This window comes from Vigna unguiculata, chromosome 11 (assembly GCF_037176805.1).
Source record: "Vigna unguiculata cultivar grain cowpea cultivar isolate G323 ecotype 2 chromosome 11, ASM3717680v1, whole genome shotgun sequence".
In the NCBI taxonomy this organism is placed as follows: domain Eukaryota; kingdom Viridiplantae; phylum Streptophyta; class Magnoliopsida; order Fabales; family Fabaceae; genus Vigna; species Vigna unguiculata.
Window position 1 is genome coordinate 34,866,676 of NC_140802.1, and position 72,089 is coordinate 34,938,764.

The 72,089-nt window shown below is 35.7% G+C and overlaps 4 protein-coding genes and 1 pseudogene across 4 annotated transcripts; 3 read left to right on the forward strand and 2 right to left on the reverse strand.

Annotated features, from left to right (window-relative positions):
• Nucleotides 1-7,597: 7,597 nt before the first annotated feature.
• On the reverse strand, nucleotides 7,598-9,338 carry LOC114170324 (uncharacterized). Its single transcript, XM_085669367.1, has 3 exons — nucleotides 8,406-9,338; nucleotides 7,982-8,050; nucleotides 7,598-7,879 (listed from the first exon to the last, which is right to left on the reverse strand). The coding sequence occupies exons 1-3, from the start codon at nucleotides 9,336-9,338 to the stop codon at nucleotides 7,598-7,600; spliced, it is 1,284 nt and encodes a 427-aa protein (XP_085525493.1).
• A 4,576-nt stretch (nucleotides 9,339-13,914) lies between these two features.
• LOC114169194 (putative O-methyltransferase 3 pseudogene) lies at nucleotides 13,915-14,427 on the forward strand (annotated as a pseudogene).
• A 23,308-nt stretch (nucleotides 14,428-37,735) lies between these two features.
• Nucleotides 37,736-38,695, forward strand: LOC146881842 (uncharacterized). The gene is made up of 3 exons (XM_085669368.1): nucleotides 37,736-38,179; nucleotides 38,269-38,331; nucleotides 38,531-38,695. Exons 1-3 carry the CDS (start codon nucleotides 37,736-37,738, stop codon nucleotides 38,693-38,695), a joined length of 672 nt encoding a protein of 223 aa, XP_085525494.1.
• A 9,920-nt stretch (nucleotides 38,696-48,615) lies between these two features.
• On the forward strand, nucleotides 48,616-49,980 carry LOC114170700 (putative O-methyltransferase 3). Its single transcript, XM_028056232.2, has 2 exons — nucleotides 48,616-49,447; nucleotides 49,517-49,980. Exons 1-2 carry the CDS (start codon nucleotides 48,677-48,679, stop codon nucleotides 49,802-49,804), a joined length of 1,059 nt encoding a protein of 352 aa, XP_027912033.2. The 5' UTR covers nucleotides 48,616-48,676; the 3' UTR covers nucleotides 49,805-49,980.
• A 17,073-nt stretch (nucleotides 49,981-67,053) lies between these two features.
• LOC114168826 (beta-conglycinin beta subunit 1-like) lies at nucleotides 67,054-69,090 on the reverse strand. The gene is made up of 6 exons (XM_028053790.2): nucleotides 68,688-69,090; nucleotides 68,426-68,601; nucleotides 68,257-68,337; nucleotides 67,883-68,176; nucleotides 67,483-67,771; nucleotides 67,054-67,371 (listed from the first exon to the last, which is right to left on the reverse strand). Exons 1-6 carry the CDS (start codon nucleotides 69,013-69,015, stop codon nucleotides 67,235-67,237), a joined length of 1,305 nt encoding a protein of 434 aa, XP_027909591.2. The 5' UTR covers nucleotides 69,016-69,090; the 3' UTR covers nucleotides 67,054-67,234.
• Nucleotides 69,091-72,089: the final 2,999 nt, after the last annotated feature.

The window sequence follows — 72,089 nt, forward strand, 5'->3', positions numbered from 1 at the left end:
TAATAAACTTGTCTAACATTATTTGCTATAATGAATGGATCAAATGGTCGGTATCTTTTACTAATTTCAAGTTCGACAATATTATACCTAGCATGAAGTCTTGTACCATCTCTAGAAGGATCAAACCATTCACAATAAAAAAAATAAGTACTTTCTTTGGAGAAGTACAAGTGTTGTACTCTAACTCATATTTTACGAATTATTCCATAAAAATCATCATAACCACCCTTTGTAAGGCCCTTGACGTACACACCACAATTAATTATCTTCTTTCCTTTGGACCATTCATTAGTGTGAAACTTGTACCCATTAACAAAGTATGTATGCCATTCTTTGATGCATTTCATGGGCCAATTTTCCAAGTTCCTTAACTCTTCAATTTTGGGACTTAATGGCACGTTTTAAACCTACAAATATGCGACAATAAATAGTTAAACACCAAAGTTTGATAACAACAATTTGTTTAAGAAACGAGACCATACATACTTGATGTTTGAACTAGTAAGGAAACTCTAAGTATATTCGACCAGAAGCAGTTCCTTCAGGTACTTGTTCATCCACAAAAAATGAGCTATTAGATAAGAATACAATTAGTGAGTATAGAAAATTTCTGATTAGGGTGTATAGAATGAGATTAGAACATACTTAAGGTACGATTTAACTTCAAGGTAATTGATTAACACATGGACATGAGTAGAGTTGAATTCAACATCAATTAACCAATGAGTCAACTCCTTGCCTTCTTAACGACCAACGTGTCGAAACACTAATAATGATGAGTCTCATGTTTCATTTTGCTAGTGTGTTTCATTCCTAACATTCTCTAAACACTAGACTTTAACAGATGAACAATGATTACTAAAAATAGGAAATGACAACTGAATTCAAATTACAACAATATGCATACTAAATTGACCTTAAACACATAAGTAAATTCCAAATTAAAATGCCAAGTACTCGAGCATAGACAACCATCATGTATAAGAAAGGTTCTCCGAACAAATGTATGGTTCAAATCATAACAGCAAGATACTCTATCAGATTCAATTCAGAGGAAAAAATAATTGTAGTAGGAAAAAAAAATTATAGGACTGCTAAATACACTTGAACAATGCTATTAAAACCCATTTACTTCGATGTCAGCCCAACAACACCAAAGCACAAAACACATTACGTTCCCCCTACGGCCGAAGTGCCTCAACTGCTAGAGCGCCTCGACGGTCGGGGTAGCAGCAAATGCAGTAGACTCCCTCCACAACAAGCCCCCTAACTCATGCAGATATGTCACGTAGGCCACGAATTCCCTCTCGCCCAAAAGAAAGGGTGGTAACTATCAGCTCAAAAATGAATCTTAACAACAAATTAAAATGTTAAATTGGTACAGGAACTGTTCAAACCAAAATCGCTCTTACACTATTTCTCTATCGTTGTCATGACGAGCATGCAATGTCACAAGCCCGTGACAACATTACCAAAAGGAGGCAGCCTCACGACGACAATCGATAGTGGTAAGGCAATGGCAAGGCAACTGTAGTGGTATTGACGAAATACATCATAAGATTTCAGGGAGAAGGGGTCACGAGAGAGAGAATGGTTGGGGGGAAAGTGATGACTGAATCTTAAATTTTTTTAAATTATTTCTGCGAATTGACCAACGAATTGAATCCGTTGATAAATCTATTGGTAATTTGAAATTACAGATGACTTATATTCTATATATAATATGCCATTGGTAAATTACAAATTTCTTGTAGTTAGTAAAATAAGCCACCCAAAAAGCTACTGCAACTGATGAGAAAGCTGCTACAACATCTGAGGGTTTAGTTGAAACAAATAAAAAATGTGCTATGATGGAAGAAGAAATAAATTTGATGAAGTGACAATTAACCTTAGTGTTAGAAAGACAGACTCAAAACACTTAAACGGGTACCAATAACGTGCATCCACATTATGATTCCTTATTGGATGATCAATCCATCCCTTGAACATGGACTTGATGAGGTAAATTATACTATATCTTTGTCCTAGTTAAATTTCAATATTTGATGTATTACAATTTTGTTAAAGTTAAATTTTTTTATATCCTTTTCTACAACTAGTATTGCTTAATTATAGATTGTACATTGTTTGTATGTTTTATATATTTATGTCTTACATATTGATTTTTCAGTTTCACATGTACTATTTCAATGGACTTTATGTAGTGCTGAGTGACCATGACTTCAACTTCCTCAACTTCATTTTCCAGTTTTAGTTACTAGGCTTATTTGTATGGTGAACATTGTAAACAAATTATGACTTGAAAGTTTTACACTTTGGTGCGTTATCCACTTGTTTAGGTTTTATAAACTTATGTGTATTGTAATTTGATATCTATGACTCAATAAAGGATGAATGTAGTTTAATTAACTATTGATTCTAATTAGAATGGCTTCTGGATGGATAACTGAAATATATTGATTATGCAATTTTGATCATGCTTGCAAATAAAATTTGGGTTAAGAACAAAACAAACCAAACTTGTCATGGATAATTGTAATAGCGTCATCGAACCCTCAATATTTGCATTGGCCAACCCATGCAATATTTAATAATTAAAATTTTTAAGCTTCCTCTAGCCCATGCCTTCAACAAGCATTTTTAATTATTATTTGCTATTAGCATCAACTAGCCCACGCATCATTTAATATAAAGCGTCGACTAGCTCACACACTAAACAAGCATTTTAAATTATTATTTTCTATTATTGTCACATGGCCCATGCTAGTTTTAGTATGTAGCATCCCCTGGCCAATGCTAAATCTTTATACTTTAAATTTTTTATTCATTTAACTATACTTGTTTGTGTCACCAGAACAACGGTATTATACTGCAATTTGCGTGCGTTGGATGACACATCTAAACTAGCCTCCATGATTTTTTCGTGGTTGGCTTTTCGACACTAGGCCGACAATAGATATAAATTTGTGTTGACTTTGGACTATTGGTGTTGGATTTTGGCCGACACTATTTACCTTAATTCTATAGTGAGTAGTGGTTAAAAATCACTACAAAATGTGGTCTAATTTGATTGTATTTTATAATATTTTGACGGTTAAAACCACCACAAAATATATCATATTTTAACAATTAAAAACTAAAAAAAGTTATTTGAAATATTTTTAAAATTTTTTAAATTCCAAAATGTATTTATGAATTATTAGACTAATTTCACAATTCACTTTTTTTTCTATTGCATTATTATAGAAAATCAAATTTAAATTAGTTATTGTATGAAAGATCTATGGTTCACATTATAAAATTTGATTCAAAAAATCTAACAACATGCAAAACAAATAGACTTCATGAAATTGAGAAGTACAAAAAACTCCATGGCAATTTTTATAGTAACTCAAAGGTGCCTTCAGGTAAATAAGCTCTTAACACATGAAGGGTTATGATATTGTTTTGGTTCAGAAAAATACTAGATCATTCTTCACCAAAACAAAAAGAAAGTGTTTAAGACTTGTTTAGGTAAAAAAACTTTTCATCCCTTGACCATGGGAGTAAAACCCTTATTTATAGAATAATCAGTTACAAATACTAAATTCTATAGATAATAAAACTATCTTTTTCCCTAAAATATCTCTAAATTTAATAACCACCTTTATTAATCCCCTAAATCTTGCCAAATACGGAGTACAATTCAGTCATTATTCTCCCCCTCGGTTATAACCTGATCTGCTACTCCCGATCTGCTATATGCCAAAAATCTTCTATCTCGCTTAACCAAATTCTCTTAACTGTCATCTCGGCACAAAACCGAACCACTTTCTCTGGACTAGTACACAGCTCTCCAACTTCTGCACTTTCTCGTCTCCAGAACGAGGAAAGCAGGAGTTGTCTTGTCAATAACTGCTCTTCACCATTTCCCGTAAAATCATAATTGTTCCCTGCACTTTCACAACCATGTGTAACTCATCCAACGGTCTTCTTTTCCCCTCCTTTTTGAATATCAAACATCACTCAACTCCCTCTTTAACCTCTGCAACCCTAAACAGTCCTTCATCTTCTCACTCATTACGCTCACGCTTCTTCCACTCCCACTTATCCTTTCTCAACCGCCATTTCCTTTTTCCAGGTATTTCTTCTTTCTCCTTCAAATTTCATGCTTGTCCCCTTGCTCCTTTTACTTGTTTCTTATACATTATCTATGTTTTTATACTGTGTTTTAGCTTTGCAATTGTATTTTCCTCCTTCCCATATTATCCATAACTTACTCTGAAAAAACCCTTACTACGCCGCCACTGCAACCGCTCTCCATGAATACCTACTATAATTCCCTCTATTCTTGGGCCCCTTTGGCCTTACGCAGGGAAACTTCATCCATGACTACCCTCACTAGAATTAGGGCTTTCAGACGCCACCAAACCTTGTGTAAAAGCAATGAAGCTGAAGTAACCGTTATTGCCTGTGATGGTGATGAACCTATTTGCAGAGATGGCAATTTATTTCCTATTTCCCCTCAAAAATTTACTTATATGTATGTTACTTTATTCGAGAAGTTAGGTTTACGACTCCCCTTCAACACCTTCGAAAAAGAACTCCTCACCATTCTGAACGTTTCTCCATGCCAATTACACCCTAACAGATGGGCTTTCATTCATGCCTTCTAAATTCTATGCACCCACTTCGGAATTACTCCCTCAAGCAACATGTTTCTTTACTTCTTCGAATTACGAGCTCCTCACAAACAACTGTTGGCCTCCCTTAATGGAGTTAGTGGCCGCGCTCTCCTAACCTTATACAACTCTTCTTACAAGGGTTTCCAGGGTATTTTCATAAAAATAGTCGCCCCGATCACAGCCCTTCCCTCCTAGAAGGCTTCCCCTTATATTGGTGCCAATCGCCCAACCTTCAAACCCCTCGGCAATTAGAAGACTTGGACCCTTCTAAGAAAAAAGACTGCTTGATGCTGGAACAACTGGATGTTGTTTTTGATACTCAAAAATTATTAGAGTTGGAATTCCGAGTGGTGGATCTAAATTTCCACATCGATACTTACTTTACTATTGTCTTTTTACTATTTTGCAATCAATATCACCCCTCATTTATCCGATCTCACTTATTTTTGCAGAGAGCCTAATGGCGATGTCTCATGAAGATATGCTAAAGCGAGCTCGTCAACTCAAGAAGCAAAAAACAACAACAGCGGGTGCTAGTCCTTCTGCACCACTTCCTCGTATCGAACTCCATGAAGAGACATCAGAACTCGATCTTGAGCCTCTGACTAGAAAGTAATTGAAGCAACCTCACAACATTCAACCTCACAAATTCAGCTGGCCCCTCATCAGACAGTGGACGACACCTAGATGAGCTTTTGGCACCCCCAATTCCTTCATTCCCAACATGGTCGGAAGCACAACTACCTCCGTCATGACGTCAATCTGCTGAGGACCTAAGACCCCAAAACTCTCCACGAGAGCATCCTAGCCAATCTCCGTAAAGCCGAAGCATCCAGTTTCATTTTGATGGATCAATTAACCCTCCTATCCACTCAGAAATCCCTAGACTTAAAACAAAAAGAGCAAGCCTTGGTGCTCTCCCAAACCGAAACCTCCCGCCTCACCACTGAAGTTACCGAGCTGACCTACCAGGTAAAGAAAAAGGACGAATTGCTCGCTGATTTACACAACCAGTTGAAAACTCTAGAAGCCGAGAAGCAAGGCTAGGTCCTCAAAGAGAAAGACCTTCTTAACAGTTCGGAGCTTCTCAAAGACCAAATCGGTTCCTCCTTGAACATGGGATTCCAACTCGCCCTCGATCAAGTCCATGTTCTCTACCCTGATGTGAATTTATCTTCAGCGAACATCTCTAAATCCGTGGTCAACGGACAATTGGTGGACATCGATGATTAAGACTCCCCATTTTGTATCTCAGTTTATTATTTTTTTTTATGTCACCTGTTAAACCTGACTTTTTATATTTTGCTCCTTCATATTGGACTATTTATGTTATCCTTACGAACAAATATTCTCAACATTTAATATCTAGCCTTATTTCCTATAGATCTTATTATTAACTCCTGTCTGTTTCTTTACGTGAGCTTTTAACTTGATAATCAAAAAATCCTAACCTCTAAATTAAACTACCAATCTTGACTTAACCCACTCTTGTTTCTATCACTAATCCCGCTTGTTTTTAATTATACTATTAATTAATTTGTATGCTTCCACTATTGATGACCTCGACTATCAACCGAGATTTCAGTCACAATAACCTTCCCAAACCTCAGGTCAAACTACTAGCCTCTAAATTGCACAATCAATCTTGATTTGACAAACTCTTAGTTTTTAATTATACTAGCTATTAACTAATTTATATATTTCTATTTCTAATAACTTCGGTTATCAACCGAGCTCTCAGTCACACCAGCTATTAACTCATACTTCTACTACTACTACCAACGACCTCGGTTGTCAACCGAACTCTCAGTCACATCAGCTATTAACTCATACTTCTACTACTATTACCAACGACCTCGGTTATCAACCGAGCTCTCAGTCACATCAGCTATTAACTCATACTTCTACTACTAATACGAATGACCTCGGTTATCAACCAAGCTCTCAGTCACAATAACCTTCCCAAACCTCAGCTATTAACTCATACTTCTACTACTACTACCAACGACCTCGATTATCAACCGAGCTCATAGTCACATCAGCTATTAACTCATACTTCTACTACTAATATGAACGACCTCGGTTATCAACCGAGCTCTTAGTCACAATAACCTTCCCAAACCTAAGCTATTAACTCATACTTCTACTACTACTACCAATGACCTCGGTTATCAACCGAGCTCTCAGTTTGGAATAGAACAAGTTCTTTTAATCCTCAAGCAACTCGGCTTGGAGTAGAACACAAAAGCTCTTTTTAATCCTCAAGCAACTCGGCTTGGAGTAGAACATAAAAGCTCTTTTTAATCCTCAAGCAACTCGGCTTGGAATAGAACACAAAGGCTCTTTTAAAACCTCAAGCAACTCGGTTTGGAATAGAACACAAAGGCTCTTTTAAACCTCAAGCAACTCGGCTTGGAATAGAACACAAAGGCTCTTTTAAACCTCAAGAAACTCGGCTTGGAATAGAACACAAAGGCTCTTTTAAACCTCAAGCAACTCGGCTTGGAATAGAACACAAAGGCTCTTTTAAACCTCAAGCAACTCGGCTCGGAATAAAACAGTAATGCTGAATAACATTATATTTGAAAAATCAAAACAAAAAACAGAAAAACATATCTATAGAGAAAAACCATTTAACTAAAGTAAAAAAGTAAATTTGCCGCATTCCATGTCCGTGGTATCTCTTTTCCCTCTAACGTCTCCAATTTGTAAGCTCCTTCCCCCAACACTTCTTTAACGCGATAAGGTCCGGTCCACTTTGGCGCCGACTTACTATCCATTTGAATTAATTGTGCCTTTCTTAACACTAAATCCTGCACCTGGAAGCTTCGAGGTATTACTTTGGTCCTGTACCTTCTTTCTAACCTCCTATTCATTGCTTCACCCGAAATTTGGGCCAGGTCCCTGACTTCATCTATAACATCAAGGTTTGGTCAAAGCCCAACCTCAGAAACCTCCTCATTAAACGTCCTCGCCCTCCTAGTATTCTCTGAGATTTCCACAGGGATCATCACATCTGTACCATATACCAGAGTAAATGGGGTTTCTCGAGTGGACGTTTGAGGTGTGGTATGATATGCCCACAACACTCGGTGTATCTCATTTGGCCATTCCCCTTTTGCGGCCATCAATCTTCGTTTCACACCCCTTAATATCACTTTATTAGCGGCTTCAGCCTGACCATTCGTTTGGGGATGCTCCATAGAAGAGAAGACCTGCTTAATCCCAATTTCATCACATAATTGTCTTACTGATGAGCATGCAAACTAAGTCCCATTGTCCGAAATAATTCTTCGTGGAACACCAAATCAGCATACTATGTTCTTCCAGATAAATTCCCGAACCCGACTACCAGAAATCACAGCAACTGGCTCGGCCTCAATCCACTTTGTAAAATATTCCACAGCCACAATAAAAAACTTAAGCTGCCTCACCCCTTTAGGAAACAGGCCCAAAATGTCTATTCCCCAAGTGTGAAATGGCCAAGGTGTATTGAGGGAGTGCAACACCTCGGGCGGTGCATGGCTCTAGTCAGCGTGTTTCTGACACGACTCACATTTCTTGACATACTCCATACAGTCATTCTTCATAGTGGGCCAAAAGAACCCACCCCGTACCAGTCGCAACATCAATGCTCTCCCTTCGATATGACTTCCACATATGCCCTCATGTAATTCGGCCGTGAGCCGAGATGCCTCCCTCCTACCAACACAAATCAACAAAGGTCTAGAAAACCCATACTTGAACAAATGACCATCGATCAACGTATATCGACTTGAATTTAGCCAACTGTGGATCACAAGCCTGGAATTCTCCCGTCACCTGGCCTGCCACTAATGTGGAATCGCTTTTGACCAATAACCTAGTGATACCCATCTCTTTAGCCAAAAGCATCCCTGCTATCAAAGCTTCATACTCTGCTTGATTATTACTAGCCTTGAAAGCAAATCTCAAAGATTGTTTAATTAGAACTCCTTCTGGTCCTTCTAATACTATACCAGCACCACTTCCTTTCAGATTAGAAGCCCCGTCGACAAATAAAATCCATGATATCTTTGTAGCTTGCCGATCATCGACAGGTGGCTCAGATAATTCTACTAGAAAATTAGCTAAAAACTGAGCTCTGATCGACCCTCGTGATTCGTACTGTATTCCATACTTTGAAAGCTCTATTGCCCATTTAACCAACCTGCTTGATATATATGGTTTTTGTAGTATGTATCTGATCGGCAAATCCGTCATCACTTTGACCCTATGATTCTGGAAATAATGCCTCAAACGCCGAGCCGACACCACTATAGCCAAGGCAGCCTTCTCTATAGTCGGATATCTCACCTCAGCACCATGAAGTACCTTGTTCACGAAATACACGGGCCTTTGATTCCCTCTGGACTCTTGTACCAATATCGAGCTGACTGCATGCTCGATCATCGAGATATATAACGCTAGATCAGCGTCTTTCTCCGGTTTGCACAATACTGGTGGCTTACTCAGATATTCTTTCAGTTTTTGAAAAGCTTCCTCGCATTGATCTGTCCATTGAAATTTCTCATTTTTCTTTAAACATTGGAAATAGGGAAAACCCTTATGCCCACTTTTAGCAAGAAAACGAGATAAAGCGGCCATCCTTCCTGTCAACCTCTGCACCTCTTTAACGTTGCTTGGGCTCCTCATATTTATGATAGCTGCACATTTGTCCGGATTAGCTTCTATTCCCCTCTCCGTAAGTAAAAGACCCAGAAACTTCTCTGCTTTAACCCCGAAAACACATTTCTCTGGATTAAGTTTAAGTTGGTACTTATTAATCGTAACAAATAGCTCCTCTAGATCTTCTTAATGTCCTTTCTCTTCCACCGAGGTGACTACCATATCGTCAACATATATAAAGAGAAAGATGAAAATATATAAAAAAAGAAAATTAGTGAAAAATATTGAGAAACAAAATCATGAAAATTCTTTGAAGTTGAAGCAAAATTTCACGTTTTCTTGGCTCGAATTGCATTTGAAGTTCACTATTTCACTACATGCACACTTGCTATTTTTGATTTATCATGAATGAATGGTTGGTCCAAATTGAGAATTGATTTTTGGATCTGCTAATTAAGACATAAACGAAAAAGAGAAAAAAAAATATCATGTCAAAAGGTAGAAAAATGAAACAAGAAAAAAATTTGTGAAGTAGAGGTGTGATTTCACGTTCTCTAGCCTTATAGTGAGTGATAAAGCATTTGATCATAACTAAGGTGACTTAATTCCCTCTTGAGTTCCCTTTGGTTTAGCTTTCTGTATGTTTATACTTTTTCTTACTTTATTTGTTGGACACTTTTGGTGTGGTGTGTATTGTGATATAGGAGGATTATATTTAGGTTTACTATACTTGGAGGTAGTGTCTTGGAAGGTGGGGAATCCATTTGAAAGCTTCAAGCGAGAAAACTTTCAAGGTCAACATCCACTTTCACATTAAAGTGAGGGAGAGCAAACACCAAAAGAGTGCAAACACCAAAAGAGGAAGAGTTGTGGTCTCGGATTATTAGCCATAAATGGCTTGTAATCATTGCATGTTTCTTGTTCATTTGTCTTTCTTGTAATTGGCCTAATTAGGTTTCTTGGGGGAACCACAAGGTGTTCAATCCCATCTCCTAATTAGAACCTCTTTTATATAGTAAGTTGTTTGTAGTAGTGAGAGTTTTGAAGGCTTCAAATGTCTTCTAACCTTACCAACTAGACCGCATAAGGTAGCTTTATTGCTTTACATGATAGTTGCTTGAGTTAAGAGACCAAAGTCTCTAAAGTCTTTGCCAATTAGGTATTCGTTTATTGTTGTAATTTGCTTGTGGTGTTTTGAACTTTGTTCTTAAAAACATTTGTGAAAACTCTTATAAATTAAAAGTATATCCTTGGGTGAAAGTCCATAAGTAAGTAGCATATTACACTTTGGCTAAGGCAAGACTTGGTATGTAAGAAGTCCAAGTGACCCACCTCTCTTCCCTAGAAGTCTAATCATGAAACACAAAAAAGCTTTCTTTCTAGGAATACTTATCAATTTATTAGATGATGACAAGGCGAGGTTCTAAACATGGTGATAGTGGTTCTGATAGTAAGAAACATGTTCTGTCCCAATTTGTTGATAAATTTAAAGAATTTAAGATAATGATACAATAGGAGAGGGGAGGAAAAGGAAAGGAGGAAAATAGAAAAAGAAAGGCAAGTTGAGGAAAAAGAAAATAGAGAGAGAAAAGGAGAGGAAAGAAGAAGAAAGAGAAAGAAAAGAAGAGGAAAAAGAGAGGCAAGCCCTAGAGGATAGGAGAAGGAATGAAGAGAGAATGAGGCACATATACGAAAATTTTAATGCCTTAAAGGAGAGAGAAAAAAGAACTCCCAGCATAGGAGGAGTAGGCATGAAGAGGATACTTTCTCTTAACAAGAGTTAGGGGTATGTGAGTACTATGAACAACCTTCACATGTGAGAAGGCAAAGGAAAGAACACACCCCTAAAGAAGGAAAATTGATTTTCCATACTTCTATGGCAAAGAAAATATTGAAGCCTTTTTGGATTGGGAGATGAAGGAGGTGGAACAATTATTTGAATGCCACCAAGTCCGAGAACAGAGAAAGGTGCCTTTAGGTACACTTAGCTTTCAAGCCTATGCTATGTATTGGCAACCTCCTTCGTTCAAGAGAAAGTTAGGTTACAAAGCCCTACCATTAAGTATTGGTCTAATCTTAAAAATGCCCTTAGGAAGAGAAATGTTCCTTCCTATTACACTAGGGAACTCATGGATAAACTCCAAAGGCTTCAACAAAGGTCTATGATCGTGGAAGAATATAGACAAAGGATGAAGTTGTTATGATTAAGGCGGGCATAGATGAAAAGGATGAGCTGACCATAACTAGAATTTTGAGTGGGTTAAATTTTGATATAAGAGATAGAGTGGAACTTCTACCTTACAAAGATTTGAGTGATTTGGATAATTGTGTATCAAGGTAGAACAAAAACTATTGGGGAAATCATTTTCTAAAAGAGACACATTCTTCTAACTCTTATATCAAGAGAGATTTTAAAAGAGAAAAGGATGAAGCTAGAGGAAGTAAGAAAGGTAGGGGTGAAGCATCTACACACACCCGCACTAGTGACATCAAGTGTTTCAAGTGTTTAGGTCGAGGAGATGTAGCAGCTCAATGCCCCACCAAAAAGACCAAGATCTTGGGGGTATTGATCATTATAGTAGCCAAGAGTTTAGCCCAAGTGAAAATGAAGTTGTGAGTGATAGTTCTCATGAGTCAAATAGAGACGATGCGTTGTAAAGGAGAGCTTCTAATGATTAGAAGGCTCCTCAATAATCAATCTAGGTCTAACCATATCAATCAAAGAGAGAACATGTTTTACACAAGATACAATGTTTGAAAGAATATATGTTCTCTCATCATTGATAGTGGATCATGTTGTAATTGTTGTAGCACTAGATTGGTTGAGAAGTTGAACTTAACTGTGTTACCCCATCCAAAACCTTATAAACTTCATTGGCTTAATGAAGATGAGGATATCATAGTCAAGAATCAAGTGAAGGTACAATTCTCCATTGTGAAATACCAAGATGCAGTTTTATGTGATATAGTTCCCATAGAGGCTTATCATATTTTGTTAGGAAGACCATGGCAATTTAATAGAAAATCAATGCATGATGGTCTTTCTAATGAAACTACCCTTCATTACAAGGAAAGGAAATTTGTACTTCATCCTTTAACACCAAGTGAGGTAGCTAAGAATCAAGTACAAATGAAACTCAAAAGGGAGGAAGAACAAAAAAAAAGTCAAAAAGTAGAGAGTAAAGAATTAGAGGTGGGGGAATGTGGTGTTCCTTCCCCTAAGGTTATTCAACATGAAGTTCTTTTAAATAAAAAATCTTTACATGTTCTTCATGGTAAACAATCTTCTTACCTCTTGTTTGTCAAGGAACACTCACATGCACTTCTAGTGAATCTTCCACTAAATCTCTACCTTTTTCTATTGAAAATCTCTTGAAAGAATTTGAGGATGTATTCCCTAAAGAAAGAGCAATTGGTCTTCCACATTTTAGGGGAATTGAAAATCAAATTTATTTTGTGCTTAGGGTTAATCTACCAAATAAACCAACCTATAGGACTAATCCTCAAGAATCAAAGGAGATAGAGACCCAAGTACAAGATTTATTAGATAAGAGTTGGGTTCAACAGAGCCTTAGTCCTTGTGTTGTTCCAGGATTGTTGGTCCCAAAAAAAGATGGTAAAGGGAGGATGTGTTGTGACTGTAGAGCCATCAATAACATCACAATAAAGTATAAGCATTCAATCCCTAGGTAAGATGATATGTTGGATGAATTGCATGGTTCCACTGTGTTTTCTAAAAGTGATCTTAAAAGTGGTTATCACCAAATTTGTATTAAAGAAGGTGATAAGTGGAAAACTACTTTAAAGACTAAGTTAGGATTGTATGAATGGCTAGTAATGCCTTTTGGCCTTAGTAATGCACCAAGAACTTTCATGCACATTATGAATCATATCTTAAGTGATTGTATAGGCAAGTTTATTGTAGTTTATTTTGATTATATTTTGATTATCATTTGTTGGCCAAGGTAGATAAGTGTACTTTTGTGTTGATAGTGTCATTTTCTTAGGTTTTATAGTCAATAAAGATGGGGTTCATGTGGATCCTGAGAAAATAAAGACCATTCAGGAATTGCCTACTTCTAAAAAATATAGGAGAAATTAGGAGCTTCCATGGTTTGACAAGTTTCTATAGAAGGTTTGCTCCTAATTTCTCTAGTCTAGCTTCACCACTCAAAGAGTTAGTGAAGAAAGATGTTACATTCATATGGGGGCAAAAATAACAAAAAGTGTTTGATGAACACAAAAAAAAAGTGTTACATTCATATGGAACTAGAATATGATGCATTGAGAGTTGGTACATGTGTGATATTATTCTAAGAAGGTCGTCCCATTGCATATTTTAGTGAAAAATTACATGGCGCTTCTCTCAATTATCCCACCTATGAAAAGAAATTGTATGCATTTGTGAGGACTCTTCAAAGTTGGGATCATTATCTTGTTTCCAATAAATTTGTCATTCATAGTGATTGTAAGTCACTTAAATACTTGAAGAGTCAACATAAGCTCAACAATGGATGGAGTTCCTTGAGCAATATGAGCTTTTGTAGTTATAAAAACAAAGCTTATATGAGATTTTATAGCACAGAAACTACAAAAATTATACATGTAAACCCAAGGTGAAGAGCATGTTTCACAATTGCTTTGAGCTCAAACCCATATCTGGAATCACATTTTCAAATTCATAAACTCTTTGTCTCTTAAGTGGGTTGTTGAGTTCGGCATAGTAGATATCATACACAACTATGGCCAACCTATGCCACTCTCACAAATCATTGCTTCATTACCACTCCACCATTCCCAGAGTTTCTTTATCAGCCGCTTGATAAAAATTCTGACTCATTCTGGTTTCCTCTCTGAACACGCCACCCCAAATGAGCCTAAAGTGATGTATGTGCTAACTGATGCATCTAAATTACTCCTAAAGGACCATCCCTTTAGTATGAGATATTTTCTGCAACTAGTATTTAATCCAATTATGATCAATCCATGGTTTCAATTCTCTACTTGGTTCACAAATGAAGACGCTACACCATTCCAAACTAAAAATGGGATGACATTTTGGGATTTTGCTAGGTGTCAGCCTAAGTTCAACCACTTTTTTAACGATTCCCTATGATGCTCTGACACGGTGGTTGGACGACGCTTCCCGCTCCTGAAGTGAACACGGACGCGGAGGCGCAACGGACACCTACACGACACAGTGTCGGAAGCTTCTCCATGGATCAGACGCGACTAGTTCTAAGACACGCGACCAACGGACACCTCTAGTTGTTTGGATGCGCGACTAATACGAGATTCAGAGAATTCTTTCGTGTATCCGAGTGAAAAATGGCTGTTCATGTTTTGTTGTGTTCACGATGTGTTCACAATTTGCTCTGTTCACCTCACCTAACGTCATTCTGATATTTTATTTGATTGGCATGATATTTTTGTTTGTTATTTTTTTTATAGAATAAAGGAAAATCTAACAAATTTAAAATAAAAAGGGAAATAAAAAAAACTAAAAAATAATCTTTCATATCTTTTATTAAAATAAAAAGGGAAATAAAAAAAATAACAAATAATCTTTCATATCTTCTATTAAAATAAATCCAAAAAATTTAAAATAAAAAGGGAAATAAAAAGAATAAAAAATAATCTTTCGTAGCTTTTATTAAAATAAATCCAAAAAATTTAAAATAAAAAGGGAAATAAAAAAATAATAATCTTTCATACCTTCTATTAAAATAAATCCAAAAAATTTAAAATAAAAAGGGAAATAAAAAAATAAAAAATAATCTTCCATACATTCTATTAAAATAAACACAAAAAAATTTAAATAAAAATGGAAATAAAATAATAAAAAATAATCTTTCATACCTTCTATTAAAATAAAATAAAATAAAATCAAGATGATGAACAAAAATAAAATCAATAAGAATAAATTATTCTATAAATTAGAGTAAAATGAGATGTTATAATCACAAGTAACAAAAACAAAGGAAAGAATTAAGATTGGGAGCTCTTGAGTTGAGAGGAAATACAATTGAAAAACTTGTTAGCAATTGCATAACAAAGGAAAGCTGTTGCTTTGCAGTTGTAGAACGAAGGAAAGTTGTTGCTTTACGGTTGCAGAACCAAGGGAAGGAGAAAGAAAGTCTAGAAAAGATTCTGAAAAGGTAAGTTTATAAACTTTCTTTTTTATAATTTAAATAAATATCTTTTATAGTTTTTTTCATGTAAAAATAATTTATCGTAGTTTTTCTTATACAATGTATATTTGTATATGTGAACAAGTTTTTTTTTTAATAGAAAATTTATTTTATTATAGGAAATTAAGATGAGTATACCTAGTCATGCCATCGAAAAAGAAGATGAAACAAAACCTTTATGGAGATATGTTACAAAGTTAAGAAAAATTCCTGGTGGTGGAAATAATATGATTAAATGCAGTTTGTGTGATTTATCATTCAATGGATCTTAAACTCGAGTAAGATCTCATTTGCTAAAAATTACGGGAGCAGGAGTTAGAATTTGTCCAAACGTGACTACATCAAAACTTGCTGAGTTTAGAAGATTAGACAATGAAGCAGCATTGAAAATAGAAAATTCAAAGAAGAAAAAGGTCTCTCTACCATCTGTATGTAATGAAGGAAAGCAGATGAATAACAGTGTTAATCCAAAACACAAAGGTCATTTAGAAGCTTCTTTCAACATTCAAGTTAGAGATACTCTTGATTATGAAATTGCAAGGATGTTTTATTCTTCAGGACTACCATTTTCTTATACAAAAAAAAAATAATTCTATGGGCCTCCTTTTTAAAACCATTGTTAATTTTTCTAGTTGGTTCAAAAGGTTAAAAACAATGCAGGATTCAGATATAATGAAGTGTGTGTCAGATTCACTCAATTTATTATCGACTAGTGTGGTCTGCAAAAAATAATGGTAGCAATATTCTTATGGTAGTGTTTGTTGAGTGTTGGGCATATTTTCATGCTAGAAGGTCCAATATCAAGAGATAATAGATAAAAAAGGATATAAAAAAGTACCTTCTAGACCAGGATGTTGATATCATATTAGGAAGAGCTATACTTGGAAAGAGGGAGATGTTTGCTCCTAGAGCTATATCATTGTTAATTCGAATAAAGCCAGAGCAAAGGAGATTATAACAACTACTAGCTTGATATGCATCACTCTATCATGGTAGTGGAACAATTGATTCAAGTGAATAAGAAATACAAAAGTAATTAGACGAAAGGACAAAATTTTGGTGCTTGAATTGATAACTCACTGTCCAATAAGTGAAAAGTGATAAAGGATTATCTTGTTTGCTTTTTAAGATTATGAATAAGGTGAAGAGTTTTTTAAAGAAAACTCAAGGAAATCCCCACTGGACATTAAGATAGCAAGCTATCTAGATGTGAAGGTTCCTTTCCAAGAGTTCAATAGGAGAAGAGATAGTTTAAGGTGCTTAGAAATGAAAATAACAAGAGCAAAACCAAAAACGAAAATACATTGAAAGAAGAAGAACAAATAAAATGGAAGAGAAGATAGTAGTGGTGATGGAAATGGAACACGCCACTCATAGAGGGGGCAAAGCCAAACCAAGGTCTAGAGATGAGTGTATGGTGTCGCCACTTGCATAGCAAGATAAGGCAAGAGTTTTTCCTCTCCTTGGGAGGAAGGATAGCTCACGGAAATGAGGTTGAAAACAAGAGTGTTTAGATTCAAAGTATTCAACCCTTTTACAAGTGGAAGAGCTCCCCTTAAATAGATGGTCTTAGGGGTCTTTAAGCAAAATACAAAAGATGAAAGGGCTAACTAGAAAAGAAATGAAAACCCTAATTCTAGAAGCATCTCCAAGATAGGCACAAAATGAGATGGTGATGTTGCTTCCCATGTTGATTCTCAGCCAAAAGGGTGGAGTAAGAGACAAAAGTGGTCTCCAAATCATGCAAAGGAGCATAAAGAGCAAAAGAGACAAAAGGTACAATGTCTACTTTTGCTTTTGCTTTTGCTTTACTCTCTCCTCCATATCATTCATGTCCTCCAATCACCATGTGCCACCTATCAAGCTTGTCTTTACAAAATTAACCTACAAAACAACTTAAACAAGGATTAGCATGATGGCTTAAGTTTAATTACTTTTGGTCAATAAGTAAACCTTAGTCCAAGGTCAATAAGTCAACCAAAATTAAGTCAGCCAAGTCAACTTAGGGAAATCAAGAAATCTACTTAGGGACATAAAAGAAGGATTCTCCCCTTTGGTCATGCTCCTAATAATTCTCCTTGGGGGAGTCTCCATGGTTCCTTGGGTGGTCAATCCGTCATCAAAGAGTCTAGTGTTGTTGTCTCCATACAAATCAAGGTTGACCTGATTACTAGAACAGAAGAAAATAGAAATTGGAAATTAGAATGAAGGAAATAAATCACTTCTTTATGACGATGTTGAATTTGAAAACATTTGCGGGCAGAAGATAACAATGGAGAAAAAATAATAATAATACTTGTCGACCTCCTTCTATGCAAGGTAATTATATAACACTGCATTCAAGGGGTTGGTTTAAAAATTATGAAAGTATAAAAAATATTATTTATTTCTGCAGAATTGTATTTCTTTATAGGGCTCTCTAGTTTTAAATTCCCGACCAATATGCCTGTGTTGTTTTTTACATTTGGTTGTTGTAACAAAGAGCTTCCAATAGTAGATGCCCTTGGTTGTGATGTGGATCTCTTTCTCAGCCCACTATTGGTTGTTAGGAAAACTAGTATGTTCAACTCTTCTACTTTTGGAGATGCACAAGGCACATTTAGAATGTCTCGGTAACTTGAGAAATGCTTTAAGCCTTTCCTTCGGCGTTTTAAGCCTTAGCTTTAGTTTATCTGGTAATAAGCCCAAAATAATATCAATACACTAGCGCAGGGAAGAGATTATGCCGCAATTATTTTGGCTTCGGTTTTACACCCAAGGCATATGCTGGCAACGTAAAAAAAAAAGATATGTTTATGCCTCGTTTATGAACTAAGGCATATACGAGGTTACTACCTCGACTCTAGAGGGAACCGAGGCCTAATGGGCATCACAAATTAAAAAAAAATACTTTCTGATCCAATAACAACATCACACGTAGCCATGATCCTTGTACACACACCTACACCAACCATAGTGTGCCCCATCATCATCTTCAACCTTCTTACAAATCAGAAACCCTAGCCACCATTGAAACCCTAAATGTTGCCAGTGTGTCGTCACCACCATCTTAAACAACCGCAACACGCGCGGAACAACTTCATGACGCCTTCATTCATCTCGCCAGCGACGCAAAACAACCTTTCTTCACCACCATATCTGAACAAAAAACGTGAAACATCCCACGACTAACTACCGTGAGCCAAATCGCGACTTCAACACATATATCGACGTTTGAAACCCACAGGAGAGTTTTACGATTTGAAAAAGGAGAAGCACATACCTACAAGCGGGATTGAATGATGACAATGGAGGCGGCTTCGCATCCTCTGCGACGACAACAATGGAGGAGGCCCGCGCGATGGAAGAGGCCCGTTCAACAGCGGACCGGTGGTGAAGAGACGAAACTGCAACTTTGTGGAAGAAGGAACCTTTGCGTTCTACAACAATGGCGTTTGAAAATGGAAGAAAGAAAAATGGCCACTTCAAAAAAATGGCCACAACCGAGACATAAAAGTTCGAAAAAATGACAAAAGTGCCATTGCGTCTTCATATGCCTCGTTTGTAGATGAACCACGACATATAGGGCGCTGTAAAAGACCCATTATGCACTAGTGATAACATGTTAAAAGTTGCTCTAGATGCATACTTGGAGGGCAAAATATAACGTCCCATTTAATCAATAAGCACAACCCCTTACAATACTCAAGGCACACAATGACGCTAAAACTAACCAAAATACAGAGTTTAACAATGCACCAAAATTTAATTTAAAAGTCAAGTAAATACATGGGCCATAGCCCTATCATAAGACCTCAATACAGTAGAATCAGTCCAAGCATACTACGCAGCAGAATCATCCCTTCCCTGTTGACCTCGAGTGCCTCTCGCGTCTGCTCATCTCAATAAATTGATGATCATCGCAAAAGGAGAAGAACCACATCCAAGACAACCAAACAAGCAAATAGGGTAAACTAGAGTAGAAACAGTTTATCAAGGAGTCACATGCTATTACACAATCCAAGTAGTATAGATATATCATCCAAACATGTTATGATTTCTCAAACAATACACTAAACTCTGACTCGACTCATCCGGATACATATAATCTAGTCGGATTCAGCGGATGCTTGCACTTGCGGTGGATTATTCTGCTCACCCCCGAGCTAAGTGTTACAAGTGTTACAATGTTTCAATCCCCCACACACAAGGTTAGCCCTTAATGAGTTACAGGCCTCCTACTACTCTCACCACCAGAGTCAGTCTGCTCTATGTGAGATTAACTGACCTCGTAGAGTGTAAGGATACAACCTTACCTTGAATCCTTACCAAATTATATAAATGGGGCACCACCATGGACTCCCACTAACTGGGGCCATGGAATGACGTCCCGACCACAGAGCAAGGACGCGTCCTTGTCAAACTCTCGCTCAGGCAGTAGGTGCTCGCTCAAGCGAGCTCCCTTTGCCTAGGCGAGAGCTCAATAATCTAGAACAGGGGTCATTCGCACTAGCTCGCTTAGGGGAGCTGTCCTCGCCTGAGCGAGACATTCTCTTGCTCAAAAGTAGGACTTCCCGCTTGGGCGATAGTTCGCACAGAATTCCTGGGCGAGCCTCTACCAGTCTTGCTTAGGCGAGCCTGGCTCACTTGGGTGAGATTATCAGTACTCGCCCTTGTTCTCACCTGTAGCAGTCATATTTTCGCATCCAACTAACCACACAAGATATCCCACATATTCACAACGACATACAATCCATACAACACTAAGCATACTAAAAAAAATAGGCCAAACATACTTAAAACTCAAAACCCTAACTTTCCTTACATGGAAAGGGTTAGCAAACAACGTCGACACCCGAACCGTGACGAACAATAGCTCAAGCAATAACTTCGAGAGCTGGAAAACAATGGAACGAGCTTAAAATGAGTTCATTAAGACAAACCCAAGTTGGAACTACGAAGAATGAACAGAATGGAGCAAGAGCATGAATTGGAAGCTGACTTACGAAGAGTAGAAAACCAATCTGAGCTCACTTGATGAGAAATAATGGCTGAACCCTAGCAGAGCTTCACCGCTGCTCAAAGAGGGAGTAAGGGAGAATTGTTTTTCTGAAATGAGACGAATGGGTGGGTTAGGGCAGGTTTGGGTCATTTAGCTCCCTATGGGTCAACCCTTTGGCCCATTAGACCTTAGGGCAACCCTTAAAGATTGGGGCTGAAATAAGAGGGCTTTACACAAAAAAAGTTGGATAAATACCTTTAATTATGACTCTGCCTTAGTTGTTTTCTTTGATGTAGCTAGCTTGTCTTTCAACCGTTGAATCTTTGCCTACACATATGCAAGGACGTACACTTATGATAGAAATTTATTGCACAATATTTAATGTAACTTTTAAGAGTGAAAAATGTGTATGGTTTAGAGAAAGAGTAGAATTGTGCTTGTGAGAATAGAACCATATGATCTCCAATTTCCTCTTCTCTTCCTAAAAAAATATGCAGAACCAATGAACAACATAGATCAATCAATAAGTCATTGCAACTAACACTAAGTTATTCCAATAACTCCTTAGGACAACGTGCCTAGTTGCATTTCAGAAGTTTGTCGTTGATAGTCACAAACAACATTAGCAGTAGCTAATAACTTCCTCAAGCTCTTGTATGTTTTGGCTAAGCTTTTCAACTTCTAAAATCTTTGGGTGATGCTTTTTCTCCAAGATTTTGTTCTCCTCCTATTTTGGGAAGTTGTGAATTAGCTTAAGCACTTACTCTTGACTATGGAAACAAAATATGAAGCAATCATGAATAATACTTACACTTCACTGGAAAGAGATTCTCATGCACTTGTTACATCTTCTAAACTAGGAGAACCATAATCTTGAATAATACTTCCACCATCCCCTTCATAAATGAGTTCCCCTATTTCATTTAACTTAAAGCTCCTATTATTGTGCTTTAGCAATTGTCAACACTGTTTGCGAAATTTCTCATACTCTTTTCTACATTTAAAAATTTAGAATTAAACTAAAAAAGTGATGAGGGAAGTACACACAAAATAAAAGTTTTAAAAACTACAAAATTGTGGTGGACCATTATATATACTTTACCTATTTTGAGTTCTTATAGCATCTTTTTCTTCCTCAGTACTGTCCAAGTTATAGTTGTATAAATGAATATGTAATCAGTAAACCATAGTAGAGTTCATCTAAATTAATAAATATGTAAAACAAAATGAAAAAAAAAGTAACAAGACGTAAACAAAGAAGCCCACAAATATCCTTTCTGATTCATAAGATGAAGAAAAGAAAAACGTTTGTACTACTACATATAAGAGATAAGTAAGGTTCTTCATAACCAAGCTACAACATAAAACTAAATATTTAACCAGGAACAAGATATTTCAAATCACATCGTGTAACAACATGCCCATTTTGTATCTCATGTGAGTGCATAATCCAAATTTCCTAGATCCCATACATATAAAAAAAGAAAACAATAAGCATTATTTACAATTTATAAATGAAGCATAAAAGATAGCATGCTTACACTCTCAGTGGGAATGGCCAAAATTCAACTCAACTTTAAGTTTGACAAATCAAGTTTCAGAAATTATTAACAATTGATTTATCAAACTTAAAGCAAGGAAGAAACTATCATGCACTTCAACCCTGTGCTAAAATCAAAAGCTTAGTGACTTGGTAGCATACTAACATAATCAAAATCTTTACAATATTTTAGAGAAAGTTTGTTTAGAAAAATAGTTTAATCTACACACAAAGAAAGAAATTAGAACAATATATTATATTTGATTGCATTTACTAGGCATAAGACTTTAAGCTAAGGTGATAGGTCTTGCAAATTACAAAGTCACAATATGATGGTTGATGCCAGAATTAATTCAAATTAGAAAGTCTTTTAAAAGCTTATTTTGTCATTCTCAAGTCGGGTCTTCAAAATGTATTGGAACACTTAACAATATATGAAAACCAACCTACACTTTTGGTTTAGTACAAGAAGAAAATCAAAGAAATATGAGGTGTATTATCCGAAAAGCTTAAATGTTATTTGTCACTCAATGTATACTAATCTCTTAAATCTTAAAATTTTGTTTGTGTTTTCTTCTTCATTGAAACTTTAAAAGTATTTTGTTTGTGTAAATTAAGAAGTTCAATTTCCCTACGTGTATACCTGACATCCAAGATACCCAAGTCCCAAAATTCGCTCACCATCAGTTACAACAATAACTCGAATACTCTTCTTAGTCCAGATTTTCAAAACCTTAAGCTCTTTAACCCTGCAAATGGCTAACAACCTTACAACCCTGCACTAAATGTGGATGAAAGTTACATACTAATGCAAGAAAATAAAGAATTGTACTTTTCTTTCAAACTAATGTAAACTATATTATGTTCTTGCAAACTTCAAGGGCATCATGTATTTGTAGGGTTATAGTTCAAAGCATTACTAAGAGAAGAAAATATACCATGAAAGAAAGAAAATGATATACTGCAATTCTTTTTGCTAGAAACTTAATATGAACAAAAACACCAAGAATGAACAAGAAAATTGAAATAGGAACAAATCTTATGATGTTTAATCTAAAACTATATTTCACCTTAATTTTTTATTTTAAATATTTTGGTGCCATGACTTCCTTTTTTTCATTAAATAATTAGTTGAATCAAATTTTTTAATTAATATAAACTAAAGTTGCAACGAACCTGACACCAACTATGAACACATGAACCTGGAAATAAGAACACACGAACTACGAACACATGAATCTACAATGCACAATCCAGAGCCACTCGCACAATGTAGAAAAAATTTGGATGAAAGAGGAAAAGTGAGAAATTAACATGAAAGTGAAAATAAAAAATGAAAGCCATTACCAATTTGAAGTTGACGAACTACGAACACACGAACTACGAACACACAAAACCTGCAATGCACCAACCAGAACAACTTAACCTGCAATCACACAACACAAAACAAATTTGGATGAAAGAGGAAAATGAAAAATTAACATGAAAATGAAAAAAAATTGAAAGTCATTATCAATTCGAAGTTGCCATTGACCAATGAAGATCAAAAAAAGAAACAGAAGCGAACGAAATTAAGAGCTACAATTGAGCAATTAAGAGATTGAGAAATTTGAAGCCAACGAAATATTTTTTTTAGATTAAGAGAGGACAAATGAAAACTTTTTTAATTGTGAGACTTAGAGATGAAGTAGAAATAAAGTAAAGATTAAGCACAAAGTGTGGATTGTGTTAGTTCATGAGTAAGAGATGAGAATGGAATATATAAGTGAGAAAAGTGGGATTGTTAAAGTGTCAGACAAAAATAAATTTTTTTCGCGATTCATTTAAAAACATTGTCAAGGGTTCAAGAATCCTTCGACATGAGCATAAATTTCTTGAGGTTATTCTAACCTCTCTTAATGAACCCCGTTAAAATTCATAATTTTTGTAGTGATACATTCCTATTTCTATTTTCCACATCCATATTTGTAATAAACATCATATGTTAGTCATAATTTTAATTACTAGGAAACATTCATGTATAACCCTCAAACTCTACATCATATTGATTTAATGCACGATATTTGAGTGGAGACACCATCCGGGATATAAAAGTCGAAACTTTGAATATTTATTAGTTACATACCTCCATAATTTTACTTCATCTTAAGTGAGCACTTCTATTGCATTTACCTTAACTTTCCCAACTCTATAGAAAAGTATATCAACAAAATACAAGACGAGACGAGTCATTCCAACATTAATTAGAAGAGTCTATTTGTATTAATACATATCAAATAACTTTATTCATTATTTTATTGTTAGATAAGACGAGTCTTAAAATACACATTAGATGAGTCTTTAAATACAATGATTAGATGAGTCTAACAATACACATTAGACGAATGTGGCAATATATATTGATTTGACGAGTCTAACAACACATACTAGGCATGTCTATTGATGCACTTTTTAAATAAGTCTAACAATACACAATAGATAAGTTTCTTGATACATTGATTTGTATATTCTACATAAAATTATTTTCAATGAGTCTACTCTATATTTTTACACATGCTCTATCTTTCTTATTTTTACAATTTTTAGAGACATTGAATTTCTAAATCGATTTACTTTTATTTTATTCAAAACTTAATTATAAAATTAAAAATATTATTATTCTTCTCAACCTCAAAATCACTTTTAATATAATATATATTTATACTAATATAAAGTAACACACAAAAAACAACATCAACTTGTAAATAGACACGAATTTAAAATATATTATCTATTATAATATAAGAAAAAGAGTATAGTAGTAATTTTACATACTAGAAATTTTACAATTTTAGCCATATTTATTTTGCTGGGAATGTCTCATGTTGGTTTTTTTGTCATTTGATATTATTAATTTACTAATTTACTATATTATTGATTCAGAATCCAAAGTAACAAAATTAAAAATATTATTATTTACTTTTCCAACTTTCAAATCTCTTAATATATATATATATATACATATATATATATAAAGACAAAGATAAAAAACATAAATAAACACTATCATCATTATGGCTTAATACACTAGTGCAAATTTGACATTTTACTTCGTCTTATAGGCCTCAATTGCAGTTGAACCGAAGCCTACAAGGAGGCGGTGACATTTTTGCAATTTCGTCCAACTATATTGCCTCGGGTTTCTGAAAATCGGTGTAGTAAATGGAATTTAGGCCTCAATTACAATTGAATCGAAGCATAAAAGGCATCCCAGTTTTCAAATTTTCAAAAAGCCACCAGCATTAGGACGTTTGGCCTCGAGTCTTTAAAGACCGAGGCAATAAAGGGGGCTTTAGGCCTCGGTTCCAACTGAACCGAAGTATATAAGGCAGTCTAGTTTTCAAATTTTCAAAAATGCCACCAGCATCAAGCTTTTGGCCTCGAGTCTTTAAGGACCGAGGCAATAAATGGGGCTTTAGGCCTCGGTTATTAATTGAACTGAGGCCATAAAGTCTGTTAAAGTTCCCAATTCGCGAACCCTAACTACTATACATCGTCTCCCCAACTCTATTCTCTCTGCTCGAATTTCTCTGCTTTGCCACCACCACAACGCTTCGCCTCCGTCGCCGACCAGAATTTGCCGTCAATAGTCATGCGTCGCCGCCTCCGTCGCGCTGTTCAGGTTCACCGATTGCAAATCACCTCCTGCTACGGGTGAGTTCGAAAACTCTACGCAAACTTCGCTACCACCTCCACCACGCTCCGCCTCCGTCACCGACCAGTATCCACCATGAACCGTAGCGCGTCGTCGATTAAATCTTTGTCTCTCGCTCCCGATGAGTTCAAAAAATTGGTTTCCCTTCGCGTTTTGTTGTTTTTTTTTGTCGTTTTGGTTCATTTATGTTGCTTTGATTTTTCTTTCTCTTATGAATTGTAATAGTTTGAGTTTTATGGTTTCATGTTTCATGATTAGGTACTCTTGCATTGTAGATTTTTGAATTCTCAATTGTGCATCTTCTTTGATCTCGGTTCTATATTGTTATTCAACTTTCATGCTCTCAGGTTCCTTTCTAAATTGCTTTCTAAATTGCTTTATATTTGTGGTTAATTTTTTGTTTAAATATGTTGTTTGATTTTCTTATAGTGTGAGTTAGTCTTAGTTTCCCGTTTGAGATTCAATACGAAAATTATGTATTGTCCTTGAGTTTTCATTTTGAAAAAACTACATTTTTATTTTTTTAAATTAATATAAGGGGATACAATACTAATAATTTAAATGTAATGAATCTTGAATTGTCCAATTGAACAGTTTAAGAAGATTAATCACTTTCTAGTAGATTATTAGTGTGTGTGTGTGTGTATATATATATATATATATATATATATATATATATATATATATATATATATATATATATTAAAATACATATCTTAAAATACATGAATATTTGTCAATTGTGTTTTGTATTGATCTTTAGGTGCATATTTGATTCTGGTTTATAATCACTTTCATTTTGTGTATCCTGAAGACCAATGCGAAATGCTGGCAAAATTTTGTGAAATTTAAGATATGTATTTTAAAAGTAATATGTACCAATAAAATAAAGAAAGTGAATCTTCTTAAATAGGATAGGGTCACACCTTGATTACGACATGAGCATTGATTCAAAGATTAGTGAAATTGTTCACGCAATTTCAGTATGGATCGAGATTGGATTAATTTACCATGTATCAGCGCTGAGTATGAGAATGAAGTAAAAGAATTTATAAAATTTGCGCAACGTTATGAGGGTAAAAGTGATGATGAGGTGAAGTTCAGATGTCCTTGTGTCAACTGTTTGAATGAGAGAAAATTGAATGCAACTCAAGTTAGGGAACATCTTATTTGTCATGGTTTCCTTAGAAGTTATACATTATGGAAATGGCACGGCGAATTAATACACTTTCCAACTGTTTCTCGAACTGAACATGTTGTCGATTCCACCATGAAAGAGCGACGGGAAGAGCGATATGAAGAGCGAGTAGAAGAAGACAATATGGAGGACATGATACGAGATATTGGCATAAAAGCTTTTCCACAAGCGCATGTGTATGAGACGATGTCTACTTTTGCGGAAACTCCGTTGTATGTCGGTTCAACTAAGTTCACGCGATTATCAGCGGTTTTAAGACTTATGAATTTAAAAGCGACCAATGGTTGGACAGATAAAAGCTTCACAAAATTGCTCGTGCTCTTGAATGAAATGCTTCCCGAAGGAAATACTCTACCCACTCGAAACTATGACGCTAAGAAAATTCTTTGTCCGATGGGTATGGAGTATAAAAGGATACACACATGTCATAATGATTGCATATTATACAGAAAAGAATTTGAAGATTTGAAAAAATGTCCAAAGTGTGGGTCATCACGGTACAAGCAGAAAAGAAATAGTGAAGATAGTGGTCAAATAGAGAAGGAAGGTTCTGCTTTGAAAGTAGTCTGGTACCTTCCAATCGTGCCTAGACTTAAGCGTTTGTTTGCAAATCCTAAAGACGCTAAAAACCTTAGATGGCATGCAACTGAGAGAAGATGTGATGAACTCCTTCGTCATCCAGCTGATTCAATGCAATGGAAAAATATTGATCATAAATTTCCTAAGTTCGGTGAAGAATGTAGAAATATTCATTTTGGCTTAGCTACCGATGGAATGAATCCATTTGGTAATTTAAGTACAAACCACAATTGTTGGCCTGTTATATTATTCATTTACAACTTATCTCTTGGATTGTGCATGAAGAGAAAATACATGATGTTGTCTATGATGATATCTGGTCCAAAGCAGCCTGGAAATGACATAGATGTATATCTCAATCCTCTAGTTGAAGACTTGAAGTTGTTGTGGGTTGATGATGTTGAAGTGTTTGATGTTGTGGCTTATGAAATTTTCATGATGCATGCAATGTTATTTTGCACCATTAATGACTTTCCAACTTATGGTAATTTGTCGGGGTACAGTGTCAAGGGTCATAAAGCTTGTTCTTTATGTGAAGAAAGCACTACATCTCATCAGTTGAAAAATGGGAGGAAGACAGTGTATCTATGCCATCGAAGGTTTTTACAAGCTAATCATCCTTATCGAAGGTTAAAGAAAGCATTCAATGGATATCAAGAGAATGAAAAAACACCAACTCCATTAACTGGCATTCAAATTCATGAAAAAGTTAATAAAGTACATCATGTATTTGGTAAAACGCCCAAGAAGTCATCTGTATCGAGCCCTTGGAAGAAAAAATCAATATTCTTTGATGTTCCATATTGGTCAAAGTTACAAGTTAGACATTGCATAATGCCATGCATGTAGAGAAGAATGTGTGTGATAGCTTTATTGGTACACTACTTAACATTCAGGGAAAGACAAAAGATGGATTAAATGCTCATTTGGATTTGGTTGAAATGAAGATCCGAGAAGATTTGGCACCAAAGGAGGTTGGTAGGCGTACTTATTTGCCCCTTTCATGTTACACTATGTCCAGACAAGAGAAGATAAGTTTTTGCTTATGTTTAAAGAGTGTCAAGGTATCTCAAGGATACTCTTCAAATATTCATAGTTTAGTGTCCATGCAAGACTTGAAGCTTTTTGGCCTAAAGTCTCACGATTGCCACATCTTAAAGCAATAATTGTTACCTATAGCTATTCGAGGAATTTTACCCAAAAATGTTAGACAAACTATAACATGTTTGTGTGCATTCTTCTCTTCAATTTGTAGCAAAGTCATTGATCCTTTAAAGTTAGATGAACTTCAAGCTGAGATTGTTATCATCTTGTGTCAGCTAGAGATCATGGTTGAATAGGTGTTCTATAAGTAACAGCATTCGACGTGTGAGTGTGGTTAGCAAAGATCACGAAGAGTTGATGCAAGCACACCTATACATATTGAACAACACAGATGAGGTAATGCATTACTTATCTGCACACAAAGTCATTGTGAAAGAGAACAATCCAAGACAATTAGAAAAATTGCATTTGATGGAGCATAATAGAACATTCATGTCTTGGTTTAAATATGAGGTTTTGAAAGATTTGCAATATTTTGAGACTTTGATGTGGTTAGCGAATGGGTTGAAATTTGATGCCATTTGTTGTACAGGTTATAAAATCAATAATTGCACATTTTATACGAAGTCTCTAGATGATAAAAGCACAGTACAAAATAGTGGAGCCAGTCTTGAAGTTGAGTCGCTACAATTTTCTACATCTAAAGATCAAAATCCCGTAGTAGGATCAATGGCATACTATGGTGTAATGCAAGAGATGGGAGGTTGATTATACCATGTTTACTATTCCACTATTCAAATGTAAGTGAATTGACAATAAGAGTCGTGTCAAAATAGATGAATCAGAAATGACTCTAGTTGATTTTCAAAAGGTGGGTTATCGAGACGAGCCATTTATCATGGCACAACAAGCATATCAAGTTTTCTATGTTAAAGATCCTGCGTCTGAACATTGGTTTGTCGCTCTTCATGGAAAAAAAATAGATTGATCCTAATGAAGAGAATCTGAGTTATCGTAATATTGTTATCACTCACTCATTTAGAAGAACGGTAAATGTTAATGAAATCCATCTAGTTGATGATGTACATGCAATTTGAGAAGATCACGATGAAGGAATATACATATGACCAATCAATAACTTTATGTATGAATTTCATGTTCTTGTTAAAATTTAGGGGTTTTGTTAAATAATGTTTTATATGTTATTTTATATGTTGCTTATTAATGTTTTTTTATGTTTTCATTTCACAGATACATGGCTAAACATCATACTTCATCAAAGGATGAAGCACCTACTAAGAGACCCACCAGATGAGCCACTAGGTTGAGATAGGGTTGAGATAGCTCTTAATTAGAAGAGCTAAAGGTCAGAAAACACATGTTGATATTAACGTCGACATTGGAATGCATAATGGTCGTTATGCAGACGTCTTCAAAAGCTATTTAGGAATGTTGGCACGAGAGAGAATATCAATCCTTACGCCATTTTTTGATCATGTCACTGAAGTTGATCGGGAAATAATATGGCAAGATTTATTGGTAACTAATATTAATGTTATTAACGTTATACTTTGATTTTGTTGATAATATGATAAATATTGTTGATGACATTTTCTATATTGCAGCTAACATTTGATATTCCAAATGTGGCGACGCTTAAACAAAAATGTTTGTCATCAGTGGCTGAGAAATTTCGTGGTTTTAAGACCAAGTTGACGTCTAGGTATGTCTTTGGATCTAAAAAGGATGAAAATCCATTGTTGAAATACACTTGGATTGATGAAGACACATAACGTCAGTTTCTTGAGCTTCGAACAACTAAGCGATTATAGGTATGTTTATTTGAAATCATCAATAGCACAATTGATAATTATGCAAAATTTTAACTAATTCATAAAGTGGGTTTTATATGTTATAGGTAAAGAGAAAAAAGGCTCAAAGCATAAGTGGTCAAAATAAAAACTTGCACATATTATCTCATGGTGGGTATAGAAAACTTGAAGAGAAGATAATTTCAGAAAAGAAAAAATTTAGGCCCCCACCTTCTGAGGTTGAAGATACTGAGCCTCCTTCACCACCATCACGTCATCAAAAGTGGAAATTAGCCCATCTACGCACATCGGGCAACTACACTTCTGAATTTGCATGAGAAATCTTTGAGAAAATTGTAAGATACAATTCTTATCTTAATAGCTCGTTCATTTTTTATAATTTTTTTTTTACATTGTAGGATTCATTGGTTGAGCAGACCTCCTAAGGAGAATTCATTCCAGAAGGTCGTCATGACATACTTGTTGCTGCAAGTGGACGACCTGATCACCCTGGACGTGTGCATGGTGCTGGATCAGGAATCGGCATATACCAATTTTTTCGTTCCTCCTCTCGTCAGTCTTCATGTAGTCATAATGCTGATTATGAGCAAAGAATGAAGGAAATGATCACTACACAGGTGAGAGAAGAACTTATGCGCCAATTTGAGCATTATGACATTCGTTCGCCAGTGGATCCTCCGCCAGAACTGGACCCATTTGTGCCTCCCACGGGTAAATTTGTTTTCTATAAGTTATGAATTGAATAAATGATATTTAATAAAGTAATTGAATAACATTAATAAATCGTTGACTGTAACAAATAGAAGCAGAAAGGGGAGTTGTTCAACTCCACCCGGGGATGACATGGATGACACTCATCCATGCCAGCTATATATTTAGGATGGTACAGAGAAGACATTAGTGGCTCGTGGAAAAGTATTTGAAGGAACCATAGTTCTTCATGTCAAGGAGTTATCAGAGGATGAGGTTAAGGTCACAGTAGAGGAGGTTCTCATGCCGTTTGCTTTAGTTCCTGTGCCAACAAATGAGGTATATACTGTGGCACAGGCATTCCAGTGTTTCCTCACTTGGCCTAGAGATTTGGTTGTTACTGACCCCCGGTACATACTCTTAAACCACCAATATACTACACTTTTAAGTTTACATGTTTATTATATTCAAACTTAAATTATATTTCATTTTAACTGAAATTGCATCAATATAGGAAAAATCTCAATCAAAGAAGATTCTTCTCTCTTTGGACGATCCTCTTGGTGCACTGTTCTAACTTGCAGAAATCATAGCTTATAAGCTGATGCAGGTTCCTTGGGATGCTAACATTTTTGGGAGAGATCTTGACATCCCAGTTTACTTGCATTCCCGAGATGTCTTGGAGCTTGCATGGGACAAGAGGAATTGAATATTACCATTATTCAGTTATGGATGATGTAAGTCTTTCAGTCATTATATATAGTTATATGATATATTTATCTATTTACTTATATCAAATCAATTTTATGTTTAGGTATCTAGTGTCACTGAAACTATGGGTCTGAATGATGTATATGGGTTTGTAGACCCCTAACTCACTCATGAAGGCAACAAGTTTGATGACATCCAATCATATGTGATTGGATGCTTTCAACGCGGAAAAGAAATTTATTTTGTCCCTTATGTTGCTGGGTAAGTCATTTTTGTTAACTTATGAATATAATATGCCATTTTAATGCATAACAATGAATTTATTTTCTTCTCAAACGTCATCGACAATTACTTGTGGTCTCCCTAAGGGAGAACCTTGCTGTGTGGTTTTGCTTTTTGCACCGCCCTCCCACCAACCATCTTAGACAAGTGATAGATTGATAAGAAACCTAATCTCAATCTTATGAAAATGGCATGTTATATAAAAGTATCCTAACTTATTCCCTTTATCATAGTTCAATTATTGGACATAACTTGTTGTTAAGGAGATCAACGGCTAAGGCAAAATGTCTTGCATGGTGTTCCCTCCAGGTTTGATATTTCTATCCATATATTTATAATTGTTTGATTTGATTTTCTTCCTTAATTGATTTTAATGTTGTTGATATAATGTAGTGTAATAGACAAACCGACTCATATGAGTGCGGTTACTATATAATGCAATGGATGACAACAATTGTGCGTGCTTGTATTACAACTAATTGGGAAACAATAATATATTTTTGAATAAAAAAAATAACTTTGCAATATTCTAAAGTTTGGTATACTAAAGTTGTCTTTCTATATACTAACTTAACTTAATGTCTTATTTTGCAGACATTCAAGAGTCCTTTGCCAATTCCCGCGAAGTCCATAAAGTTTGGTAGGATAGCATGTGCAAAATTCATAATTCAAATGTACAATAGTATTGATTAGGATATATGTATTTGGATTGTGTATATTTCAATTATCTTTTAAATGTTTTTGGATTGTGGATGTTTGAGAAAATATTTTGCCTTGGTTTGTGCTGCTCTATGAAAAAAATATGCAGGTTTAAATGTGGGAATCACAATAAAACAGAAAAATTATTTTAAAAAAATAGTAGAATAGGCCTCGGTTGTTACCAAGATCGAAGTAAAAAGGCACTCTATGGCCTCGGTTCTTACCATAACCGAGGCCAAAGAGTCTACGAAATTTTTAATTCAAAAAAATTATTTTAAACTTATGGCTTTGGTCCTAGCTGACCCGAGGCAGAAAAGGAACCCTATGGCTCTGGTTCGTTAACAACTGAGGCATAAAAAGGACTATATGGCCTCAGGCAACAACCTAGGCCAAAAGGGTGCCTTTTGGCCTCATCCCAATATACCTCGGTTCTAGACCCAGAACAAAATGAGGAAAATAACCGGGACAAAAAGCCCTTACTGCACTGGTGAATTAAGCTAGCGAACTATAAAAACAATACAAAGAATGTTCTAAACCAAAAAATCATTTTAAAAAATAATATATACAGAGAATTAGGCCCTCACTAAGCTAATTTTAAAAAATAATATAAAGAGAACAAAGTTCTCTCTAAGATAAAATCAATTTCTAATTAAAAAATAATAAATAGAGAGGGTTAAACCATTGCTAAGCTAAAACGAATTTTGAAAATTAATATAAAGAGAGCTAACTCCCGGCTAAAGTAAAATTAATTTTAAAAAAATAGAGAGAGGGTCAAACCCTCACTAATGGATAAAATTTTTAATTTTTTTAAATTATTATATTTTATAGTAAGTATATGCTTAAAATTATTTAATTAAAAAAAAACTACAAAGAGATTATTAATGTACAATATCATTTTAAAACATAATATATAGAGAGGGTTAGACCTTCGCTAAGCTAAAACTAATTCAAAAAGAAATATAAAGAGAGGATAAAACCCTTATTAAAAAAGATAAAATGAATTTTTAAAGCAGAAAATTATTGAAAAATAAAATAGATAGATAGGGCTATACCCTTGCAAAGGTAAAACTATTTCTTAAAAATGATATAAAGAAAGTGTCAAACCTTCATTAAGAGAGAATTAATTTTTAAAAAATCCAAAGAGAGGGTGATGCCCTCGCTAATGGATGAAACTTTTAATTTTTAAAAGGGCGCTTCTCCCTGCCCCTCCAACACTTGTTTTGTACCCCCCAAAAGTTACAATAATGCCCTTCATTAAGATACAACTGAGAGTGGGTAGGGACGCAGTAAATTTCATTTACTGCGTCGCCAACTTCTGCACCCCCAAATACTATTTCTTCTCCGTTTGTCTCTCTTTGACTCTGCCTTCATTTAAAATTTCTCAGTTTCATTCTCGTTTCGTGTGGTCCCTTTCACTGTTTCATTCTCGTTTCATTCTCCTGAGCTTTCAATTTTGTGTGCTTCATTCTTTCATTGTCCGGTGGTGGTGGTCCCCTTTGGAGGTTTGTATCACTTTCATTCAATTTCTTTTAAGTTTATTCTCTTAATGTCTCGTCTCAGTGTTTGTGCTTGTGGTGGTTGAAGGTTATCTATTTGTTTGTTGGTTGTTTGAAGAAAGGTGTTATCGTGAGTAACGTGCATCCTCTCCAAGTGTGGTACTTCCGTTCTGTCCAGGTTAGAGCCTTAATATGAGCTGAAGTTTTTTTTTTCTGTGTATGATGTGAAACGGAATTCGTATTCCATTTCAGAACATATGAAACAACTTTCACACTCCGTTTCAAAGAACAACACGTAATTTTTTATGAAACAGATTTTGGCATCTGTTTCACACATTTACGAAACGGATTACATAAACCGTTTTGGGAAAAATTTAAAATTTTGTGGGAAACAGAATACGAATTTCGTTTCACAAAATCGTGAAATAGATTCTATAATCCGTTTCAAAAAAAAATTGCGAATTTTTTTCTGAAACGGATTACAAAACCCGTTTCACGATTTTGTGAAACGGAATTCCTATTCCTTTTCCTACAAAATTTTAATTTTATCCGAAACGGGTTACGTAATCCGTTTCCTGGAAGTGTGAAACGAAATTTGCAATCCGATTCCATGTGTTTTTTTCTCAAACGGGTTTTGGGATCCGTTTGTGCTTTCCCTAAACGTTTTTTTCATCTATTTGTGGTTGGTGAGAACGAGAATCTAAGAAAATAAAGTCGAACCAAAGCCTGAAGAATCTAGGTTTTTAACAAGGCAATGGATGGCTGGTGTTTCCTAAGCTCCACCAACTTTGCCCTCCATTCATAACAAAATTACACCCCCACGTCCACCAATAATAATTTATCACAAAGGCAATTGAGGATGATAGTACCAAAACTACATCGCTTTTTATCAATGCAGTAAACAACAAAGTGACCCTTTTCAGCCTTCGTCCACTCTGATGATGATGCATTTTCATGAGTCTACGGCCATAGAAGTCTCTTCCTTTGGTAATTCGTGACCTCTTTCTACCACTTCGAAGCCATTTGGATGATCTTTTTTGAACTAACCATTCTTGCAATTTAGCTTCTACAACATAAGATACAAGAATGTAAGGATTCGTTGGTTTTTATACAGTCACAGATTCACAGACAAATTCTTCAATGCTGCTAGTTAATAGGTCCAAAAACGGAATTCAAATTTCGTTTCTCTTTTTCTTGAAACAGAATTCGTATTCCGTGTCCCAAAAATGTATAATTATTTCGCCAAATGGATTACATAATCCGTTTCATGAAGATGTGAAACGAAATTTGTAATCTGTTTCACCAAGTTCCATGTGCTTTTGTAATCAGTGAATGTATACTGTGTGATTGGTGAATTTTTTAACGTGAATCATGCAATCTGTTTGAATATCACCATGCAATGAGTTTTGAATATGACATGCAATCAGTTTTCAATTTTTGATACGTGTTGCATTCTTTTCTTTTCTCTAATACGTGTTGCATTCTTTATGCATTATTTTTTTAACATTCTTATGTATTATGTGGTTACCTTGGTTTGTTGACGTATTAAAATATTTTATTTTTATTATAGTTCATTATGGAAGATCATCATTTTAGTTATTTGAGTTTCTTGGATTCTCAAGCGGATTCTCAACTAAATTGTAGTCTCATGTCAGACTTTTCTGATTTTGTTCATGATATTTGCGAACAAGATTATACATCTCATTTTACAACCGATGATATATTCCCAACACGTGAAGATTTGATTAAGTGGGTTAGAGGGGTTGCTTATAATCTTGGATTTGTTGTCATTATTCTAAGATCAGATAAATATAATGGACAACCAGGAAGAAAGACCCATGTATTATTAGGTTGTGAAAGAAGTGGAAAATATAGAAAATACAAGTGTGATACAGAACCGAGTTTATCTGGGACAAGAAAATGTGATTGTCCCTTTAGATTGAGAGGGAGACCCATCTCTCAAGGGGAGGGATGCGTGTTGAACGTAAATTGTGGTTACCATAATCACGATGTCTCATCTACTCTAGTTGGTCACCCCTATGCGGGTAGGTTGAAGTCTACTGAACAGTCGTTGCTTGTTGATATGACTAAAAGTCAAGTCAAACCTGCAAATATACTTCTCACTCTGAAAGAAAAAGATGAGTGTAAGTGTATAATGCAAGATATAGGTACAAACGTTTAATAAGAGGTTCAAGAACTTAGTTACAACAGTTAATGTTGATGTTGGAACGTGATCACTACATCCATTTTAGTAGATGTCTTGATGAATCTGATGTGGTTAGCGATTTGTTCTGGACCCATTCTGATGCTGTGAAGTTGTTAAATTCATTCAATATTGTGTTCTTAATGGATAGTACCTATAAAACCAACAAATATCGGTTGCCATTACTTGAGATTGTTGGTGTGACCTCAACAGGATTAACTTTCTCAGCCGCTTTTGCATTTTTATCTAGTGAAAAGCAAAATAATTTCATTTGGGCTCTTGAAAGGCTAAGAGGTCTGTTTATGACGTGCGAGGGTGGTCCACAAGTCATTGTAACTGATAGGGATCTTGCTCTAATGAATGTTGTCGGCATTGTATTCCCTGAGTGCTATCATCTTCTATGCCGTTTCCACATTCAAAAAAATGTGCAAGCAAAGTGCAAAATGTTAGTAAATTATGTTGATGCATGGGATGTTGTACTGCAAGCCTGCGAAAATGTCATGGACTGTGAAGATGAATTAAAGTTCAACGAGTGTGTTCATCGTCTTGAGCTTGTTTGCCAGCCGTGGCCTGTATTCTTTGAATATGTTAACGGCTCGTGGATCATTCCTTACAAGAAATTCTTTGTGAAGGCATGGACGAACAAAGTTATGCATTTGGGGAATACAACATCAAACAGGTATATTTGCATTTTGCTATTAATTAAATTTATTTATTAATGGTTTATATGATTTCCTTGTATAAATTGTACTAGGGTTGAGTCTGCTCACTGGAGTCTGAAGAAAGTTCTTGGAAGTAGTATGGGAGACCTTTTCGTGTTGGGATGGAATTCACAACGTTATTATCTTGTAGCATAACGAAATTAAAGCGTCTTTTGAAAGAAGTATAAATCTGATCAGTGACTCTTACAAGGCATTGAGTTATAGAAGATTAGTGGGAAATATTTCTCGATGTGCCTTAGAACTCCTTGCTCCAGAGTTGGAAAGATTAAAGAAGATTGGATTCGATAGTAGTCGTTGTGGCTGCATTCTCAGACAAACTTATGGTCTACCATGTGCGTGTGAATTAGCACGATATGATCCTGGGATTATTCCTCTCCAAGAAATTCATGTCATGTGGACTAGGTTGAGCTTCTCCAATGTCTCGTCTTCACAATCTGAAGGGCAATTATCTATTCAGAGGGAGGTTGATCTACTGCTTAATCTTTTCAAAGAAGTTGATATTGCATGAAAAGTGACCATAAAACATAAATTACTTGACATAGTTTGCCCTTCCATGACATCGATGTTACCACCACCGAGTAAAGTTAAGACGAAAGGTGCAGCTAAGAGTCATAGATTAAAGAAGTCAACCAAACGTGATCCCTCATATTTTGAGCATGTGGACGCCTTTATTGAGTCCTCAAGACAAGACACATGTGTTGCAAAAACAGAAAACAAGCTGAAGAGCAAACATGTAATTGAAGAGAAAGTTATACACATGGTAGAACAGTTCAATCCTGTTTTTCATCCTTATATACTCGATGTTGTCGATGTTGTTGCGGATGGTCATTGTGGATATAGATGCATTGTTGCATTGTTGGGTATGGGTGAGGAGTCGTGGCCTCTAATCAGACATGATCTATACAAAGAACTTAGTCAATGGCGAGATGAATATGCAACACTAGTTGGAGGCTATGATCGTCTGGAAGAACTGAGAAAGTCTTTGCTAGTTCAATCACCATCAGGGGTATAACTTCTACACACCAATGTTGAAATTTATGTATTAAAAGTTTTTTATGATTTTGTTTTAGTATAATCTAATTAAATTATATGCAGGCTAATCGAGATAAGTGGATGACTATACCAGACATGGGGTATGCGATTGCTAATCGGTATAATGTAATCCTCGTGTGCTTGTCGTCAGTTCAAAATTTGACGATATTCCCACTTCGTACATCCCCACCTATTTCGCAAAGTCAACATCGACTAATTTGTATCGGACATGTTTACAGTTCTCATTTTGTGTAGGTATATATGTTTATATATATTATTTTTATAAAGAACTTTATTTCTCTATTGACTAATTGCGTATTTACAGGTTCGTCTACAAGAAGGTTGTCCATTACCAACAGTGGATATCATATCATCTAGCAATTGTTACCCAAAGGCAAAAGGCTGGGCATCATTTTATAGAGATAGGATGCAAGCATTCCTAGATTTACACGTAGTGGATCGTAGTTATGTAGATCTCATGGAAGACTGATATTTGTTGATTGTATTAAGTATTTGACTGTTGTTGTTTGTAATTATTTTACCAATATATAAAATTCTAACTCCTTTGGCCAAGGGACGGATATATTTTGGCCTCATTGCTAACATTAAATAACTTAATATAAAATACCATATATAGATGAAATATCTTAATATAAAATTCAATAGAAATGTAAATTCTAACATCAAATACAAATAAATAGTAAATGGACTATCCAGACGTAGATGGTCGACGACCTCGAACTCTACGTCCTCCTCTACTCTCTTCCTCTTCAACGCCATCTCGAGCCATCTGCAATAACTCATGAGTGTGATCCCAAGCAACTGTGCCCTCAGTAACGTCTCTATAGTCTATCATCCGCTGAAGACCGCCTACAATGCATTTCACGAGACCCTGTGATAATAACAAGTTAATGTCAAATATTAAAAGTTACTAATAATATGAATAACTAAATTTATAACATACCAATAAACCACTTGAAGATGATGACGGTGACGTCCTCTGAACTGTTATGTCATCTGGCAAATTCTGACGAAGTCGGGGCACAATCACAAGGCTAGGTCGGTCGACCTCAGCTCCACGTAAAATGTATGGATGGGAGACTCTCCTAAACCACTGCAAATATCCATCTGCACATGAAAAAGGAGCTGGTGCTTGGACCACTTGATGTACAACAAACTGCTCGTGCTTTTTCCACTGATCATCAATAGCCTCAAAGTCCATCATGGGAAGCGAACTGGGCGGTCGTGGAATAGGCTGCATGAAGCCAAATTGTCGTAACACACGCTCCGACATATGACGGTGTACGAGGGTACCAACCCTCAGGAAGCCAGAAAACATGCCATGTGTTACAAGTTGTCGAGCAGCTCTATGTGCTACATATGGGTTCCAAATCATCCCATCATATGTCAAGCCATCCAACTGGACTCTAACATCAGCTATAGCGGAAATGGCGCGTCCAGTGACATAACGTAGAGCACGGGGTTCGGTTTCCACATATGTATCCCGTACTTGCTTCCTTCCCAATGTAGGGAAGTGCTCGTATATCCAAGCCTGTATCAAATAACATTTCATTTAACCATTGTCATATAAAACTAAAAACAAGTAAAATAAAGAAAAATGTTATATAAATGGGTACCTGTAGAAGAGGTAGATATCCAGCTGATTGCTTTGTATTTGAAAAGCTGGCATCTCCTAGCTGCTCATATAAGTGGACAAGAGCAGCAACTCCCCAACCATATGTACGACATGTAGAGAGATCTCTAAATAGCTCGAGATAATGTGTACGAACATAGGTGGCGCTTTTGTTAGCAAATATCGTGCACCCTACAAGGTGCAAAAGATATGCACGTGCAGCAAACTCCCATAGCTCGTTTTCACAACAACTGTCATACAACTCTCTCAACCAGCTAAGTCAGACCTGTGCACCCCGACTTTGATTCAGCTCCACACAAGCCATGGCCCGGTCAACACCAAGAAGTGTCGTCAAAATCTCAACAGAATCTTCATATTCCAGATTTTCAGTGGAGCAAAAGTTTCCACTGATGGAAAGATGGAGAAGTGACCATACGTCATCTAAAGTGATGGTCATCTCCCCAATGGGTAGATGAAAAATATTAGTCTCGGGATGCCATCTCTCCACGAAACTCAATACTAACCCAAGCTCGATATATTCATATAAAATATCGCACAGAGGCGATAATCCAGAAGCTAAGACAAAAGGTGCAACAGAAGGGTGAGGACGTCCTAATTTCTTCACCTTTTTAATATGGGAGACCACTTTCACAGCTCGATCCTAACAAAAGAAACAAAAAAGAATAAAAATACTTAACAACAACAAAATTAAACCCATATAAAAACTTCTTACTGACCTGACCATCCCACATCATGCGTGCAACATGATCCTGGTACCGGGTCAATAAAGATGTATCATACGGACCACCAGGAAATCCTCCACCATCGTTATCAATGCCATGCTCGTCCTCCCGAGAAACGTCAGAAACCTCATTCTCAAGAATATCATCCTGAACCACATTAGCCTCATGCTGACCCCTTCTACGAGCCGAAGATGTGGGTCTCTTCCGTGTACCACCCTGTGTGGAACTCTCGGGTGCATCATTTGAACCGCGTATAGATAAATTTCCTCGTGTCCTAACCATATCTGTAATTCAAAGTTTGAAACATTAGAATCCAATATAAATTTCCTGGAAAAATATCTAAATTAAATAAACAACATGACACGAATTTTGAATTCCGATAACAAATGCATTTTCTGTCGTAATAGCAAAGGTAACAACTTCTCAAGTTAAATTTTTATTGCTTCAACGTGATGAAGACAATTTTCTCTACTGCTTCTAGACTTCTGCACATGGAAGAAATGTTTGTTGGAAGAAATGTTTGTTGGATTTACTGCTTAAATTGGTGACGGACCATTTAAAAGTACTCATACATAGACACACATGCAAAAAAAAATGTCACATACTTGGGGCGCGTTCATAATGCATAATCTTTGGGTCCAGGTTTTTAAAAATATCAAATGTGTCCAGTATTCTTTTTTTTTCCCATTTCACACACATGTTGCTCCAACACTCACTCCTTAATTACATTCAACAATGTTAAAAAAATTGCACACTCTAAAAAACCAAGAAAACCACCAAAACGAATTAGATTTCACCTTCCTCCAACACGGATTACACAATCCATTTGCGTAAAAATAAAAAAAAAATGAAATGGAATGTGTGTTCCGTCTCCCAAATCTCTCTTTGCTCTTTCTGCTCTCAATCTCAGTTACATTACCCACCCCTTTGTGCCTCCCCTCCACCCACACTTATCCCACGCGCCTCCTTATTGTCATCCATTGTGAACCACTTTATTGGCCCCTCTCTCTCATTGCACCCCACTCTTCCCTTAGGTTGTATTCCTTTTTCAATTCAAATTCAATCATTAACACTCTTCTCTCCACCTCTCCAACCAGTTTAAGGAAATAGAGATTGTGATTCTATTAAAACATGCTTTATGACACTAAAATGGGTTTCACACTCGAAAAACGGAAAAAATACCTAAACGGATTCCACAATCTGTTTCCAAGAAAATAAAAAAAAAAATTGAAACGGAATGTGTATTCCGTTTCATCTATGTAGGAAACGGATTTCACAAACCGTTTTAGAAAAAAAAAACCCTAAACGGAATGTGTATTCCGTTTCATCTACCTAGGAAACGACTTTCATAAACCGTTTCAGTAAAAAAAAATAAAAACCCTAAACGAAATGTGTATTCCGTGTCATCTACCTAGGAAACGGCTTTTAGAAACCGTTTCAGTAAAAAAAAAAACCTAAACGGCATGTGTTCCCATTCACGCATGTTACAAATGCTTCAGTGAAATATTAAAACCAAGACATGGATCAGTGAAATATCGCTAAAATCAATTAAAATATACACACTTAACTGCGCAAATGGAGAAGATGGGGTTGCACGAAAAGAGATAAGGAGGCTGCGTGCGCTGTTGAGGAGAAGAATAGTGTGCACCGGAGAAGAAGACTGTATGGAGGCTCTGGGAGAATAGCGGGAGAAGAAGGATGAGGAGTGTGTGGAGGTGCGGAGGCTGTGTGGGAAGAAGAGGACAACAATGGGATAAAAGACCACCTAGGTCAAAGATTCTTGGGGGTGCAGGCTGCAGGGAATTTGCTTTATTGGGGTGCGTTTGGGGGTGCAGTGTATGGTTTCGGGGGGTGCAGAGGATACGCGGTGAAAGAGATAGTAACTGCTTTTTCTACCATGGGCAAAGATGAAAATAATTTAGGTTTTGGGGGTACAGGAGAAATCATTGGAGGTGCAGGGAGAAGCCCCCTTTTTTAAATTATTAAATTCTATAGGTGGTGAGATGGTTGCTATCTTCCTGTTGTGTGCATAGCCAACACTTATTTGTTTCTAATTTATGGCCCACACTATTTTCTCGGTTCTAAATGATTGAATTCTTGAAGTGTCAAGTGGACCGAGGAAGAAAAATATATATACATATGTATATAATAATAATAATAATAATAATAAGAATAAGAATAAGAATAATAATAATAATTAAATGTGTTAGGATCATTATATTATTATTAACCAAAGTATTAAAGTGATCTAATTAATTAAATCTATGACTAAAAACAAATATATGTCATGTTATATTAAATGTGTAGAAGGGCCAAATTAGAAATATTGAGATTTAAGTAAGTAACTCAAAGAAGTTACAAAAATTGTAACTCGTTATATTTATGTTCCTTTCTCTTTCTCCATGGTGAGATGAAAAAGTTTATTTTTAGCATTGAGAAGGATGTTTTGTCTGTTTATAAAACTTTTGGGTTGCCATGGATGTCTTTGTCGCTACAATGGTGAATCACTAAACATGTGGTACATTTCCTAATTAAATTTAAAAATAATATTATAAAAAAGAAATGAACACGCGATATATTGAACCAATAAATTATTTAAAACGGCTAAATATTGCATAGATACGATGAGATCATATTAAAATATTTGTCACAAATTCACATAAAGGTATTATATTAAAATATTTGTCACAAATTCACAGAAAGGTATTCTATTTGAAGTAGTTAATGAGATTTTTAGCAAAACTTAATTGTAAACCGATTAGTATAAACAAAACGGGAATGATATTTCGACATATATATTTGACACAGTTTTGACATATCCTATGTGTCAATTATTTTTTTAATTCAAAATTCATTATTTTTAAGTTTGTGGGTTGGTCTTGTACGTGTGGGTTTTAAGAGAAAATGGCACTGTGAGCAACACAGAGAGAAGAAAAAAATTAAGGAGCAAGAGAACAAAGCAACGCGAGCAACACCATTCAACGAGCAACACCATTCAACTCTATTTCCTTAAATGAACAAGAGAGGAAACAGAGCAACACCATTCAATGAGCAAACGGAGAAAATCATCATACAACCACCATATTTACCCACAGGGAAGCATTCAGCGGCGCCACTGCAGCGATAAGAGAAGCAACGATTGTGTTTTAGGGTTTTCGAGAGCCATCGTTGGCTTATCATTGTGCTTGTGAGTTCATTTTTTGATTGAACCTTTTTTCAATTCGTTTTTTGCGTTTGTGTGTGTTGAGCAATTTTTAGGGCATTCGTGTTTGGGAATTTTAATTATTTTGCAATGGTATCACGTTTGGGATTTTTGGTAGAAACTTGGTCTACGATTGGGATTTTATATTTGATGTTCTTACTGTGTAATTTTTTATGTTGATTTGTTTCTACATTTCGTGCAGTGTAAACAAAAAATAAATTATGCAACCAGCACGGACACATAAGTGGGGATTCATGTGAACATAAGTGGGGAGTTGCGTTAGGTTTTTCGAACAATAACGTGTCAGCTTTATGCAGATTTGTTTCTGCCATTCATCCAAATCCAAGTATCTTCGAGAATATGACTTATTAATTAGGACTTAGAAGTTACTCATGTACATTTATTGGATTGTGGACCATAGTAATGTACTTGAAATTTGAAATGAATTGTATTTGTTGGACTAATTGTAAATGACATATGTATTGTAAATGGATTTGGTATTACATATGTGTTGAACAATATGGTTTGTAGATGATAGATATTCTGTATAAATTTTGGAACTCTAACAGATTACATCACTGGTGATACCTAAGTTGTGAGTAATGTGTACAAAAACCCCAACCCAGGTCCACACTTATTTCCACATGACTCCCCACTCTTTATGCAGATCTGTTTCTGCCATTCGTGCAAATCCAAGTATCTTGGAGCTGTCAATAAAAGACCAATTGTGGAACAACGATGATATATTGAAGGAGCACTGTTTTGGTGGTTGGCGATGTTAAATGATTCGGTGAAGATTAATAGGAACATCTTAGTGTTCTTATTAATTTTTCTTCTTTTTCTTCAAGTTTTGTAAGGCATCTTTTAAGGCGATGAGTTCCTTGTAGTTATAAACGATGAGAGAGAATGAGAGAGAAATAAGAACGTGTGAAATGGTTTTAAAATGTGTAATTCATGTTATGTTATAATAATATACTTCATCTCAGTTTGCATGCTTTCATTCTCTTTCTTAAGTCTCTCAATTTTGCCATTTGTATATAAAGTCTTTGTTCCAATCCAGTACAGCCTTGGAACCTAAAAAATTCAGTAACCCACCCAACCTTGGAAATGCAATTAAGGTGGATTTGGAAGTACCTTGAGGAACTTTCTTAAGTTTAAGTGTGGGGGATAACATACCAGACTTATGTGAGGAGTAGAATAAGCTGAAATGTGTGAAAAATTGGATGGAAATAAAAGTAGCCAAGAGAAAATCAAAGCAAGAATCCTGTCCAAAAATGATTAAATGCTAACATCATTTTAGGCATTTAATCATCCTTCTTTGCACTTTGTTCTCAGAAATATTGTGCCTAGCTGAGATTTGTTGGTTTATTTCATCTGCTAGGTGCCAATTTGATTGTGATTAGTTGGAGAAAAATTATTCTTGAATTGGACTTCAATTGGGCAGTCTAGGTGATTCAATTTTAGTGATTCTAGTATGAGCTTTGAACTTATTGTTTTTGAAGAAATATTGATGTCTTTGGTTTGTGTCTTAAAGCTAATGTGAGCTATTAAATTGAACAACCTCTTAAAGGTAATACCATTCTTTAGAACCAAATTCAATGGCCAAAAAAGAACTATCTTACATGCATTACTGCCATAGTTAAGTTTGACGAGTGATGTAAACTAGTTGCACTAGATTCACTAAATAAGCTAATTCTAACTAAGGAAAAACATAAATGTTTAATTGTACCAGACCCTAAACTGTAATTCTAATTCGGAAAGTGAACTTAATTAAGACTATTATAACCATTCAGTACGTGCTAAGCGTAGGGGTCGTATATGCTAACTAATAATTATGTATAGTTCAAAACTAACTTATAAAGTCTAAACTAAACTTAACTCTAAAACCAAACTTAGCTATGAAACTAATATCAAAACTAAGCTAGAATTTGGAAAAGGTACACTACAAGAAGAAGTACCTACAATGATATTAATATTAATCACTAAAAATTATAAATATGTCACTAAGATCATTTTGTGACAATAATTAAGATGTCACTAGTACCTTTGTCACTATTGTACTTGTGACAATATTTTTATATATCACTAAAATAAAATTATATTGTGACAAAAATGATTGTCACTAATAATTTTCTATAATAGTGACAAAAATACATTATTACTAAAATTAAATTATATTGTGGTAAAAATAATTGTCACTAGTAATTTGATGTAATAGTGACAAAAATACACTATCACACATATTCGATAAATTAGTAGTCGCTAAGATATATTTTATATATAATAACAATATTAATACTCTAATTACTATTATATCTTTGACAATATTTTAAAATGTCATTATTATTTCATATATTTTTGGACAATTATGAATTATTTTTTAATAATTATCATTAGAAATTATGTTAATACTTAATTGTCAAATTTCTTCCATATCATAATAAATAGAAAAATAATTGAAAGGTGTAAATTAATAACAAAGAAAATAAATGTACATCAAATATAAATATTCAAATATAAAGTATCAATTACATTTAAATAAAAAAATATACTATAAATATATACTAATGAATCCAAATATAATACATATGATCATTTATAACTCTATTTCTAAATTAAGTGTTCTCTTTTGTGTATCTTCATCTTGACCTCGAACAAATTGTTTCGCCATATTCTCTTTTTGTCATTATGTATTGTGTATGCCCTTTGAATGATTCAACTGTATTCCGACACAGTTCTTTTTTAATTTCTTCTCCATGTACCTCATTCCCATTCATCAAATCATCCTGTAAAATATTGAAATAGAATCATTAACATCATGATTATATTTACAAGGCCAAACAATAGTAAAAAATAAAATCAATTTTAATCAACTCCAGACTTACCTACAATAGTAAGTTTATAGGACATAAAGATTGAAGATTGGTGTGCTTGAGTGGAAATAAATATGAAAACAATCAATTAGGATGACAATAAAGCAAAATATTAACATCTAAGGAAAAGAAAATGAAACTGCATGTTAAGACTACATGAAATCACTACTTTATTAGGGGTTAATGAAAACATGTTGATAATACGTTAACAATGCTGAATTTTTCTGAAAAAAAGAAAACTGTTGGTAATAGCTTTAATAGGGGTTAGACCGGTCATAATTGCCAAAAATAACTCATGTTTAAAAATTATCTCTTGTAGTGACAAAAGTTCATAATAAAAAATATGTACCACTAAAACATTATTAATTTGTTTTATAAAGATTTTCTTTGACGAGAATTCTCTCAATAAATTAATTTATTAGAAAACCTATCACAAATATTTATTATTAAAATATTATCACAAAATTAAATATAACGTCACGTAATTCATCAAATTTTGTGATGAATTTAATGTGGTCGGATGAAAAGTTATTTTTAGCATTGAGGGTGATGCTTTGTCTGCTTCATTTTGGGTTACCATGGACCTCTTTGTGGTGCAATCACTAAACTTGTGGTGTACATTTGTTAGTAAAATTTAAAATAACATTATAAAAACAAAGAAAAAAATGAACACGTGATACATTGAAAAAATATATTATTGTAAAATAAGACAGGCAAATATGGCATAGACACTCTTAGATGATATTAAAATAATTGTCAAAAGTATACAAAAAGATATTGTATTTGAAATATTTAATAAGATTTTTAGCAAAACTTAATTATAAACCGATTAGTATAAACAAAATAATCTTCACAACGAAGATGAAAATTTAAGTAAGAAAGTTTTTAATTTAGAAGGTACGAATGGATACTATTTATTGACAAAAGTAGGTGATACATCTTGCATAATGGATACACCAATCTTTATAACAATTCCACTATAAAAAATTATGTACACACTTTAGGTAAGCTAAAAATAATCACGCCCAGCAACTAATGTCAAAGCAGCAACCAATCGAAATGGAGACACTCACAATTGATCTTACGAATTAGAGTACCTCTAACCTTTTATGACAGAATGAGTAGAGTTTCAAACTATTTTTCGCGCTTCTAAAATATCTCTTTATCTCACAAAGAAAGAAACATATAGGTAAAGAAAACTTTACATATATTAAATTGATTGTTAAATTGATTGAAAGTAATTGTCGATCGATTAATTTTATTTTAATAAGTAAAATCAAGTGATTCATTATTATTTAGTCAATTTTGATATGCACATACTATTTAATTTATTAAACACATTTTTAACATATTAAATAACACCTTTTTATTACCTTCACAACGAAGATGAAAATTTAGGACAGAATTCGTTTGAAGTTTTTAATTCAGAAGGTACAAATGGACCCTATTTGTCGACAAGAGTAGGTGATACACGCTTGCATGACAGATACACCAATCTTTATAATATTAATCCTCCATAAAAAATTATATAGACACTATATAGGTAAGCCAGAAAAAATCACAACCAATGCAAAGTAGGAGTGGTTAACTTTTCTTTTAGTGGGATTTTGCAGTGCTGAAAATGAGTGTAACGTGCTTCAAAAGTTGAATAGGATTAGCATTTAATATATATGGAGTTAATGACTGTAGACTGAATTTGTTTGCACTTTAAGTTCTATATGTTTATCCGAAGTAGAAATTATACACACCTTAAAAACATGAAATATATAATATAATTTAATTTACGGATTGATAAGAACGGGTGCATAGCTTGGCCTCGTTATTAATTAGGGAGAAATCTAGTGTTAATTAATGTTAATTGAAATATGGTTTCACGTGATAAACCTGTGTTATTGTTGTATTGGCTTCAGGAAATAGAACACAGTTTAGCTTATAAATATAGACCAAAACTAATTTGAGGTTTCATCAACATATCCATCCACCAACCTATTACCTTGAGTATAGTTAAGACAGAAAAAGTATGGAGTGCAAGAGTGAAGAGCGTGTCTCAAAGCTACTTTCAGCTCAAACCCATGTTTGGAATCACATTTTCAGCTTCATAAATTCCATGTCCCTAAAATGTGCAATTGATTTGGAAATACCTGACATCATACACAAGCATGGTGAACCCATGCCACTCTCACAACTCACTGCTTCACTATCAATGAATCCTTCCAAAGCCAACAACATCTACCGGTTGATGCGAATCTTGACCCATTCTGGGTTCTTCTCTGAAGTGAAGGTGAATGAGAATGAGGTTGAAATGGGTTATGTGTTGACGGATGCATCCACTCTGCTATTGAAGGACAACCCCTTGAGTGTGACACCTTTCTTGCATGCAATGCTTGATCCAATTTTGACAAAGCCATGGCATGGATTGGCTACATGGTTCAGGAATGATGATCCCTCGCCATTCCAAACAGCACATGGGATGAAAATATGGGACTACGCTGGGCGTGATCAAAAACTGAATCAGCTTTTCAATGATGCGATGGCGAGTGACGCTGAATTGGTTTCCAATGTGGTGATTGAGAGGTGTGGGGGAGTGTTGAAGGGGTTGGAGTCAGTTGTTGATGTTGGGGGAGGCACAGGTACCATGGCAAAGGCGATTGCCAACGCATTCCCTCACATAGACTGCACCGTATTTGATCTCCCACATGTTGTTGCCGACTTACAAGGATCTCAGAACTTAAAATTTGTTGGAGGTGACATGTTTGAGTGGGTTCCTCCTGCAGATGCCGTTCTATTGAAGGTAAAATTTGATTATTAAGTAGTTTTAGTTTTGGACATTGGTCCCTGATTGCGTTGATTGATGATGCAGTGGATATTGCATGACTGGAATGACGAGCAGTGTGTGAGAATACTGAAGAAATGCAAGGAGGGAGTAAAGAAGAAGGTGATAGCGATAGACATGGTGATGGAGAGTGAAAAGCTTGATTATGAATCAACTGAAACACAGCTCATGGTTGATATGGTTGTGATGGTGTTGTATCCTGGAAAAGAGAGGACTGAGAAAGAATGGGCTAAGATCATTTTCTCTGCTGGTTTCAGTGACTACAAGATAACTCCAATCGTGGGTTTGAGGTCTCTCATCGAGATTTATCCCTGACAGTTATACCCTCTTTTGGACTGTTCTGTGTGCCATATTATTATTCTATAACTCCACTGCTGCCAAGGAGAAGCACTATGCACCAATAAAATCCCTTCAATTATCTTGTATTTCATTCACTATGTTGTGATGGAATGGAATCTATATATGAAATGCTTTTTCTAATTTGTTTTTCATCTGTATATGTCTCTCTCTTTCCTTTTCCTTTCTATGTATGATTACTCAAGCTCGAAACTTTTCTTTTGTGTTTGTGTTCACATCACTCTTCCAGTACGCAGTCACATCTCCAATAATTGCATTGATAGATATCTCAGTGGATCTTATGCATTTTACCAAATTAGTATATTTTTCCTACCTTTCATCAATATATATATATATATATATATATATATATATATATATATATATATATATATATATATATGAAATTAGCTTTTTTACTGTATTTTTCTTTCTTAATTGGTTATGCTAAACGTGATAGTACTTTTCAAATTATAAATAAAGACAGATCGAGTATCTACCTTTATTTTCTTTTTTGGGTGTGACCTATAATTCAGCATTGTTCCAAATTAGTTTCTCTTTCAAACTCAGAAGATTTTTGAAAAATGGTTAAATATGTTTTTGTTTTTTAATAAATTAGTTCTTAGAAAATATTGGATCAATTTAATCTATCAACTCTCTAAATGTGTGTATTTAATCCTTTTAACTAAATTTTATTAAGTTTATTTGACATTTCAAATATGAAATGAGATTTATCCAACTAAAACTTTAGTAAATCAAATATGAACCAGAGGCTTTCCTTTACCCATCATCGATTTTCTTTAGTTTGAGTAAAAAGGGATGTCATCCACAACTGGATAAACCAAAAAGAACTAGAGAGACTGACTTGAAAAGGAATTGACATAATGGAAACAAAGAACTGTTAGGAACAAGGCAATAAAGGAAAGAATAAAGGAGAGAAAAACAAACACAAATAATTTAACGTGGTTCGGCGTACAATGTGTATGCCTACGTCCACGACTACACTAGGAAGTATGCTTATTTCTGGTGTATCTCAAAGCTTTACATAGAGTCTCTTATATAGTAAAATAGAGAACCACATCTCACAATTCTAAGCGATATGAGACTAAATCAAGCATCATAATACTAATAATTCTCCCACTTGGGGTTTGATTTACATTACCACCTAGTGTAGTGCCTTCATCATCAATTTTCTCGAAGGTCAGTTGAGGCAATGCAAAGCCTCAACTTAGTTGTTGTGACAGTCTTGGTCAACATATCAGCTGGATTTTCTGCACCTGGAATCTTCAATAAAAACAAGTCTCCATCATTTATCAAGTTTCTGATAAAATGATACTTCAATTCAATGTGCTTGCATCTGGAATGAAGAATTAGATTTTTGGCAAGACAAATGGCACTTTGACTGTCACTAAACAATGGAGATTCATCTTGCCCTTTTCCTAATTCTTTTAGAAGATTCTTCAACCATATCATCTCTTTTGCTGCTTCTGAGATAGCTACATATTCAGCTTCAGTGGTTGAAAGGGAAACTCTACCTTGAAGTTTAGACTTCCAACTGATAGTTGTACCACCCAACGTAAAAATGTAACCTTTTATGCTCTTTCTACTATCCAAATCACCTCCCAAATATGCATTAGAAAGCTCCTGTAAAGCAAGATTACTTCTTTTAAAAGACAAATGCATCTTTGAAGTGCCCTTCAAATATCTCAATTTCCATTTCACGCCTTCCCAATGCTCCTTTCCGAGATTGGATAGAAACTTGCTCACAACTCCCACTGCATGTGCTATGTCAGGTCTGGTGCAAACCATAGCATACATCAAGCTCCCTACTGCAGATGCATATGGAACTTTAGACATGTGATTTTCTTCTTCCTTTATCTAAAAAGATTGCCTATTTGAGAACTTTAAGTGAGTTTCCAAAGGTGTATTTCTGGTTTTAGCATTTCCAACATTGAACCTGCTAAGCAATTTTTCTATATATTTTTCCCGAGATAAGTTCAGAATACCTTCATATCTATCCCTGGAGATTCTCATACCAAGAATTTACTTGGCTAGACCAAGATCCTTCATTTCAAAATTTTTTGACAATTGTTTCTTCAACCTGTCAATTTATGCCATATTAGCACCAGCAATCAACATGTCATCAACATACAAGGCAAAAATAATATAACTGTTAACATATTTCTTCACGTAACAACAATGATCTTCTTCACATCTGTGAAATCCTGAGTTTTTCATAAACTCATTAAACTTCTTGTACCATTGTCTCGGTGCTTGTTTCAATCCTTACAACCTTTTATGAAGCTTGCATACAAGATTCTCTTTGCCTTGTACTTCAAAACCTTTTGGTTGGTCATAAAGATTTCTTCCTCAAGATCTCCATGTAGAAATTCTGTTTTCACATCTAACTGCTCCAGATGAAGATTTTCTGCAGCTACTAAACTCAAGATAACTTTGATGGTAGTCATCTTGACAATAGGAGAGAAAATTTATGTGAAGTCAATTCCTTGTCTCTGTTGGAACCCTTTCACTACGAGTCTGGCCTTATATCGTTTGCTGCCATCTGGTTCTTCTTTTAACCGATAGACCCACCTGTTTTGCAAAACCTTCTTTCCTTCTGGAAGCTTGGTTAAAGACCATGTCTTATTCTTTTGAAGAGACTTTATCTCATCTCCCATTGCTAGCTCTCACTTAATAGATTTATCTCCCTGCATAGCCTCAACAAAATACTTTGGCTCACTAGCATCAGTCAACAAGTAATGCAATGAAGGAGAATACCTTTGTGGTGCTACAATTGTTCTGCTAGACCTTCTAGTCGGTAATTCAGGAATTACTGACTCTACTATTTGTTCAGGTTCTGACCCAAATTCTGACTCAAGCTCTGACTCAAGCTCTATTTCTGTATTCTGCCTTCTGTTAACTACATCACTTTCTTAAATTTCTTCTAATGATACCTGCTCTGGCTGTTTATTTGCATTTGCAAATTCTGCAGTCATGTCCTTATAGAACATGTTTTCATTAAAAGTAATATTTCTACTTTTGATAATTTTCTTGTTTTGGTCATCCCAAAACCTATAGCCATACATGTCAGATCCATAACCAATGAAATAACATCGCTTTGCCTTAGGGTCCAATTTATCTCTACTATTAGAGTTCAACAAAATATATGAAGCACAACAAAAAACTTTCAGATGTGAAAGGTTTACCTCATTTCTAGACCATACTTCTTCAGGTAACTGATAGCCTAAAGGAACTGATGGTCCTCTGTTTATGAGATAGGCTGTTGTGCTTATTGCATCTGCCCAAAATACCTTGGGTAATCCTGACTGGATTCTCATACATCTTGCTCTCTCATTCAAGGTTCTGCTCATTCTTTCTGCCACACCGTTTTGTTCTAGTGTTCTTGGAACCGTCTTGATCATTCTGATCCCATTCTCTAAACAAAACTCCTTGAATTGACTACTGTCATATTCTCCACCATTATCAGACTTCAAACATTTAATCTTTAAACCTTTTTGAGTCTCAACCTCTTGTTTCCACCTTTAAAACACGAAAAACACATCAGATTTATTTTTAAGAAAATAAACCCATACCTTTCTTGTAGAGTCATCAATGAAGGTTACATAATACTGTGAACCTCTAAGAGATTTCACTAAAGTTGGTCCCCAAACATCTGTATGCACTAGTGCTAGTCTTTCAACTTTAGACGACTTACTTTTTTGGAGAAGCTAACCTTTTTCTGCTTTCCAAAGATACAATATTCGCAAGGTCCAACGTCAACATGCTTCAAGTTAGGTATTTGACATTTTGAGACCATGAGCTTCATTCCTTTCTCACTCATATGCCCAAGCCTCTGATGCCACAAAGAAGAACTGTTGTCAACTTCTGCAACTGATATCATATCCTCATCTGTAATCATGTAAAGAGATCCTTGCTTCTTTCCATGAGCAACAACAAGATTACCTTTCATTACCTTCCAGTGTCCATCTCCAAAGGTGGTGTAATGCCCCTCATCATCCAACTTCCCTATAGATATTAAGTTTCTCTTTAAGGCGGGAATATGTTTGACATTATTCAAAGTCCACACACTTCCATTAGAGGTTCTGATATTGATATCTCCTCTTCTTATAATATCAAGAGATATCCCATCTGCAAGGTAGACCTTCCCAAACTTTCCTGGAACATAGTTAGATAATAATTCTAAGGAAGGTGTAGTATGAAATGACACATCTGAGTCCATAATCCATGAGTCAATAGAACTATCTAGACTACATAATAGTGCATCTTCAATTTCATCAGTTGCTGCATTTGCTGATTAATCATCATCTTGCCTCTTGTTGTTGTTCTTCCTTGGAGCCCTACATTGATTTGTAAAGTGACCCCTTTTCTGACAATTCCAACAAGTGATATCATTCCAAAATTTTGGTTTTGATTTCTCTCTAGACTTTGATCTACCTCGGCCTCGATTACAACCTTTCTGGCTAGTTCTTCCTCTAGTTTTAGTACTCAATGCTGAACCGGAACTAGAACTGAAAGATTCCCTTGAACTTTTCCTGCGAACATCTTCGCTTAAGATCAAGTCACGGATGTTATCAAGCTTCAACTTACTATTACTTGCAGAATTACTAATTGCAGTAACAGTTGCACTCCAACTTTCCGGAAGAGATGATAATAAAATTAATGCTTTCACCTCATCATCAAATGTTATTTGCACTGATGTTAATTGCGCAATAATTGTATTAAATTCACTAATATGATTAGTAATCGAGTTACCTTCACCCATTTTTAGGTTGACTAGCCTGCGAATTAAATACACTTTATTGGCTGCAGATGGCTTCTCGTACATATTTGACAACGCCTTCATCAAATCTATGGTTGTGTTCTCGTTCATGATGTTGAACGCAACATTCTTGGCTAATGTCAACCGGATCACACCGAGTGTCTGCCGATCTAACAAATCCCATTCTGACTGCTCCATGTCGGTTGGCTTCTGCCCTGTTAAGGGTAGATACAACTTCTTCTGATATAGGTAGTCCTCTATCTGCATCTTCCAGAACCCAAAGTCACTGCCATCAAACTTCTCAATCCTCACCTTCCCTTCTTCCAATGCCATTCCTCTTTCTCCTTTTGACGAAAGCTCTTGCTGCTTTTGACCAAAGCTATTGCTGCTTTCGACCAAAGCTCCTGTTGCCTTTGACTAAAGCTCCTGCAGCTTTTGACCAAAGCTTTTGCTGCGACTTTTGACCAAAGCTCCTGCTGCCTTTGGCCAAAGCTCCTATTGCGGCTTTTGACCAAAGCTCCTGTTGCGGCTTTTGACCAAAGCTCCCACTACTTCTCTAAACTGAGATCCCTAAGAAGAAAAAATAGAAACCAAATTTTTTCTGATGTGGAAGATCAGACAATGCTGCAACCACTGAGCATACTAACAAAAATGGCTCTTGATACCAATTGTTAGGAACAAGGCAACAAAGGAAGGAATAAAGGAGAGAAAAATAGACATGGAGAATTTAACGTAGTTCGGCGTACAATGTGTATGCCTACGTCCATGACTACACTAGGAAGTATGTTTATTTCTGGTGTATCTCAAAGCTTTACATAGAGTCTCTTATATAGTAAAATAGAGAACCACATCTCACAATTCTAAGCGATGTGGGACTAAATCAAGCACCATAATACTAACAAGAACTTGATTGAGAAAAAATATCAGATAAAAGCTTCACTGGGATTGGGTTTCATGATCTAATTCAAAGCAAAAACACCAAATCATCTTCTTCTAATTCCTACTCTATCATTAACACCTTATGTAACAAGCCATAATGTCTTAGCGGCAAGTCGAAACTTTAATAAGAACCCTAACGTCTTAGACCTTTCCTTATTAAAAGCTCTCATTAATTATCAAAATTATGATGTTTTGAATTACCATACTCTATGTCTAGATGCACGACCAATCAATTGTCTATTCTAGTCTAGGTTCTAATATCATGTCACATGATTAGATACCCACAAATATGCAGTCAATAATTATCATGCAGTTAAAGCAAGAATAGAAAACAAGAGTGATGGAAAATAATTATATTGATTAGTGGAATTCATAGAGAATTAAGAATACATTACACCCAATCCCCGTGAATGAAGAAGTTAGCTACTCCTAGAAATATTGAATACTAGACTGATGTTGAAATTGAATGTCTCTATCCTTCAGAATGCCCTTCTATCTTCAAGTGTAGAGATATTAAGTTTCTTTCTCTCCAAGTGTGTGTTTTTTACCTATGTCAGACCCTCAATTTATAGACTTTCAAAATTAGACTTGAACTTGTTGTGATACTTGAATATAAATTGTAAGAGATAATCCTTGATATATATCTTTTAATTTTTGAAGATTCTGTATTTTTGAATTATTCTTCAATTATCATGACTTGTAATTTGAGTAATCAACATTGTGGATATCTAATATTATTAATAATCTTTAACTATTCAATATTCTATTCATTTTGTTGATAATTGTAAGAACAAATAATATTAAATAAATAAATATTTATTTATTTAATAAAAGTGAATTAAGGGATCCATATAGTAATTAATGCGGAGAGTTATGAAAAGGAGCAATAGTAGCTCAAGTGGTTGAGAGTGTTGGGTGGTGTTGAAAGGACTTGAGTTTGAGTCTTATATATGTCATTAGTGTGATGTTTTAATTATTTAATTTGTTTTGTGTGTATACATGGACACGTGGTACAATGTCATAATTATATGTGTGCATGATATGCCAAGAAACATGTAATGGCTTTTTCACGTGCTTATGTTTGGTAATCGAGTTGATGAGAGTTCGAACATTGGTGAGCTCGTAATAGTGCTTTTTATTTTTATCATTTGCCACACTGGTAAAGGATCAAGAAACCCTAGCCATCTTCAGAGAAGCTAGAGTGATAAGGATCATTGCACTTGAATGTCACTTAATCATTATTTTTGGTTTTGCAAATTAATGTAGTAATTACTAGAGTGAAAAATTAATGAGAGAGGAAAGGTAGTGTATGAGGGAAGGTAATTTCGTGTTGCTGCCTAAGAAGGTTTTCTAAAACACCAAAATTGAACCAAAGGGAAGAGTTGGAAGGGAGAAAGTGCACTTAAGTGTAGAAGAAAAGAGCTAAGGCAATTTTTGGGTCAAGAAAGAACTTTAGGAGTGCACTAGAGCGGGAAATCTAAGTTAGGGGAGCTGCACTTTATGATTTGAATTCCAAACTGTGTAATTATAAGTTGTATGAAATGCATGGGTGCTTGTTTATCCTTTTTTTTTGGATTTTCTTTGGGTTTCTGGAATTCCAAAAACCGTTTGGCGGATTTGAAGGTCCGTCAGGCGATGCATGGTTTCTGAATCCATTTTCTGGGTTTTGCTATGAATCACCTGGCACTAGTGTTTTACCCGCCAGGCGACACGAACTAGATTGCCAATTTTCTGAATCTCGTGGCTCCTGTGATGTTTTGGGGTTTTTATTGAAATTATATGTATGTTAGTGCGAATTGTAATGTGATTAAATGTCTGAAAGTGTACTGCGTGATGATAAATTGATGAATCATTGTATAATTAGTTGTGAGGGTTCATGTTAGGATTGGGAAAAAGGAGTTTGTTTTACTAGTTTTTATATTAAAATCATGCAAGATAAGGGGACCTACACTTTGTGATTTAAATTCCTAACTTTGTAATTGCGAGTTGTATGAAATGCATGCGTGCATATTTATCCTTTTTTCTGGATTTTCTTAGAGTTTCTGTAATTTTCCAGAAACCGCATGACGGCTTTGAAGGTTCGCCAGGCAACGCATGATTTTCTGGGTTTTGCTATGAATTGCCTGACAGTAGTGTTCTACCAACCAAGCGATGCAAACTGGATTGCCAGTTTTCTGCATCTCGTGGCTTCTATGGTGTTTTGGGGTTTTCATTGAAATTATATGTATGTTAGTGTGAATTGTAATGTGATTAAATGTTTGATAAATTAATTAATCATTGCATAATTAGTTGTGAGGGTTGTTGTTGGGATTGGGAAAAAAGGGTTTGTTTTACTATTTTTATATTAAAATCATGCAAGATAGTTTGTAAATGATATGTGATTTTAAGTAAAGTAGACTATTGTCAAACATCATGTGAAAATTTGTACAACACATGGACCGGTCTCCTATGTGCTTTGACCCCAAGTATACCTACACTCTCCAAAGCAAGAATTTAACCTAAACCATATAATACTCTACTACAAGAGTATAAGAAAAGTCAAATACAAGTTTAAAGTGTTTTTGGTTAGGGAAAGAAACATTATGGACTTAGAGTCCATTATATAGTAACAACATCCACTCCCTAGCTTATACCAGGTGATGTGGGACACATATTATTTTCATCAACTCAACAACCAGATTAAAATAAACATATCTTTTTGGCCTATATCAGCAATCATACTCAACCATAAAGAGTATATTCACTTGGAACTAAACCATCCCAAGAAGTTTAATGCATTTTGTATTAATGCTAACCAATGCATGTGCATAATCATCACACATCCTACGTTAACATTAGCCAATGTTCGTGCATAAACATCATACACCCTGCCTCAATGCAAACCAATGCTCATGCATAATCCACACACACCTTGTATCAATATTAGCTAATGCAAACCAATGCTCGTGCATAATCCCCACTCATAATCTGCCAAGCTAGGAGCTACCACTTGTCATAATGCTTCAATCATATATTTGATCAACCAGGAGTTGCCACATCATCTTCTCTTTCCTTACGCATATTTGCAAACACACAGTCAACATTTTTCATCATTACACACCCACCACAGGCCCTCAACACAACCAAACCTCGCTCCCTCTAGGCTCAATAGCGGCCACCATGTTGCAACTCGCTGGACAGCACATTACTCAATCGCGTCAGCCACGAGCTACTGTATTGGACCAAATTGTGCTCCACAATGAGCCACCACGCGTGTAAGACCCACAAAATTTAAATAATTAAATAAATAAATGCAGGTACGAGAAGCCTTTATGGCATTAAATATTAACTTTCATGATGTGGAGAAGTACTAGCTCAAATGGTTGAGAGTACTTTGATTGTGTGAGAGGATTTGGGTTCGAGTCCTATGTATGCCAATTGTGTTTTATTTTATTTTATTGTTTTGGTCTGATAATGTGATTGGAGCGTGATGGTAGGATATAACCTTTGAAGTATGAATTGTATCATGAAATGTAATTTGGTTGGATTGGTTGTACATTTGAAATTAAATTGTATGGTGATGGGTTCAACCTTTGGCCTTGACAAAACCATAAACTTTCTTTTTATCAATTTTAGTTTTGGTAAGAAGGTGGAGGGGCGAGAGAAACCTAGCTAGAGGAACAGCCAAGGGTGCTGGAAAAATCAAATAGAATGACAATTAAAACCCAACTTAAAGTATTTTTGTTTTATTTGATTAACTACCATTAAAGTGTCATTAAAGGGAAGAATGGAGGGAGAGAGAGAGAGAGCATCTTTGAGTTTGATAGTTTGAGGATAGTGAGGAGGGAGTTGATAGAAGAGAAGCGTGAGTCTTGAAGAGGAACAAGGGTACTGGTGTGGAGAAGGGTTAAGGGGAGTTCATCGGGGATCCAAGGAAGAGCTCCAATTTTCAAGTCTAAGCAAGGGTGTGACATCCCTAGGGAATATTACTTAAAAATAAATAATAAAAGAAACAATTATATTAATAGTCATCTTTATAAAAACCCTAACGCAGGAAAATTTCAATTTATTAAAATAGCGCGCCAAAACTCATAACTGAATTCATAAAATGTTACAAGTTCCCAAAATTTGCATTTAAAATGTAAAATACATATGAGCAAAACCCTAGCTCTAATCCCATGCTAGCCCTCACTCCGCCATCTGAACATCCTCAGCACCACCTGTATCAACATCTGCTCCCGTGTAACGAATTACACGATCATCGCCAAACACAAACAGAAAGGGTGAGCTGAGAAAAATAAAATAACAAGCATAAACAAAACGAGATGAATCATATACCCATCCTATTCATTATATAAAATTCTTGGCCAAGACCCTAACCCCAAGACTTAGCAGTCTTCAAATCATACAATTGGTTAGCCTTGGACTCAGGAACATGATGCTCACACGAACCTGCCCGCTCGTGGTCCTGCCTCTATGAACCTCCCCGCTCGTAGTCCTACTCTACGGACCTGCCCGCCCGTAGTCCAACGCATGTGATCCACCAGCCCCCGTACCTCCCCGCACGTGGCATCTCTCAACGTGAGCACGAAACATACGAACCTACCTCGCTCGTATTCCCACGTGAGAGTAACTAGATATGAACCTCCCCGCTCATATCATCACATGTCAATCACCATCCATGAACCTACCCGCTCATGGCACAGCATCTCCCGATCCAAGCAAAACATCATTATCAGTTAAAACAACACACACAGCTCATAACCTGCCACGCAAGCGCCTGGCGCACCCACCAGTACCGCCTGGCGAAACAGGTTCAGGCCGCCTGGCGGTTTACGTCTTGCCGTCAGGCTCTATGTCCTCAAACAGAAGCTCGCTGCCTCGCGTCTGCCTGGCGGATCTCACCTCATCGCCAGGCGCCAGCCTCTGCAGACCCCCTTAATGGGTCTTCCACCGCCTGGCGCACCCAATCCAACCGCCAGGCGCCGTGACAGTACAGTACCACTCACTGATTTCGCCTCTCTTTCAGAGTAACTCACACTCTCCTTATCTCTCTAAGGTAACAAAACAACCTTGGTTAATCCCACTCTCATTCTGAATTCCTAACCAGCCTCATGACTGATCGTAGTGCCTATAACTCCCATTCCCAATTTCCCTATCACTCTTACGATTCATCAATTTCCTCCAACTTTATACCATAAGTTCTCCAAATTCCTAATGAAACCACACAGTACTTTTCCTCATACCACATTCCCTGCTCAGGTGGCATTATCACGGTACCACACTCTCTACTTAGTTAATTCTATAATTCGTTGTACGCAAATCATGGTATTACCTCGAATTTTAATCTCACTATCTCGTATTCCAGCGATACGACCCCAACAAGTGTGTTCATTCAGACCTATGACTTGTCATTAAATTCTTATTCTTATTATTATAAACTAACCTTCCTACAATCTTCCACCTCATACTCATACCTTCATGATTAATCCAATTTCTCTAGTTATATGCTACAGCTTAATTATCTTATACAGTTTTATCAATAGTTGACTAAAAAAAACATGACTCGTCCAAGTTCTATTCCTTTCCATCATTTTCTCCCTCTTTTAAACACACACAGCCAGACCTGCACCCATCGCCGCCTGGCGGCACGTAGCATGCCGCCAGGCGGTACACCAGTGTTCTGCAGTAGCGCAGACTCACATTTCCTATGGCGTACCCAATCCAGTTTCTAGTTTCCATTCCTATCAATTCCATCCATCAGGACGCAACAGACCTGCATTACGCGCTAGTTTCTATTCTCAATTTGATTCATAAAGGTGTCTCTATGTTTACACTCATGTGTAACCCCAATCGATTCATACCCAATCGTCTCTCAACCTTGCCATACTCCAAATTGGTATTCAATTTCGGTCCAGCAAAGTATTCAATCACATCCACACACATCAATCACAGAAACCACATACACACTTGTACAAATAACATCAAAAACATCAAAAGGAACGTGAACACTATCGCGCCGCCTGGCAGGAATTCATCGTCGCCAGGTGGTTCAAGCCAAAACAAGAACAGACGCCCATCTCTGATGAGCCGCCTGGCGGTAGGGATCAAACCGCCAGGCGGTTTCTGGGAAAAACCCAGAAACCCAATCGAACAGTGCAAAAAAACAGGTGGAAGGCATGTAGTTTCAATCACCAAAGCATAATACAATGTATATGTATCTAAAGCATCAAAAACAACTCCTCTTACCTGGATTCTTTGCCCAAATTTGAATCTGTATGCCTATCCTCTCACTAAGCCTCCTTAGCCTTTGTTTCCAGTCCAAGCCTTGGTGATTTCAGCCCTACCACTTCTCTCAATCAGCCCCAAAACTCAGAAAAACCTTGCTTATGGTGAGTACGAATTTACAGTGCACTCTTCCTCTGTTTATGACCTTCTCTCTTACAATCACTCTCACTTATTACCCTTTTAGTGCCTTAGGCGAATTTTAATTAAGAATTACACCTATGCGAGTCCAATGTTCAATTAACCCTCTGTTTTCCAGCCCTTAGGTTACCTCTCCTTTGGCTGCTAGGTTTCTAGTCCTTTCACATTCATGCAAAAGAAAAATTTGGCAAAAAGAACTTATTTAGTTCTCACCAAGGTTTGAACCCACACTCATGCATATACCCAACCAAGGCCAAACCATTCAACCAATCCTTATTTCATGATAAATCCTACAATTCTAAAAGTTTATCATGACACCACGCAATCAATATATAATTACATAAAAATACATAATTTAATAACATCCAAGTGATACACATAGAACTCGAACCCAAGTCCCCACACACAATAAAGTACTCTCAACCACATGAGTTAGTACTTTTCCACGTCATAGTCCCTCACATTTATTGCTTTAAATGTTATCGCTACTCGTCCTAATTAAATAATTAATTAAATAACTATTTAATTTTCCCGGTTCTTACAAAGGGAACCAGGTTAGGGAAGTTCCTATGATTATTTGATGTTTTATTTTATTCGTTATTGACTGAATCGTGATGTATAATGGGAACTGCTATTTTTGTGAAAATCAGAATGGAAAATCGGGTTTCTGGGATTTTTCCAGAAATCGCCTGGCGGGTCGCGTGTGACTGCTAGGCGACACACGCACCAGACCCAGTTTCTGGGTATCATCGATGAACCACCTGGCGGCAGAGGATGAACCGCCAGGCGGCACGAACCCAGTTTCACTATTTTTGGTCATTTTTTATGTTTTTGGGATATTTGTGGTGTGGCCGTGATATCTTTATGTTCGAGTATAAATTTTGATGTTGATAGACTCTACGTATGTTGATTTTGCTGCAAGATACTACTTCTGATATGAAATTGGGAGGTTAGGGTTTATGTGGAGGGTTGGGAATAATTATGCATGATATAAATTCGTGATTAGACATGATGTTACGAAATTCAATTATTTTATGATTTGCAGATATTTGTTGATGAGTATGAATCTGTGAAATGGTGTGTCATGGGTTCAGTTGATGTTTTGTTGAGTTCTAAACTATGATTTCATGCCAAGAGAAGTATGAGGGATAAATAGAGGGAATATTTCGAGTGAGAACAATATGAAGGGAGGAACTTTTATCACAGGTTATAGGTTGGGTGTGCATGAGGGGTAATTAAGGGGAAAAAGAAGAGTGAGTTAACTAAATGAGTATATGTTGGAATACACTAAAAATTTTATGAGGTTTATGACTATGTGTTAAATGTCGATAAAAGGGTGGGTGTAATATGAGTGATATTGCATGTTTGGTATCATGTGTTAAAAGTCAATAAAGGTGGGATTGATATGAAAGATATTGCATGTGTGGTATATATGTTTAATTAATGGGTGAAAGTGCTTCTGTGATAATGTGTTGAATTATGTTGGTAAGAAAATTGTTGTGGCATGAATCTTATAGGTACTAAATGGTAGGACCAAAAGACTGTGAGCATGTGTGCATGATCTTGAGCAAATTGGTTGTGTTGTGAATAGATGTGATGTAATTTAGTTAAAGGTTTGTGATTGGAAAATCATACTGTGATGTAATTCCCTGTGTTGAGTGTTTTGGTATCCTTTAGGACCAGTTTTAGTGCCAAAAACCAGTAGCAATGTGCTACTGGTATAGCGCCTGGCGACGTGAGCGAGCCGCCAGGCGGACGGGAATTAAAACAGTGACAGTGGTCACAGCGGAAGCGAGGCGCCCGGCGGCAGGTGATGGTTGTGCCAAGTGGTAGCGGTACTGTGAGTGTACTGCAGGCGCGTGGCGCCTGGCGGTGTGGGATGCCGCCAGGCGGTCTGGAGCTAAGTTCCGCCTAACGGCGTGAGATGCGCACCAGGCGATTTTGGTCTAGTGATGGTGCACGAGGAAAGTTTTCTACACTGCTTTAGGGGATGTTGTGATGCGATGCTTTGGCTGGGGGCCCAGTTACGAGTGCATCTTGTATTGGGGTAACACGTGACCACTCTAGGTTGTAGCCTGGTGGTTTAGGAAGTCCAGTGGAGTGTGCGGGTTGTGGCTCGTACGGCGAGGTTTCGAATGATTGTCCTCTTTAGTAGATTCTGATAGAGATTTGGTAATCTGGAAACAACTACAAACTTAGGTTTGTTTTGGGGAACTCCACTTAGTGTCACGGTGAGATGCTGCGGCAAAGTTATTTCCACGTGTGGACTATCAGGTGGTGGCCTGTAGTTGGAGGGGCGAGTAGACACTCGTGCAGCAAAGATCGATCATTGATCTCACCTAAAGGGGTATAGAAATGTTAGACGTCTAAAGACAAGTGTTAGGTATGAAGGAGTAAAAGAAAAGGGAAGTGTGCTAACCCAGGTTTAAATTTGTTAATGTGGTATTTATTAATATACTGTTTGATTTTATTTAAATGAGCTCACCCTATCTGTATGTGTGTGGCGATGATCATGTAACTTGTTACATGGGAGCAGATGTTGATGCAGGTGGGCAGACTGAGACATAGAGGCGGAGAGGGGACCCCTTGGGAGTTTTATTGATTTTTTTACTTTTTCATGATATGGATTTGATGTAATAAATTTTATAGACACTTATATTACATTTCGATTTTGCCGCGCGGTATGATTAATTGATTTGGCGCGTTGGACTTTAAATTTAAAATTATTCTCGCGTTTGGGAAATTGTTCCTAATAAATGAGGTTGTTCAGTTAAATATTGTTTTTATTTATTTTATAAGTAATTTCCGACTAGGACGTTACAACGCGCAAGAACAACACAGGCATCTCCGTGCAAGACTATCATATTTAACACAAAGCTCTAATGTCAACAACCACCATCATTTACCACACAAAATCGCTGCACGTGTGCCAAGACAGAAGATACGAGCTCGACAACCACCATCATTGACCACCGCAACTCCTTCATGTGCATTGGTTGGAAGTTGTCGCACCGGAAGTTGTTACCCCTTACTAAACTTAACACTCTTCAAGGGCACACACACGCGTCACCTTTTGCAGCATGCACCACCATTGTCACTAGAAGAGGGTCATCGGAGAAGCCCGTGCGCCCGTTAGAACCCCACCTTCACCATGTGCACTTGCCTGATTAGATTGCCCATCACACCGTAGACCCACCTTCAAGCAACTATTGAGAATGCACACTACCGCGACAACCATAGAAACAAATCGCACACCATGCAAACCCAGATGCACGACTTATACTGCACGACCAACCAACGCAGATCTACAAACGACAAAGCAGTCCCTCCACAAACCTTTTGCAAATTGCAACTCACACATATCAGGTATCCATTGTTCAAAACAAATAAAAAATGACACAAACACAGTATGATCCACCACAGGTGAACACTAATTGTGACCTCCGTTTGTAAATCTCGGAGCATACTCACCAAAAAACGTGAACTCCACTGTAGATCTAATACGACTCATAATTTTTGCACCTACGAGAACCCAATTGTAGATTCATCATGCCAACACAAAGTTGCTCAGTAATCCTTCCATCAAATTTCTTATTGCAACTTCATCAAACTAGGATTATTCTAGAACAATAAGGAATTAATCTTTTCTTATGTAGAAGATCAGACTAATAGCTTTGATACAACTTGTAGGGAAAATGCATTATCAATAAGAACATTACCAAAGAAAATCCATGAAGACAATCAGAGAATAATACTATATGAAAATTTGTATAACACATAGACCACTCTCCCATACCATTTGATCCCAAGTACATCCACAATCTACAAAGCAATAATTTAACCTAAACCTCACAACACTTTACTACAAGAATATAGAAAAAATTAAATACAAACTTGAAGTATTTTTTACTGAGGCAAAAAACATTATTATATAATCACCGACGCTCACACCTTATTTATACTAAACAATAGGAAACTTTGTGGAACGTGTATTATTTTCATGGCCCAACAATTTATAAACACGATGGATCCAATATCATTTCGAAAACTGATTTACTGTTTGAATCGGGCCGCGTTAACAACACCATATCATTGAATTTTATATAATGTATGTAAAAACATTGATAAACTTAGTTATTAGTTATATTTTTATTGGATTAACTATTTTACACTTAAAAATTTAAATAATTTTGGAAAAGAAAGATAGTTAAAACACATTCTTAAAACCGCGTTATAAAAATATGTTATTTAAAAATTAATATTAATTAAATATGTTGCTGAAATCAATAATTAAAATTTAAGTAGTGAGTAACAAATATAAGAATTTAAAAGTTTACAAAAATTATTATATAAACAAATGTGGTTAAATTAGTTTTGAGAAATTCAATTTATATTAAAATGTTTCTTGTAGTAGTATTGTTAAACTTATTTACGTAATTTATATAAATAAATATGTTGCTGAAATCAATAATTAAATTTAAGTAGTATAGCATATATAAGAATTTAAAATTTTACAAAAATTATTATATAAAAAATTGTTGTTAAATTAATTTTGGGGAATTCAATTTCTTTCTATATCTGTCCACCCAAAAATAATCTATTTTTTATTTAGTTTTCATTCTATTTCATTTCTTTTATATTTGTTTTTTTATAATTATTTTGTCTTTATTTTACTCTAAATTGTAAGAAAGTAGAAATAAAAATTAAACGGATAAATCTTTGAAGAAAAAAAAAATAAAGATTATAATACAGTTTCATATATTCAAGTAATTAAATATATATTTAATCATCAGATTTAAAAAAAATCAAATTAAATGTTGAAATGATATAACCTTTACAAGATGGGAAATTTGCCTCCTGAAATATAACCATAATTTTGACACTATTCTCTTTCTTTCGTTTTTTCTAATATGCAAAGTTCATTTTCATTTTTTTTAATATTGATCGGTTTTTAATGTTGATCGGATGTGAAAAGAGCACTTTTCAACATTCTTTATAATGTGAAAAGATTATTTTTCAACAACATTCTTTATATATAATATTTTCATTTAATTATTTTAGTATCCAACAACCCACCATCAAATTAGCTTAACAGAAAACAGAGTTATCATAAAACACAAGCATCATTATCATTTATATGCTCCATTAGCTTATTCATACAAGTCAGGTGAGTTATGATAAAACACAAGCATCATTATCATTTATTGTTACATTACCCGATCGATACATATTTCCACGCTCTCTCTATATGAGCTCTTCCACCATCACACGTTTTACTTTCATATTTATTGCTCAGGCTGTGCATCCACAAAATAGGATTCGCTCTGCTTCTTTATCAGCTTCACAACCTTCTCACCAGACGCAGGGAACGTAACATCCAACACCTCTGTTGGTATCTCGCTTATCACATTGTCTTTGTCACCTTCAAATTTTCAATCACCAATCCACAATCGTAAATAAACAAACTTTCATGTGCCATAAAACAAACAACTACACTATATTCAAATTGAGGGAGATATATCATATGATATACCTGCAAGGAAGTTTCTCTGGTTGTTCTCAGCATTGATACCGAAAGCAAAGAAATTCAGATTGGAGGTAGCGTTGATGGCAACCGGATAAGCTGTTGGAATTATAAATACATCATCTTCAGACAACTCAGCTCTATACCTCTGCATTTCCCACCTTTCCTCTTGTTCTTGTTGTTCTTGTTGCTGCTTCTGTTGTTCTCTTTGGCCAACAAGTTCAAGCTTTCCGTCTCCTTTAATAACCACCGCTATCACCCTGGCCCTAGAATTGTAGTGTGGTATAAGAAGGCTTCCCTAATGTTTATAAAAAAGAAACCATTATTTAATTATGTTCTCAGTACTAAGATTTTATATATAAGACGACACAACCGTTGAGTTTGTCCATATAGTTTTCCTTCGTGTTACCTGTTTCATATCCACATAACTGATGAACACGTCCAAGTCCTTAAGTTGGCGGTTGTTCTCCGGTGTGATCTCAAACAACCTTCCAAATTTGTTGGCGTAGATGGGTTTGCGGTTTATGAGGTTGAATGGTTCATTTTGGGAGGAAAGGGCTTTCCTTGAACTAGATTTGGCATGTTTGATCAATTCACGAATCTGTTCCCTTTTAAGTTCAACAATCACTCCCTCTTGCTGACTCTCCTCACCTTGCTGTTCCTCGTCTCCAAACAGAACCCTGTTTATCTCCTTGAACTCAGTCTACAAAAATCGTGCAACTGACATTTAGACAAGCTAAATGGAAACGAAAATGTGTAATTAGATGTTGTGTTCTTGCTTACATCGAAGGAGGCCTCTAGAACATTCTTGCTGAACCCTTGCAAGTAGGACTGTTGGGCTTCTGTGCTAGATAAGAAAAAGTCCTACAGGGCAAACATTTATCGTCACATTTAGAGAGAAAATGCAAGTTAAAAGAAAAAAAGGTTAGTTGGGAATCAGAAAAGGCAGTACTTGAAATATGTGAGGGTTGTTAACGGGTATGGCGAGTTTGATTATTCTGAGATCCTCGTTGTCGTCAGGGTTAATCAAAAAGAAAATGGTTCCTGCAGGGATTTTCTGGGCATCGCCTTGCTCAAGAATGTAGGATTCTCTGCCATCAGGGTTCACCAATGTGATTACGGGTCCACCTGTAATTAACAACTTGATCACTATCATTTTTGCGGAGAAGCAAATATGAAGTTCTGTTACTAGCGATTATTAGTTTATTACTTACCGTTAAGGACAAATAGGAGCAAATCGGCATCAGCGTAGTGAGGAAGAAGGAGGGTGTTGGGTTTGGACTTGAACTCTACAAGACGGTAGTTTTCAAGATTCTGAATTTGTTCGGAGCGTTGGTCGAACCTCTGGAGCACACGAAGGTGACCATATTGGTTTCTGTATAGAGTGTGGAACCACTTGTCGGAGTTGAAGTAGAAGGGGTTGTCTTCTGACTCTTCTTGGCTCTGTTGGTGCTCCTGGTGAACAATGCCGAAGGAGACAGAAAGTGAAGCTAGGAAAAGAATTCCGAACAACAGTAGCAGTGGAACCCTTGCTCTCGTCATGGTATAGTATTACTGAATATCGTGTGAGTTATAATACAATACTTGATGATGGGTGTGGAAAACACGGAGCGATTATGGGTATTTATAGTTAGGTATACAAGAGAGAGGCCACAAGAAAACTAACAAAACCGAGGCTTTTAAGGTGGGGAAAGGATTTTGATATGTTGACAAAGTTTTTGTTAACAAATGAAACAAAAACCGGATGCATGCATGAACATAGACGTCACGCGGCAAGCTGCAATAAAAATGGTCCGTGCATGGTGATCTCAGTGACAGCAAAGGTTTCCTTGAATAGAAAAGAACAAACAACTAAAGATTTTCCTATGGCTTCACTGCAAAAAGAAAAACGGAAACGGGTTCCTATGCAGGCCATGGATCTCTTTTCTATTTAACAAACACCTCGTCATGGTATAATATAATAATACATAAAGTCAAAAACATCTTTACATCACTCATCATAAATGCGTTTCAATTGACGATTATATTTTTTTTACTAAATTTTTTTATAACTTTCTCTTACAGCCTTTTTTTAATTTTAAAATATTGAAAATGAGAAAATAAAAAAATAAAAAATCACTTAAAAGATACATTTAAGAATTTAAGAATATGAGAGAAAGTTGTCAAAATTTAATAGTAAAAAATATTTTCTTTTCTATTTTAGTAACAACACGTGGGCCCTCCTTATGCACCTAAACAACGTATATAATTTAAATGGGAAAAGAAACTTAGTTGCACCTTAAAAGCAACAAATGGGACTCGCGACTAAAAGAAAATAGAAGACCTTGCGTGAGGCTGCCATTCATTCACGTGTTGTCCCATTTGTTGTTGTATAGTCCAAAGTTGTGTTATGTAACTAAATGCATAATACAGGTACTAATTTCTCTCTTTGTTATTTGTATTTTGTATATAACTCTGATACATTCAAAAAGCTAATTGGAATACGTGTTAATTCTCAATCCTCTCTCTTCCGCCTCCCTATCTCCTTACACTTTTTGTATTTTGTTTACTCTAACACCATCAAAGACCAATAGCTTCTTAGCACATTAAGATACAAAGAACCAAGGAACTGACGCATGCACAAAAAAATTGAAGAAGGAAACCACACTTTTATGTGTCCATGGAAACCTGATAACTACAACATGCACTCGCATACAGTACTACACGTCCCACCCGAATACCCCACTACATGCACTTTACAAGGGATTTATTGGATTCTTGAAACCACTGGACCCTGCACCCTTCATGCAAAAGGAATGTAACGACCATGAGAAGTTCTTGGCAGCACCCACGCGAACACTGAAGCAACCCTTTCAAGCCAAAGGCTAGCATCTCCTTTATGCACCAACATCGCAGCACATCAATAAGGTTTCAAGGAAAAACCCACCACACTACATGTATGGGTTCAGGTTGATAGTAACCGATTGTTATAATCCTAACATTGATTTTAGTGATCAATCACAAATATTATCCCATACTCATAATGTGAAAGCGTACCTAAATTAATACTGTTAGAGCACCGTTGATCCTTTGATCTTCCTTCTGTAGAGCATATGTATTTCTTTATAGATTTTCACTCTTGATGGGGATAGAGCGAAAGGAACAAGGATAGAAACTTAGTTGTGTGTGTGCTCTCAGAAGGGGATCATGACCCTTTAAATAACCTAATTTGGTTAATTACTTTAAGATTTAGTATTTCTAATTTGGTCCCTCATCAAATTAGAAATTACTTTATGGTCTCTACACAAATTTTATTTTCATGACATATACCTTTAGCCAAAACATTAATTTAGTCAGATCACTTTATTATTTGACTTAATAAATAATGATTCTAACACATTTAAATATGTATCATATATATATATATAACCCAAAATTACCAACAATTTCCCACTGGTCACAAATATATATGTTCTAACAACCTTATAAATGTGTTAGACTTTATGAGCTCAAAATTCTCATTATATTCCTTGAGCATATTCCAAAAGTCTCGTCCATTGATTACATCAGAATATAGAACCAATAGTGATCACTAATCCTGATATAACCAAATGACATGGATTCATCATGAAATGTGTAGCATGAAAAATTACGTGAAGGTGATTTGTACACGTCATAGTGGATGAAGCTGTAAGGGTTTGCTTGACATTGCGCCAAGAAACCGCACCACTTACCAACATGAAAATGTAACCTGAAGTGGATTTCAAACTATCTTGACATCCTTCAAAATCCGACTCAGAAAACTCAACGATCTCCAACTAGTCTGACCTCCTGTATGTGAGCATGTAATCTTTTGTTCTCTTTAAATATCTCATGACTCTTTTGGATGCTTTCCAATGGTTCATCCCTGGATTGCTTAAATATCTGCCTAGAACCCCATATGTATGCTATGTTAGGATGCGTACACACTTGGGCATACATCAAACTCCTTACAGTTGATGCATAGGGAATCTTCTGCATTTCCTCAATTTCCAAATTCCCCTTTGGACACTGTCTTATACTGAACATGTCTCCCTTAGCAACTGGAGTATCCCCAGATTTACATTCATACATGCCAAACCTTTTAAGAATTTTTTTAATATAGCTCCTTTGTGATAATCCTAAAATACCCTGAGATCGATCTTGGTGTATCTGAATTCCTAATACAAAAGAGGTGTCACTAAGATCTTTTATTTCAAAATTCTTTGATAAAAATTTCTTTGTTTCGTGCAATATGTCTATATCATTAGTGGCAAGTAGAATGTCATCAACATACAAGATCAAGAAAATATATTTGCTCCCCTTAAACCTGTGATACACACAATCATCAACAAGATACATCTCAAAGTCAAATGAGAGAATTACTTGATAAAATTTGTAGTACCATTGACGAGATGCTTGTTTTAGTCCATAAATGGATTATGTTAGGTTGCAAACCATGTTCTTTGGGTCTCTTGACACAAAATTTTCTGGCTGCACCATATAGATCGTCTCGTCAATGTCACCATTGAGAAACACCGTTTTGACATCCATTTGATGAAGCTTCAAATCATAATGCGCAACAAGAGCCACGATTGTCCTAAAAGAGTCTTTTGATG

What these genes read in the sequence shown, in the direction of transcription:
- LOC114170324 (XM_085669367.1), bottom strand. Translation starts at nt 9,338, where the DNA reads ATGAGGAGCCCAAGCAACGTTAAAGAGGTGCAGAGGTTGACAGGAAGG. An exon ending in ATCGATGGTCATTTGTTCAA is followed by an intron (nt 8,051 to 8,405) that starts GTATGGGTTTTC and finishes TATTTTACAAAG; the next exon opens with TGGATTGAGGCCGAGCCAGT. An exon ending in AATTTATCTGGAAGAACATA is followed by an intron (nt 7,880 to 7,981) that starts GTATGCTGATTT and finishes GGGATTAAGCAG; the next exon opens with GTCTTCTCTTCTATGGAGCA.
- LOC146881842 (XM_085669368.1), top strand. Translation starts at nt 37,736, where the DNA reads ATGTTACCACCACCGAGTAAAGTTAAGACGAAAGGTGCAGCTAAGAGT. An exon ending in TAGTTCAATCACCATCAGGG is followed by an intron (nt 38,180 to 38,268) that starts GTATAACTTCTA and finishes AATTATATGCAG; the next exon opens with GCTAATCGAGATAAGTGGAT. An exon ending in CGATTGCTAATCGGTATAAT is followed by an intron (nt 38,332 to 38,530) that starts GTAATCCTCGTG and finishes GCGTATTTACAG; the next exon opens with GTTCGTCTACAAGAAGGTTG.
- LOC114170700 (XM_028056232.2), top strand. Translation starts at nt 48,677, where the DNA reads ATGGAGTGCAAGAGTGAAGAGCGTGTCTCAAAGCTACTTTCAGCTCAA. An exon ending in CAGATGCCGTTCTATTGAAG is followed by an intron (nt 49,448 to 49,516) that starts GTAAAATTTGAT and finishes TTGATGATGCAG; the next exon opens with TGGATATTGCATGACTGGAA.
- LOC114168826 (XM_028053790.2), bottom strand. Translation starts at nt 69,015, where the DNA reads ATGACGAGAGCAAGGGTTCCACTGCTACTGTTGTTCGGAATTCTTTTC. An exon ending in GCTCCTATTTGTCCTTAACG is followed by an intron (nt 68,602 to 68,687) that starts GTAAGTAATAAA and finishes TGTTAATTACAG; the next exon opens with GTGGACCCGTAATCACATTG. An exon ending in CCAGAGAAACTTCCTTGCAG is followed by an intron (nt 67,372 to 67,482) that starts GTATATCATATG and finishes GAAAATTTGAAG; the next exon opens with GTGACAAAGACAATGTGATA.